The sequence below is a fragment of the Salvelinus sp. IW2-2015 genome, linkage group LG2, assembly GCF_002910315.2.
Source record: "Salvelinus sp. IW2-2015 linkage group LG2, ASM291031v2, whole genome shotgun sequence".
NCBI lineage: Eukaryota > Metazoa > Chordata > Actinopteri > Salmoniformes > Salmonidae > Salvelinus > Salvelinus sp. IW2-2015.
In genome coordinates, this window is record NC_036839.1 from 19,875,754 (window position 1) to 19,936,701 (window position 60,948).

The 60,948-nt window shown below is 42.1% G+C and overlaps 3 protein-coding genes, 1 long non-coding RNA gene and 1 pseudogene across 7 annotated transcripts; 2 read left to right on the forward strand and 3 right to left on the reverse strand.

The window, feature by feature from the left end:
- Positions 1 to 13,419: 13,419 nt before the first annotated feature.
- Positions 13,420 to 15,354, forward strand: LOC111976467 (B-cell receptor CD22-like). The gene is made up of 5 exons (XM_024005305.2): positions 13,420 to 13,823; positions 14,003 to 14,260; positions 14,359 to 14,785; positions 14,901 to 14,964; positions 15,079 to 15,354. The coding sequence occupies exons 1-5, from the start codon at positions 13,454 to 13,456 to the stop codon at positions 15,352 to 15,354; spliced, it is 1,395 nt and encodes a 464-aa protein (XP_023861073.1). The 5' UTR covers positions 13,420 to 13,453.
- Positions 15,023 to 16,014, reverse strand: LOC139029028 (uncharacterized). The gene is made up of 2 exons (XR_011481245.1): positions 15,963 to 16,014; positions 15,023 to 15,855 (listed from the first exon to the last, which is right to left on the reverse strand). It is a non-coding gene; the product is annotated as an uncharacterized lncRNA (long non-coding RNA).
- A 73-nt stretch (positions 16,015 to 16,087) lies between these two features.
- Positions 16,088 to 20,974, reverse strand: LOC139029026 (N-myc-interactor-like; annotated as a pseudogene).
- Positions 20,945 to 41,081, forward strand: LOC111976472 (protein mono-ADP-ribosyltransferase PARP14-like). 2 transcript variants are annotated; one of them, XM_024005317.3, is made up of 26 exons: positions 20,945 to 21,325; positions 21,632 to 21,822; positions 21,924 to 21,948; positions 22,158 to 22,337; positions 22,781 to 23,020; positions 23,148 to 23,390; positions 23,490 to 25,555; positions 25,756 to 25,888; positions 28,241 to 28,345; positions 28,453 to 28,527; positions 28,734 to 28,910; positions 29,040 to 29,224; positions 29,314 to 29,362; positions 29,510 to 29,614; positions 29,747 to 29,809; positions 29,924 to 30,100; positions 30,281 to 30,456; positions 31,450 to 31,561; positions 31,657 to 31,776; positions 31,886 to 31,948; positions 32,078 to 32,254; positions 32,386 to 32,568; positions 32,730 to 33,371; positions 33,583 to 33,746; positions 35,335 to 35,509; positions 35,730 to 41,081. In XM_024005317.3, the coding sequence occupies exons 1-26, from the start codon at positions 21,154 to 21,156 to the stop codon at positions 36,023 to 36,025; spliced, it is 6,294 nt and encodes a 2,097-aa protein (XP_023861085.1). In that variant the 5' UTR covers positions 20,945 to 21,153; the 3' UTR covers positions 36,026 to 41,081. The 2 variants fall into 2 exon arrangements, with proteins under 2 accessions (XP_023861085.1, XP_023861094.1); XM_024005326.3 differs by having other exon boundaries at positions 21,927 to 21,948.
- A 5,618-nt stretch (positions 41,082 to 46,699) lies between these two features.
- LOC111976491 (UBX domain-containing protein 4) lies at positions 46,700 to 59,446 on the reverse strand. 3 transcript variants are annotated; one of them, XM_024005353.2, is made up of 13 exons: positions 59,275 to 59,446; positions 58,644 to 58,746; positions 58,485 to 58,513; positions 55,962 to 56,080; positions 55,579 to 55,762; positions 55,236 to 55,374; positions 55,094 to 55,148; positions 50,814 to 50,966; positions 50,506 to 50,633; positions 50,229 to 50,331; positions 49,959 to 50,090; positions 47,966 to 48,186; positions 46,700 to 47,492 (listed from the first exon to the last, which is right to left on the reverse strand). In XM_024005353.2, exons 1-13 carry the CDS (start codon positions 59,354 to 59,356, stop codon positions 47,354 to 47,356), a joined length of 1,587 nt encoding a protein of 528 aa, XP_023861121.1. In that variant the 5' UTR covers positions 59,357 to 59,446; the 3' UTR covers positions 46,700 to 47,353. The 3 variants fall into 3 exon arrangements, with proteins under 3 accessions (XP_023861121.1, XP_023861114.1, XP_023861128.1); XM_024005346.2 differs by having other exon boundaries at positions 50,814 to 50,978; XM_024005360.2 differs by having other exon boundaries at positions 50,814 to 50,978; positions 55,579 to 55,747; positions 59,275 to 59,437.
- Positions 59,447 to 60,948: the final 1,502 nt, after the last annotated feature.

The following is a 60,948-nucleotide window of genomic DNA, read 5'->3' on the forward strand; positions in this document are numbered from 1 at the left end:
AAGAACAAATCTTTCGACTCATTTCGTGAATTTTTTATTAACTTATATTTATTCAGGAGAACCCAATTGAGACCAGTGTCTCATTTACAATGGTGTCCTGACGACAATGTGATTCAGTAATGCCCAGAGCATGCACGACCCCCTACCGGTGAACGATGAACTGAAAACTCAAAAGAGTCATGATTCTACAAGCCTCTCCTTCACCATGGAGGGCTTTATTGGTGCTATAATTTGTGACTGAGGCGTGTGCTTTAAACAATGTACATTTGTTGATTGCTTGGCATACAAATAAGATAATTTCTTGATACATTTGAAACGAGGTCAAGTTGTGCAGGTTGGAATTTATTGTCATGAATCTTGCGCTCGAGGCATCTCTGCAGTGGTCAATAGCTCGAACAGCCACAGTCATAAAAACTGATTTTAGAGCTAACCCTAACCTTAACCACACTGTTAACCCTAACCTTAAATTAAGGCCAAATAGCATTTTTAAATTAATTGTTACAATATAGACAATTTTGACTTTGCAGCTGGCTCATCTAGCAGAAATAACTCTGTTTTGCCTCCAGAGCAAGATTATTTTATATTTTGTTGTATTTTTATAATTTAACCTTCATTTAACTAGGCAAGTCAGTCAAGAACAAATTCTTATTTACAATGACGTCCTACCCCGGCCAAACCAGAACGACACTGGGCCAATTGTGCGCCGCCCTATGGGACTCCCAATCACGGCCGGCTGTGATGCAGCCTAGATCATGACAATAACTGTTAACCTGCTCTAGGCAGTTGTGGCCGCAACTGGACTAGATAGTCAACAATTCTTGGCGAAAGGCATTCTTTGGTGATATAAGCACCATATCGTTCGTGAACTGCAGCCCCCCAAACAATTCCTTCTCGAGTTTGAGTTTGTTGAGCAGAGGCTGTGTACGTTTTAGTTCTATAAAGCTCATCATAACATTCAATAATAATTTCATTGCATTCATTCCTGCACCATGCAATCAATTATTAGTTCTAAACATGTATTTTTCTTCTCTATGCTGCCTGGCAGTATGATCTATTTTACTGTGCACATATATAAGAGACAGTTGCTGGTCGGAGCACGTCTCTGGAGCCGCTGAGCCGGAGAAACATGTATCAATCCTGCTGTAGGACTCAATGCGGCCAGCAGGTCGAACCAATAAAAACAAATCACTAATGAACTCAGAAAAACCAATTATGACTCTGGAGTCGGTAAAAATAGTTGTTCAAAAAGAACGAATCTGCACTTCACTAGTTGATACGCTCACTCATTCTGACAACACCTTGACATTCCCGTTCCACCATCCACCTCCATCCACCTCCATCCACTCTATACCTCAAACCAGGGTGGGGGAGGAAGGAGAGGACATCCATCAAGTTCAGCACAGGCAATAGAGCCCCCAACTCCCCCCCCCCCAGGACCTTGGACCCCCAACCCTACTAACTCCTCTATCACAACCCCCCTATTCCTCCCTTTCCTCCGGGGCCTGTTTTAGGGCTGCCGTGGGGTCCTGTCTGGCTGGACCGGATATGCATTCCAGGACCCAGGGACGGCCTAGCACCATCTGTCATCCAGCTAACAGGGGGACTGGCTGGGCTGGGCCACCATTGTGTCTGAGGCCTGGAGCTTCCGCCCTCCACAGCTAGGCCCAGGTCTGGGCTGCGTCCCAAATCGCACCCTATTCCCAATTTAGTGCACTACTTTTGACCAGGACCCATCCATAGGGTTCTGGTCTAAAGGAGTAGAGAATAGGGTGCCATTTGGGACGTAGCACAGATTTGGCATGCCAAGGTCACAGAGCCCTGGCTGCTGGTGACATTGACTGCCATTTGGCGGGTTTTCCAACTGACCTGCAATTTCCTCATGACAAATTAAAGCCCCTGATCACAGGCTGCAAATGCTTTTAATTTCCTTTCAGCCAAAAACTATAATGCATGTGAAACAACACAGCATGTGAAAAAATGGTGTGTGTTTACAAAGGAAGTATGCAGAGGAAGTATGCAGAGGAAGTATGCAGAGGAAGTATGCCATGTCATTCTAATAATTTCATTGATTTTCTCTATTATGGGCTGGTTAGGCAAAGAATTCTGGTTAAGTGCAGAATCCATCCATGAGCTTACATTAGCTTACATTTCCAGACAAGGTGTGTTTATAGCGTCAATCTGATTCTAATGTATCAACACATAATATACTCTGCTCTGCACATTTATAAAATAGAGGCATGCAATTCACTTTCCTTGAGCTACGTCTGATTTCAGGAAACCAACATAAATGACTGACTTAGCTAGCCCTGAAGGTCAGAGCCAGCCAGACAGACATCTGCAACAGCACCAGAAAACCCATTGGCACATTTGCTCCTTTACTATTTAGTACGAGGGGGTGTCAGGGGTACCATTTGGTAGCCATTACTGTTGAAGAAGGAAATCAGGGGAGGCGCAGTGGTGCGGAGGGGGGAGCGAAACAGGAAGCAGTCCATATGCAAACCATTACCCTGGCTCTTATCAGACAGCCTCAATATCATAACCCTGGCATAAAATACAGGAGAGATTTAATACACACATCTGAAACGCAATGTGGATCTTTGATGCCTGTTGCTTTTTAATGAGCTAAACGCCATGCTCAAGAGAACGATGTATCCTTCTACTGCATGTGTCTGTTTTTTCTCTCTCTAGGCACCATTGCTTGAAATAGCGTCTTGTGTGAGTGTGATGTGTTGCGCTGTGTGTGTTGTGTGTGTGTGTGTGTGTGTGTGTGTGTGTGTGTTTACGCGGTCTAGGATTCAGTTAGATGGTCTGACAATGTTTAATGTAGTGTGGGCGCAATTACTGCAGCAGTTCTGTCTGTGCTAGTGTGCCCTGTTACACCCGTCACTGGCTCCAGGTGTTGCTGTAAACACTACACCCTCTCTAAGTGTTTGGAATACCACAGCCCTCACCGTCTCCTCCCACTCTCCAGATGTCCATAACTGTGTACATGTGGGTATGTATTAATTAATAGAACAGAAAATGTATGAAATATGAATGAGCTTGTATATGAGATGTAAGTGGTGAACAATATGCATGTTCATATCTTTATGTATTTAAGTGTGAGGTTTCAGGCATGGGTAAATAGTCATCCATGTTATAGAGGACGCACATATCAACCTGTTTGCCTTGTGCTTCAATAACTCATTGCCATTTGCCTAATTAACTTTCACAATAGTTTATCCCCAATTTCTAAGACAGGAGGAGACCTCTGCACTTTGTACAACAGATGAAGGGACGCTCAGGGCAGATATGCTGCCAAATACAGAGATGACACATGGATGACACAGCACTGACGCTCGGGGTCTCCACAGTGACCTGTCCCTTCCCGCTAGGGACATTTAAACAACGTACCATAGCAGATGAATCCTCTTTATCTCTGAGCAGTCAGCGGCTGAAACGCTTTATTAACATACCCTATGACACTGCCTGGGCAACCATAGAAAACGAGGCATAGAATGGAAACGAAGTGGACAGAAATGAAGATTTCAGATAAAAGAAACAGCAGCGAGAGTGTTTTCAGACACTTCATACATCTGTACCTCTGCCATTTGTCTCATGAATCAGCTAACCAAGCACCAAGCTTTAGGTTCTATCTGATTATCTGCATAATCATTATTATCGTTCTATGCAGCGCTCCAAAAGGGCAAAAGTTCCCCACCCTAAAACTTTTGGGTCCCTCATTTTTCAAACCTTGATTGCGTTTGAAAAGTTTCCTCTAACGAGGCTCTCTCCTGTCTCCTGGCTGGTCGGTGGCGGCCCATGCAGTGAAGTCACTGTTATTCCAAAATCAGCTCTGGAGCCCCCAGGCCTACCATTCAGACCTGAACTAATGAGATGGAGCAGTCACATACAATGAGTGTCTGATAAGCCAACACATTATTTCTAGGTCCCAAATGGCACACTTTCCCTATAAAGTGCACTACTTTTGACCAGAGCCCTGGATAGGGTGGCGGCTGGATGGAGCATCAGTGCTGGAAGTTGAAGAGGAGTCAGATTCCATATTTAACTTGAAGGAATGGAGTATATTTCTTTTGGAAGAGCCTTAGGAGGGCTGTGAAGCTGCAAATACTCATATAAAGCCAATGAGGCAATGCTTTTTAGGATTAGATTTGAGTATTAATCTCTTCATTAAAATATAATTTCACCATAGCTGATTTAACACAGGATCCAATTTTCTAAATGTCACAAAGCGCTAATCATTCTCCACCACATGTCAGCAGTTTGAAATCTTAAAATCTTAAACGTGCATTCAAAAGAATTATCCTATTCTTGGGGAAAACTATAGTATTCAACTGAAAAGTTGTCTAAAAATACATAGCTTAATCAGTGTGTGTGGCTCAGCGGTTTATCCAAAAGAGATGCTCATTACTTGACACTTTTGATGTTTCAAAGAAATGCTAAGTGTAACAATAATGAGTCCAATCTCATTCATTTCAGTGTCGCAGTGCTAGACTACCATCTTTCTACATCTCAACTCACATTGCAAAAAAATAGGGAAACATTTGAAGTGCAGAGTCTGTGTGAAACAAACAGAATGACAGTGTCTGGTCAATCAAGACAATTTTGTAATCCATTTTTATAATTTCTGTCTATCAATTTATAAATAATTCAAGCCTGTCCAACATAGCCAGTCTCTTCAGTACTAGGACTACATAATGAAGATCAAAAGGAATAAGGATATTACGTGTGACTCTAGATAGTCCCCCAGGGACTGGCATGATGGCATCCACCCTCTACAAAACATCACCTCAGAGCACAGCAACCATTACCCCTATCGGACAAATCCTGGCATATCGCCAAAGCATATTTAAACAGGATGGATTTCTAGAAGCCATGTATTACATTTTTACCATTATTTTGACAGGTAAGTTGACTGGGAACAAATGATCTTTTACAGCAACAAGCTGGGAAAGAGTTGCCGGGTGGAGGAGCAGGGATGAATGATTCAACTGGAAGCTGTGGATGATTAGGTGGTGGCCAGGATGGTATGAGGGCCAGATTGAACATGCTGCCATGACATGGAGATTAGTACACCTACTCTTACGATAAGTGCCATGGGACACCCATTTTACCATCCCACCCAAAAGACAACACACTACGCAGGCCAATGTCTCCTTAACTACCCTGGGATCTCCTGAGACCAGAGGGAAGAGTGCCCCCTACTGGACTTCCAACAGTTTTCCCAGCAGCATCTGGTCTCCCATCCAGTAGACCGACCCTGCATAGCTTCATACGGAAGCCAGCAGTGGGATGCAGGGTGGTATGCTGCTGGCTAAACATATCGACAGACTTGGCAATGTTCTTTCTCACTGCAATATGCTGTATGTCTACGCACCTAAGAAGACTTGAGGAGGGATCGATATCTAATACCTCTCCTCTCTCAAGAGCTCTTTAAAAATATAATTTCTGTTTGTTTTCTTAGATTACAGTCATTCCTAAGAGGATAAACTAGAACAGCAGTATGAGAGCCTCTCAGAGAGAGAGAGAAAAATACACCTGGGCTGGTTCTATCAGTCTGACTGTAGCCTTGGCCCTGGGATATGGACATAAAACAGAGGGACAGATGGGTGTTACAAGGCCTTATGAGTAATGAACAGAACTCAGAGAGCAATAAGAGAGAGGGAAAGGAAGGAGAGACCTGGTTAGAGCACTTGTCTATGCTCTCCTTAAAACGTATTGAAGTGTAAAGTATTTATGTCTTGCGCAATGCTCTCCCCCATAACATCTGTATGCTTTGTATAGCTTGTTTCAAATCAGAACGGTCAGAATGTGTTCGCATTCTAAAAGAGTCGGGGAGGAAAGCAAATGCAGACTCAACATGGAGAAGAAACACTAGTGGGTGTGGCTTTAGGCCGGAGCGATGTGGATGGGTATTCAGGTTACAGTAGGTATATCACTAATCAATACTCTGAGTAGTCTGTACACAATTTGACAGCGCCAGACAGAAACGAGACAGAAGATGGATATGGAAGGGATGAATGTGACTGTTCTGTCACAGAGGGATGGATGTCACCTAGATCTCTGAAGGTCGGAGTTGTTCATCCTCTGTCACTATCTGTCGTTAAGAGGACCCCTACACCTGTGTCCAGTGTGGTGACTGACTTGTGAGAATAAGTGGGCCGCAAAGGATTATAAATCCATCTGATGTTCAGCCGAATCACTATCTGTGACCTTAGAGGAAGTAGTAGCTGACCCCAGCACATTCTGGGTTCTCTAGTCATTCAATCACACCCCTCTGTCGTCCTAACAGACTGCACTGCTCAGACAGTGTCTCCCTTCTTGGGCCCTTCACTCTCCCTTCATTTCTGCATCCATCAGCTCATTTGGCGGGTAAAGAACAACACAGTCTGAGCCAAGGGAGCTAGATTAGATAGCTCCCTATTTTAGGGCGCCCAATATGTTGCCATGACACTGGTGGAGTAATGGATCTGGTTAAGTCCTGTTTTCCAATCCTCATCAGTCCCCGGACTCCAAAGATGTATGCATCAAATGGGCCAGTAAGTGGTTTTGTATCAGCCGGTCGGCCCAGCTAAATTGGCCCTGCAGACCACTTCAGTCATACATTATTCACTATGGGGAGACATTCATCTTATTTGAATGACTGAGTGAAGGCTAAATAATCCACGGCAGGAAATGTATTTGGCGTATTTTGGCTCCATTCAGGGTGCCAGCGGCTTGTCTTGGCAAAATGAGATAACAAACGTTTTAATGAGGAATATCCGTTACAACTCAAACACGGGGAATCAAATCAGGGTTGGTGATGTGCTGTTTGGAAGCACTTCAATTGTCACACTATCTTTCAATTTCTCTCCCTGTTTCACACTTTTCAGCCTCTTACCCTCACAGTGCAAATCTCTCTTAAATTCAACTAGAGGGCATCAATCACATCACCACCTAAAATGTTTGTTAAAGGGGTAAAAAAGGGTAATTTTTAAATTTTTATTAAACTAGGCAAATCAGCTAAAAACAAATTCTAATTTGCAATGAGGGCTTTCCCCGGCCAAACCCGGACGACGCTGGGCCAATTGTGTGCCGCCCTATGGGACTCCTAATCACGGCCGGATGTGATACAGCCTGTAGAACCAATGACTGTAGTGACGCCTCTTGCACTCTAGCACTGAGATGCAGTGTCTTAGACTGCTGCGCCACTCAGGAGCCCCCAAAGGGAAGAATAAAAATGTCACGCTCTGGGCTATGAAAGTCCGGCTTCATCCTTCCTATCCCCCAAGATATCCCCTGTAGAGATTTGGACAAATGCATCTATTCTGACATTCTTAACTCACACTGGCATGCGACATGGATCATACTGTATAGAACCCAGGGATGTAGGGACAAGCAGCCACCATTCAACCAATTAGGAGCTGTAGTAGAGGAGAGGCTGGGGGAGGCAGAAGGAGGCACTGTGGCAGGCAAGGGGGTTGGGGGGAGGCAGGAGAGGGGAGGCAGGCGGAGGTGAGCAAGAGGGAGGAGTCTCTCTCTCTCTCTCTCTGAGGCACCTGCCTGCCTGCAGTGACAGACGGGTTAAATCATTAAGGGATCTTTCCTCCCCATTTCACTTTCCAATTATGGTACAAGACAGTCTCCCTAGCATGACTTACTACCGTCTCACTGTACATACACAGCCTCAATGTCTTGTACTGTAGATTTTCATTACTGTACCTCACTCAGAGTCAGCAAGGGCTGGAAGATAGATATAAAGTGACAAAAGATCTTGCCAGGGTGTAAGGTTATACTGGGCATTGTTTTGGGTCCTCAATGGTGTTCAATTCAATGGAACACCACACACGAAAGCTTAGACTGCCATAGCAGTGTTTCCACTAGGATTTTTTTCAGCAGTAACAAAGTTAGGTGGGGGAGAGGTTTCAGAGGCCCTCTTGGCCACAGAGACAAAATGTTGCTGTTTTAAAGCTAATTTTCTCCAATTCTACACGTTGCCATGGGGTGGAGAAAACATTTACAGTTGTAAAGCAGATTTTCTGCAATTCTACACATTTGTTCATGGGTCTAAGAGAAAAATGTAAGTTTCAAAACTAAGTTCCTGCAATTCAACACAACTAGCCATGGCTTATGCTATCTGAGTGACTCAAACATAACAAAATGAATGTGGTCCCCATGTCATTTTTTAACATTTGGATTCTCCCTGACTGTCTAGTTTTTATATTTTGGTGATTTGTTTTTTTGTTTAGCAGCGGCGGTGCTTTAATGGCCCCTGTGAAAAACCTTTAATGGCCCCTGTGAGATGTATGAGTGTCCATAACAGAGAATGGGTAAGTCCCAAATAGCACCCTATTCACTTTAAATAGTGCTCTCCTTTAGACCAGAGCTGTCACGTTCTGACCTTAGTTCCTTTGTTATGTCTTTATTTTAGTTTGGTCAGGGCGTGAGTTGGGGTGGGCATTCTATGTTGTTTTTCTATGTTTTGTTCTGTTGGTAGATTTCTATGTGTTGGGCCTAGTATGGTTCTCAATCAGAGGCAGGTGTCAGTCGTTGTCTCTGACTGGGAGCCATATTTAGGTAGCCTGTTTTTCATTGTGTTTTGTGGGTGATTATTTTCTGTTCTGTGTTTTGTTTCACCGTACAGGAGTGTTCGTTTGTCGTTTTATTGTTTTTGATCAGTGTTCATTATTCGTATTAAAACAATATGGACACTTACCACGCTGCGCATTGGTCCTCCTCTTCTTCCAACCACGACAAGCGTTACAAGAGCACTGTAACAGGGGCACTATATATGGAATAGAGTGCCATTTGGGATGTGTTCAATGTATCCTACATGTTTCCTAGATGCCTGTGCTTTGCATTTCTGATGATGCCATTTCCGATCAAATTATCAGCATTATGGGATGTTTGTAGCCCTCCTATGCTGACGTAACAAATAGTTTATTACCTGAAATAGCCCATTCAAGGTCAGTTTATGATGCATGGCTAAATTGGTAAAGATTTGTAATCTCGTGTTTGATGAAGGTTGGAATAATGACAAGGCGCTGCTATCTAGTGGCCTTCAGCAGTCATTATGAGCTGAGCGGTACAGTACCTTAGACCAGGTATTCCCAAACTGGGGTACACGCAATGCCGTCGTGGGTACGCCAAATAAAAATGTGATTCACGTTTTTTTATTAAATATATAAATAATATTCACATTTTCAAACAGCCCATTTACATTTTCCAACGGGGCTATACATTTGGGTGAGTTTTTTTCTCTCTCCTGAGTAGCCTGGTTTCACTGTCAAAAATAAAATTAAACCATCTAGTGTTCAGCGAAATAACAACACAATGTCAAATACAGGTAGCCTTGTCAAATAATTAACATCCAATCACATTAACCGTTACTCTCTCACGGGAATTCCACTTAAGGTCCGTATGTAGCCAAACGTAGCTGCTGCTCATGTTGGTATCTGTACTGATGGCGCAAAAGCCATGACAGGGAGACATAGTGGAGTGGTAACGTGCGTGCAAGCAGTTGCTCCGACGCCACTTGGGTACAGTGCAGCATCCACGAGAGGCTCTTGCTGCCAAGGGAATGCCTGACAGCTTGAAAGACGTTTTGGACACTACAGTGAAAATGGTTAACTTTGTTAAAGCAAGGCCCCTGAACTCTCGTGTATTTTCTGCACTATGTGTCACGCCCTGGCCTTAGTTATCTTTGTTTTCTTTATTATTTTAGTTAGGTCAGGGTGTGACATGGGGGATGTTTGTGTGTTTTTGTCTTGTCTAGGGTGTTTGTATTGTCTAGGTTTTTTTTTGTAGAGTTCATGMGGTTGTGTTCAGTGTAGGTGTTTATGTAAGTCTATGGTTGCCTAGATTGGTTCTCAATTAGAGACAGCTGTCTATCGTTGTCTCTGATTGGGAGCCATATTTAGGCAGCAATAGTCATTAGGTAGGTTGTGGGTGATTGTCTATGTGTAAGTTGCCAGTGTCTGCACTTATTTGTTTTGTATAGCTTCACGTTTGTAGTTTTGTTAAAGTGTTCTTCAGTACGTCGCTTAAATAAATAGATTATGTATTCACTTCACGCTGCGCCTTGGTCCTCTTCTCTTTCACCATACGACGATCGTGACACTATGCAATGATATGGGCAGCGACCATGTACCGCTTTTACAACATACAGAAGTGTGCTGGTTATCAAGGGGCAAAGTATTGACATGTTTTTTTTTATTGAGAGATGAGCTTAAAGTTTTTTTTACTGACTATAATTTTCACTTGTCTGTCCGCTTGCATGATGACGAATTTCTCACACGACTGGCCTATCTGGGTGATGTTTTTTCTTGCCTGAATGATCTGAATCTAGGATTAGAGGGACTTTCCACAACTATATTCAATGTGCGGGACAAAATTGAGGCTATGATTAAGAAGTTGGAGCTCTTCTCTGTCTGCATTAACAAGGACAACACACAGGTCTTTCCAGCATTGTATGATTTTTTGGTGTGTAAATGAACTCAAGCTTACGGACTATGTCAAACGTGATATAGTGAAGCACCTGAGTGAGTTGGGTGCGCAATTACGCAGGTACTTTCCCGAAACGGATGACACAAACAACTGGATTCGTTATCCCTTTCATGCCCTGCCTCCAGTCCACTTACCAATATCTGAACAAGAGAGCCTCATCGAAAGCCACTGCCAGATTTCTGGATAGGGCTGCGCTCAGTGTATCCTGCCTTGGCAAATCAAGCTGTTAAGACACCGATTCCTTTGCAACCACGTACCTATGTGAGAGTGGATTCTCAGCCCTCACTAGCATGAAAACAGTGTGTAAGAGACAGAGACAGTGTGTAAAATGACTTAATACTGAGACTCTCTCCAATACAACCCAACATTGCAGAGTTATGTGCATCCTTTCACGCACACCCTTCTCATTAACCTGTGGTGAGTTATTCACAATTTTCGATGAACAAATAAAGTTTTATATGTAAGATGGCTAAATAAAGAGCAAAACTATTGATTATTATTATTTTATTATTTGTGCCCTGGTCCTAATAAGAGCTCTTTGTCACTTCCCACAAACCGGGTTGTGACAAACTCACACTCATTCTTATGTTTAATAAATGTATTGTATATTGTGTGTGTGGCAGGCTTACAATGATGGCAAAAAACAACATTTGAGAACTGACCCTGGTGCTAGAGGGGGTACGCAGCTGGAGGTTGAATGTTTGAAGGGGTACGGGACTATAAAAAGTTTGGGAACCACTGCCTTAGACAATACAATTCTCAAATGTATCACGGTTTTAATACTGATCATTAAGGTTACCCATCAAATATATTGATGACTAATTTCATGATGACAGATTAAAATCCTTGGTTTGAAGTTGAGCATAAAAAATGTGTTCTTGATTCATACCAAAGATGCTTGGCACAGAAAAAGAGGCATAGCGTCCTTAGATGTAAACAAGAGTATTGTGCATTTTTATTTGCATCAGGTGTGTGTTTAAGTTGTGTGTTTAAGTTGTCTACCTTTCTGATTCTAAGACTGCAGGGAGGGAGATGCAACAAAGGACAGCAGACAATGGACGGGTGAGTTCAGATCAAATAGTATTTGTTTTCTATCAGATTATCTACATTATATTGCTTCTATTATTTTACTTTAATCGTCTTATCAAGGTAAAATAGCTTTAGCTTGTTAAGAGAAAAACAAGAAAAAAAGTAATTATCAGTCAATAAAGGATATTTAGGCTTGCTTACTTTTTGCAGCTTGATAGTAGCTTGTTCCATGTGATTGTACTGCATTTGAGGATTTGTTCTGCATATGAATCTCATTGTAAAACATTTTGTTTTGCATTACTGTTTCCATATGTGTTATGTACTAGCATGTAATACAACATTAGTCTCATTGCTTGATACCTCCCAATTGCAGTATCAGGTGTAATCTATTCTTCATCATAGTAACCACATTTTTTCTATCATGTTCTATTCAATCTGCTCTGTTAACAGATCTGTAGGCATAGGTGACATCATCAGTTGTTCTGCTTCTAGCGTCTCTGGGTCTTTGAAAAGTGCCATATAAGTCTGTTGTGGTGTTCTGATTATTATAATGATCCTAATGATGATGATTGTAATTATTATTATTAGGTAGAATGCATCTGTCACATCTGCTCCTGCTACGCCCTCTGGTGGTTGTCCGTTGTCTCCTTGACCTACAGTTCTTTCCCTGTACTCTCTCTCTCTCTCTCTCTCTCTCTGTTTAATTGTGTGGTTGGAGACAGGTGTGCTGGAGTCAGAGCAGATCCCTACCAGCTGCAACTCATCCATAAATCAAGACCTCTACATATACCCATTCCTGCCACTTCTACTCTGCCAGGTCGTAATCTCTGCTCAGTCAGTTATTCTTCTAGCCTTTTGTCTTTTCTCAAGATCCTGTTGCTCTGCTGTGCTTGTTTCCCTGCCTAACACCATTTTTTGTCCTCTCCTTGCAGTGCCGCTCTGTCTCTGGCTCCTGTCTCCTGTTCCACATCTCATCCCCAACTACCTTGCTCTGGATTTCACTCCCCACCATTACCTTGGATTCCCCTCAGGACCTGTTCCCCTGTTCTACTCAGGCAACTCCAACCTCATTCTACACTCCTGTTTTTCTGCAACTCATCTGAGCTACCCCGGTTCTGCACTTCATATTTCTCTGTGTTCAATAAACATTTCGGTGTATTCATCCCGGCTTCCTCTTCTGAGTCCGCTCTTGGGTTCCCTCCCTTCGCTCCTCGTAACAGCATCATGCATGTTAATGTCTAAAGTGGAAGGACAGTTCTGTATCAGCTACTTTCAATATGTGCCAACCACACTTAGTTCTTGTTTCCACTCACTACTAGTCAGTTGATTTACTGTACAAGTCCTTTCCACTTCACTCTGTAAGTATGTGTGACAATATCTTTTAACATTGTGTTTAATTTGATGTTTTTAGTAATAAACCATATATTGTGATAATGATAGGGTCGTTGGCCTTAACGCTATGGTCAGAATTAGGGGGGAAAATGTATTTAGAGCAATACATATATAATACTGTTGTGTGCTAAGTATCAAGTGTAGTTATTCACCAGTTATAAAGTGTGTTTTAGTTGTCTACCTTTCTGTTTGTAAGACTGCATGGAGATGCAACAATGGCATTGAGAACAGCAGGAAGTGTGTTGATGGTCTTTATCTGGTCTGAGACAGGTATGGTCTCATTCCTAACCTTTCAGTAATCATCCTTTTCCTATCCTTTGCTATTCAATCTATAGACATTTCTAAACAATTCTAACAATTCACAATACGTTGCTTCTCAATGTTAATTTGGTGTAAATTATTAATTTCCTTGTTAATATTTAGATTTGCTCTTCACACCTCACATACAGTATATGCTTGTGGTTTCCATTCGCTCATCTCTCCGCAACTGTGGAAGAAATTGGGTGTGGGCCATGGGTTTCTTTAATGGTTCTTTAGTTGCCCTGTGATGTGTGACTGTGTTGCAGTGGTACTGGGTCAGAATGGCTGGAGGGTGACTTACAACCCTCAGAATATCTGTACCTTGAAGAGGTCAACAGTGAATCTGACCTGCTCTTACACATATCCCAGAGGTCATACAGTCACAGAGACATCATGGTTCTATAGATGGTCTGTTGTGAAACCTCAGAATGATGATCGTGTGGAATACTATGGGGACAGAGTGAACGACTGCACCCTGAGAATCACAGACCTGAGAGAGAGCGACTCAGCTGAGTACTGGTTCACATTCGAGACTCAGATCATACAAGGTCATGTTTTTCAAAGTGTGAGAAGTGAGAGCTATTCTGGCAGTCCTGGAGTCAGGCTGTCCGTCACAGGTACACTATTTTGTAACGCTTTATCAATTACATTCAAGTCTTTGGAAATCTGTTTTAATTTGATATTATACAGTACATTAGGAATGACAGTCTGTATATAATATGGACGTCTCGTGTCATTTGATTACAATGGTTGTTGGGTAAGTTGATAAGGTTATAATGTTTGTTTTTAATCACAGGCCTGAAGCCAACATTTCAAACTATAGTGACAGAGGGACAGCCTGTGACACTGACCTGTAGCACCACCTGTACTCTGACTGACAACCCCAACCCCACCTACATCTGGAACAAGAACAGACAACGTCTCACAAACCCAAAGACCAAAAATAACTACTTGTACCTAGACCCAGTCAGCAGTGAGGATACAGGCAGATACTCCTGTGCTGTAAACGGCCATGAGAATCTCCCCTCTGCTGAAGAGACTCTCACTGTCAGATGTGAGTACAATAAATATATATAATCTAACTGTAATTTAATTCTAGTATTATATTTTGGGTACACTGTGTGTTCATTTGTATGTCATTCCCAACACTAGATGGCCCAAAGAGAGTGTCAGTATCAGTCAGTCCTTCTGGTGAACTAGTGGAGGGCAGTTCAGTGACTCTGACCTGCAGCAGTGATGCCAACCCACCTGTGGACAAATACACCTGGTACAAGAAGAATGTTACCCAACCAAAAGCGTCAGGGCAGAGTTATAGCATCACTAACATCAGCTCTGAGGACAGTGGAGAATACTACTGTGAGGCTGAGAATACAATTGGAGCCCAGATATCTACACCTCAATTGATCATGGTAGCCGGTAAGATGTGTTTTTATTTTAAATTTCAAGTTACACTATCAGATAACATTCATATCATTCTTTATGCTTTAGGGAAACAAGCTTCTGTGAAGAATGCATCTATAGGAATCATAGTGGTGGTTCTGGTTCTCATCCTCTGTCTCTCTGTCCTTATGTGGTTCAGGTGAGTGTGAATAATTTACCTATTTTTTTACATTATGTTTTTTATAATTGATCTTGATTGATTTGAATTGATTCATTCATTCATATGTTCATTCATTCTTTAATTTACAAAACAGGAAGAAGGCCTCCAAATCCACCTCCGACACAAGAGACAGAAGAGACACAGTAGAGAATGGACAGGTGAGTTTTGGAATCAGTTGACTGAGAACTAAAGTGGTCTTTGAAGAGATGGACTCAATGACTGTGGTATTACTTTATTTTTCAACCCTCATGTTGTCTGTCCTCTCTCATCAGGGAGACTCTAGTCCCGTGTATGACAACATCTCAGGCATGGCCATGACCCATACTGCAGCACCGACAGTGGACACAGACAACCAGGATAACGTTCACTGCGCCAGCACCCAACACAGAAACCAGGAAGTGCCTGAATACTCCACTGCCCAACCGTCTCAACCCCAGAAACAGGAGGAGGATGTCCAGTACGCTGCTGTGAAAGTTAACCACACCAGTACTGTTGACATGCCAGTAGAGACCACTGTGGTACAGAACACTGGAAACACCAGGTTTTAGTGTAGCTGGTGAAAAAGTAAAGAGAAAGTAAAGAGAAATAAGCCAATTGTTATGGACGAATTGTAGGGATATTTTCCAACTATTCTTCTTGTATAATATGTTTGCTCCAAAAATGCATTTATTGTAAAGACCTTCACTGACGTTTTGGTTGTCAGGAAGAGGCCTCATGAAGACAGGACGTCAGCTCTGCATCCCAATTTAAGTCCCTCAGTACTTCTAGTTGGTGTCAACCACAGACATCACATTATTCTGTTTCACACTGTCAGTAGGTCCCCTTCCACACCTGGTAACATTCATTTACTACATCACTACACCCTGGTTACAACTCCACCTCCATACCTGGTGACATTAATTTACTACATCACTATACCCTGGTTACACCTCCACCTCCACACATGGTGACATTAATTTACTACATGCACTATACCCTGGTTACACCCTCACCTCCACACACGGTGACATTAATTTACTACATCACTACACCCTGGTTACACCTCCACCCTCCACATGGTGACATTAATTTACTACATCACTACACCCTGGTCACACTCCACACCTGGTGACATTATTTACTACATCACTAACCCTGGTTACACCTCCACCTCCACACCTGTGACATTAATTTACTACATCACTACACCCTGGTTACACCTCCACTCCACACATGGTGACATTAATTTTACTATACACTACCCTGGTTACACTCCACCTCCAACCTGGTGACATTATTTACTACATCACTACACCCTAGTTACACTCCACCTCCACACATGGTGACATTATTTACTACATCACTACACCCTGGTTACACCTCCACACATGGTACATTCATTTTACTACATCACTACACCCTGGTTACACCTCCACACCTGGTGACATTCATTTTACTACATCACTACACCCTAGTTACACCTCCACCTTCACACCTGGTGACATTAATTTACTACATCACTACACCCTGGTTACACCTACACACCTGGTAACATTAATTTACTACATCACTAAACCCTAGTTACACCTCCACACCCGGTGACATTAATTTACTACATCACTATACCCTAGTTACACCTCCACACCTGGTGACATTAATTTACTACATCACTATACCCTGGTATTTTATTTATGTTTTATGGTCCGACAGGAAGACGAAGTGATAGGATAATAAACCATTGTTTCTCGCCTAAGGGAAACTGACCTGAACTCAACCCCCTTGAGGCCTAATTCAAAGATCTCCACCTGTCTCCCCCAACACATTCCACAGCCATCTGTCTCCTACAGAAAACCATTAAACTTTGTATAAGACTTACATATCCGTTTTGGCATCATATAGTGCTAAATGTCAGTGGGGTGTAGAGTTCATGGTGAATGCTGATTAATGCATAATTTCTAAGGCATATTCCTGTGGTACCAAGTACTAAGGAACATGAGTATAGATGTACTGTAAGAGGATGGCAGTTAGTGTTAATGTTAGGCCTCCACCTCAGCGGCATCCTCAGTGAAGAAGGCTTTCACCTGCTTGCCCCTGGAGACGAGCTTGATGCACTCCAGCTCCCCACCGTAGTTACTGGGATTCTGGAAGTAAATCTCCAGGTAGTCCCGCAGGTCCTCCTCATCCAGGGTGTCTTCTATATGGTTCAGGAGGATGGTGCGCTTCGGAGTGCCGCAGAACGTCTGGAATAACAGAGTGGAGAAAAGTTCCAGTGTTAATTTCGAAACACAACCAGAACCAAGTCTGGATTTCTGTTAGCATTCTGTCACAGGAGACTACCACACAGTAGATAGGCATGTGTTAATGTCCTGCTCCAACAGAGAATATATAACCCAATAAAGTAGCATGTGGTGCCTGATTGGGCAATGCTTATGACATACAGTACATAAATAAATGACAGGGGAAAGATTAGTGAATATCATTTATCTTACCAAAAACTTCTTCAGCTGGTAACTGTAAACGAGGCCAACGTTCACTTCACGGTCGACATCCACACTGTACTTCCTTTTCAGGGCCAGACTCTCTGCCACATAGTAGACAAAAATTATATTTTCTTCTCTGCTTAACCATGTTGAATACTGCACTCACAAATCAAATCAAATGTTATTTGTCACATACACATGGTTAACAAATGTTAATGCGAGTGTAGCGAAATGCTTGTGCTTCTAGTTCCGACCATGCAGTAATATCTAACAAGTAATCTAACAATTTCACAATGAGTGATGGCCGAACGGCATAGGCAAGATGCAGTAGATGGTATAGAGTACAGTATATACATATGAGATGAGTAATGTAGGGTATGTAAACATTATATAAAGTGGCATTGTTTAAAGTGGCTAGTGAAAAATTTATTACATAAATGTTCCATTATTAAAGTGGCTAGAGTTGAGTCAGTATGTTGGCAGCAGCCACTCAATGTTAGTGATGGCTGTTTAACAGTCTGATGGCCTTGAGATAGAAGCTGTTTTTCAGTCTCTCGGTCCCCGCTTTGATGTACCTGTACTGACCTCGCCTTCTGGATGATAGCGGGGTGAGCAGGCAGTGGCTCGGGTGGTTGTTGTCCTTGATGATCTTTTTGGCCTTTCTGTGACATCGGGTGGTGTAGGTGTCCTGGAGGGCAGGTAGTTTGCCCCCGGTGATGCGTTGTTCAGACCTCAGGTGCAGACCTTCTTCACCACGCTGTCTGTGTCGGTGGACCATTTCAGTTTGTCCGTGATGTGTACGCCGAGGAACTTAAAACTTTACACCTTCTCCACTACTGTCCCGTCAATGTGGATAGGGGGGTGCTCCCTCTGCTGTTTCCTGAAGTCCACGATCATCTCCTTTGTTTTGTTGACATTGAGTGTGAGGTTATTTTCCTGACACCACACTCCGGGGGCCCTCACCTCCTCCCTGTAGGCCATCTCGTCGTTGTTGGTAATCAAACCTACCACTGTAGTGTCGTCTGCAAACTTGATGATTGAGTTGGAGGTGTGCATGGTCACGCAGTCATGTGTGAACAGGGAGAACAGGAGAGGGCTCAGAACGCACTCTTGTGCGGACCCCAGTGTTGAGGATCAGCGGGGTGGAGATGTTGTTTCCTACCCTCACCACCTGGGGGCGGCCCGTCAGGAAGTCCAGGACCCAGTTGCACAGGGCGGGGTCGAGACCCAGGGTCTCGAGCTTAATGACGAGTTTGGAGGGTACTATGGTGTTATATGCTGAGCTGTAGTCGATGAACAGCATTCTTACGTAGGTATTCCTCTTGTCCAGATGGGTTAAGGCAGTGTGCAGTGTGAGTGAACATGCACACACACACACACTAATGATTAATAGAATAGATCTACTGTACCTCCAGTGTTGAGGAAGGTGATTTTTCCTTTCCCAGAGTACATGTCATAGTCCAACCTCTCCACCTCTCCTCCCCCTCAACTGGGCTTGGAGAAGCTAATCTCCAAACAATCTCTCATTTGCTCCTCAGGCATTGGGAAGGGGGGGGGGGGGACATTGGAGAAGTTGACTGTCTTTGTGGAGACATCAAGGTGCACCTGCACAGTGACAGCCACAAACCTTGTTCACAGTGTGCCACCTTGTCAACAGTACAGCACTAAATCAGCCATAATATAAGTAATGGTGGACAAATTTTCTTGAACGTACCCCTAACTCCTAACTCAAAGTAGATTGGAACATGCCGTTACACTTTGCAGTAAAGACGGTTATTCCCTAGCCTAGCACACACACAGACTCCTTGGTAAATGAAATCATTATCAAGTAGAGGAGATTGTCTTTTAAGGGCCACTAAACACACCGATTGGCACGTGTGTTTGTCTGTTGCTCATTAGAAAAACGAGATTTCAGTTTTGGAGGTGTGTTTCATCCCCATTTGGTTATTGACGTTTGTCCCCCATGAGACACTGTAGGCACGGAAGCCTATTTCACTTCCTCAAAATAACCATAATGATGTTTTTGCCAAGGATGTTTTAATTTTACATCTAACTAAGGTGTTTGGTGCATTATTTCTCAAGTCAGAAAATGTGCAACGTTTTGTCTTATGAAAACAAAGTTGGAGGTGCTGGTCAGGTGTGTCTCACTGTCTATGCTATTGGATAGAGCAACCACCGCAGCTGTTCACCCCATGTTAGTGGGCAAATGGACATCATCAAATCAAAACCCAAGCTTAATTTACCCGTTGTGACGCACAGATGTTCCAAACTCAGTTTTAGAAGAGACTGACTTTATGACCAAAAGTTAACCTATTTACACTTTGTAGTCAATTTTGACAGTAGAATAACTGTTTCTGACTCAAATCGATGCCACATAGTCCATTTTCACAGGGATTTGTTGCTTTTTAAAGGCAGTCACTCTTTAATGTCTTCAAGGTACTTAATTATAACATTAATTGTGTGAACTACTGTACCTCAAACTTGACAGAGGGGTCCAGTGTAAGGCTTTTAGGCTTCATATACACCTTGTCTTTGTCACAGGACACAGTGCACTTGGCCATCTTCAGGATCTGGGCTGCCACTAGGGAAAAAAGGGGAATCCCAGTATTACACATACAATGAACATAGATAACTCTGGAATAGGATCAAATCTGATTTGTACAGTACATTACTATACATTACTTTGTCCTTTATCAAGCCACAAAAGTAAGTGATCTAGCCTATTATATATCAAAGGCTAATCCAAAATGAGAAGACATGGTCCCTTTGTCTGTTCATATCTGTACCTTTTTCCTTGATGCACTGACCGCTGTCATCGCTGCCCTCGTTCTCCTTACTGGTAAACTTCACTTTCTTCTCAGGGATCTGGGCATAGATCTGAAGCCAGCAGAGTCAATACTGTGAGTGTTTGTTTCTTTTTAGTCCCCTCATATTAAGTTCATATCAAAGCAATCTGTTGTTACAGCCTGCCGGTCAAATTGACAGAGGGGTGGACATTCTGAACCTTGTTTGAAGTCAGTTATTTTTGTAGGAGCTATTGAAATTAGAAACATTGAAAAACACAGAAAAATTGCGTGAGATGAAAATAGACAAACTAAAAGGTCTGCAATGTGTAGGCCCGCTGAGTGTACATTCTGAACCTTGTTTGAAGTCATTAGGTCACATGACCAAGGAGCTATTGAAATTTTGAATTTTAAAACATTTATGTAAAAACGTGTGAGATGAAAATGGACAAACTAAGGGGTGTGCAATGTGTAGGCCCACTGAGTGGACATTCTGAACCTTGTTTGAGTCAAATAGGTCACATGACCAAGGAGCTATTGAAATTCGAATGTAAAAAAGTTTAAACATTGTTTAGGCTCCCTAACTAATTCATCTAGGAATACAAAATGCTGCTCACATTTCCACATGTTTATTAGCTTTGGAAAGCGAATGAATGTCCAAATCGTGAAAATAAGACCTGTTCAATGTTGTGCGCAATTTTTCCAATATCATGACACTTATTTGGAGTCTGTGACTCGAGTGGTTTGAAAGCGCGAATATCCGTCGAATATCCCATTTGAAACTGGCTTTACCTCAGTGGAGAACCGATTCTCTTTCTTGTTCAGTAATACTTCCAAGTTCCTCGAAGTCACGAGGTTAAAATCAAAAGTGAAAGTTATTTTATGCACTATACAGGGCGCAACCATCAGGGCACAACACAACATATTAGCACGGGTTTTCCATAATAACCGAAGTGTTATTAGTGTCGAATTTCAGAATCGTCTTTCCCCTGAGACACGAACTGTCACTTCAACAGGACAGGTGAGCAATCAAAGTTTCTGAAATAAGAGTCATACAAATATTATCATGTTTCAATCAATATAGGTCGACCTAATTGTCTGAATAATGACGGAAAAAACAGTGATTTTGGAGGGTCTGCCAGACGACCTAGACAAAATTAGATCCAAGTTGGATTTGTACTTCAAAAACAAAAGAAGGTCTGGAGGAGAGGTATTACAAATTCAAGACTATCCTGGGGACAAGAAGAAGGCTCTGCTCGTTTACCTCGAAGATGCATGTAATTATAAAAATATTTTGAAATCAAGATATTTACATGCTGTCAATTTAGACACAATCTGATTGTGAATAAATTAGCCTAATTATACAGTGTATCTATTGTGCCCAGGCCTATATCTGAAGTATTGTGATAAACAGTTAATGTAAACAATCTAAGTATTTTGACAAAGTTCTGAAGCACCAAGATTGTGTTCAGTAATGTAATGTCTTAGGAGCCAAAACAGCAGAATCTGGTTTTGTACAATGGATTAATTAGGCCAAGACTACATATACTGTACCTAATGATGGTATTTGATCATTTCCCCAGCTCTGCAGAAAGTGTTGGCTAAAAGAGATCATAAGATAGATTTTAAAAAACCCATTGGGGTGGTTGAGCTTCAAGTGAAACTGAAAGAGAATGGCGGTGAAACAAAAGTGAAGAATATTAAACCACCTCTCTTACCAAAAAGAGACAATCTGACTCTTGTGGGGAAATCTGCACTCAACACCAAAGAGAAGGTGAGCATTTGTTTATTTGTTATATTGCATATATTGCAAGTTTGCCATATTACAATATTTTGACATGTGTTTTTCTGTGCCTGTCTTTATCTGTGATGTAGCAGCCAGTGTCAGATAGTCAAGCAGGTAAGATTGATATTCATAAAGACACTTATTCATCAATATATAACATCAATATGGGAATCACATTCATGTCAATTCTCTCTTTCTCTCGCTCTGTGTGTGTGTGTGTGTGTGTGTGTGTGTATGTGTGTGTGTGTGTGTGTGTGTGTGTGTGTGTGTGTGTGTGTGTGTGTGTGTGTGTGTGTGTGTGTGTCTTTCTGTTTATTTTTCAGATTCAGTGGAGGATAAGGATATTAAAGCAGACACATATACACTGCTTGTTAGAACCACCAAGGAACTCGAAAAGGAGCTCCTTAAATTGTATTTTGACCAGTTTGCATCGGAAGAAGAAGGGGTCAGCATTACAAGACATGGCAAGAATAGCTGGATCCTCAAACTGTCCTTTCAGTCAGGTAAGGAGTTATTTTACATAGACTTATATAATAAAAAATGTCTTTCCTCAAATTAATATTATATTGTGGATTTACTGTATGTGGGAGTTATTAACCACGCACTTGGATTTATTTTACTGTAATCAGTGTACATTTCCACTTTGTGCCTGTTGGAATAAACACTGTAATTAGATCTGCCATACTTGTTTATCATTCAGAGGTTACTTTGCTATGACTGTAAAATGGAATGTCTCATCTCAGCTGGGAATAGGGGTCATGAGGAAATGCTTCCTTCCCAGTCACAAGAACACAATGGCTGCTATTTGAGTCTTTGCATTTTAGAGAATTTACATTGTTACATTACATGTCATCTACTTATATCAACAGGTGAACATCATATGAGTTTATTTCTTGAGTCTGTTTGGACAATCATGCCCACCAATAAATTCTTTACCTCCTGTCAGATGCAGAGAAAGTCCTTGCCAAGAAGGAGCATCAGTATGGCATTTCTGTGGAGGTGTACAATGAGACTGCTGTGGAAGGGAAACTGGACAACAGGCGCTTCGTCCTGACTGGGTTTAATGAGAGCTGCAAGTGCGACATCATCTCTCTGTTCATCGGCAGCTGCAGCCAAGGGGCTGAGCATGCCTGGGAGATCATGGACGATGGAGACAGAGTAGTGGTCAGCTTCAAACAGAACATTGGTGGGTCCACAGATACATCAAAAAGATGTATACACATTATCTCTAATATTACGCCATTAAATTAAGTTCAATGACCAAAAAACGGCATACAATACTAATCTAACTATTAACATTTTATGTTATGCAGACATAAAGTCCTTCCTTAGGAAATGTTCATCAAAGAAGTTCCAGGGCATGGAGATCGGGGCGTGTCGTTTAGAGCTGACAGACTCTGTGCTTGTCCAGGGAGACATGAGCCAAATCAAAGGAGGAGTGGAGGAGGCCCTCAATCTCTACTTCTCCAGCAAAAGGAGCAAAGGAGGAGATATCAAGTCCCAGATCTGGGTTACCAAGGGCAAGAGCATGGTCATCACCTTTGAAGACTGTCATGGTAGGCCCCTTTTCAATTACATTATCCTCTAGAAATAGGATGACGTTTTAAGCTAACGTGTTCAGTAAATAATTCTGCCCTCTGTTCACCTTATTTCAGTTGCCTATCAGGTGGCGGAACACAAGCATCATTTCGGTGGGGTGGACCTCATAGCTCAGCTATTCTACTCCAGTCTGCAGAAGGCGTTAACAGGGCAAACAGCTCCCCAATCAGACATCCCTTCTAACATAGCCCTTTGTCTCAGTTCAGCACTTTTTGACTTCATTAAATGTGATGAAGCCCGCAAGCAGGATTTAACAACTGGACTACGTAAGGTCAATGCTAGCATCTCCTTCAATATGATCACAGAACCCCCACAGATGGAGCTGGACATGACCATGGAGAAGGAGTCCTTGGGCATGCTCAGACTGGGCCCTAAATGGGGAAGAATTGCCCGGAGAGAGGCTCTGGCCTTGCTAGAGAAATACAAAGAGGTTCAGCTGCCCACAGCGGTGGAGGTCTGGGAAAGGGTTGAGAATAGTTGTCTTGGTCTCAAATCCTCTGATGCCAGCATCTCTTACAAGAAGAGCAATGGTGAGATTGTGGTGGTAGGAGTGCAGAATGAGGTGAAGACCCTTGTGGAGAAGATTGAGCACATGGTGAAGAAGGTCAGTGATGAGCTTCAGATGGAGAGGAACACAATAGTAAGAAAAATCTCACTGGACTCCAAAGAGAAGTTTGAGATCATCTGGGATCTTGTCTCTGGCAAACTAGTGGACGTGGAGTTTTCCAAAGATGAAGAAAGTTTCATCATATGTCTAAAGGGTTTGGAGAACAAGGTGAGTACCGCAGAAGGTGTTGTCCATGAGGCAATGGGGAATGTTGAAACCAGACTGCTTAATGTATCAGTGCCTATGATGGAGTTTTTGAAATCTCTGGACCTGAAGAAGTTTGAGAGGAAGCATTTTGCCCAGAACCACATATCGTCTGTATTCCTCCTTGGTGATGGTTCCATCCAGATCCTTGCAGAAAGAGCTGACATCCAGAGAGCTGAAGACACATTACATGAGGTCATCAAAGAGGAAGTCATCAAACTCACACCAGACCAAGCCCATGTGACCAATGGCGAACAATGGACACAGTTCTTTGCCATACTTAATGGCGACCTCAAATTCACCAAGAACAACCACAATGTCAGCATCTCAGTAACACAGGAGAAGATTGGAGTCTGTGGATTCTCCAGTGTGGTGGCAAATGTGGCAGGGAAGTTGAGGGGATACCTGGACAACAAGAAGCCGGAAACAGTGGATGTCTCTCTCAAATCAGTCCAGGAAGTAGAGTTTGTGGCCTCTTGCATGAACCTCTCAGAGGTCCCTGAAATCAAGGTTCTGGGCGTGACTATACTGCCATGCAAAACACTAGGATCTCCTTGTCTGAAGATCACGGCAGCGAGTGATAAAATCAAAGAGGCCGTAGATGCAGTGAAACAGCAGGTCAGTACAATTACAACGGAGAGGTACACATACTCCAAAGCCGGAGAGTCCAAAGTCCTAGAGAAAAACCAAGTGGATCTGCAGTCTAAGTTCAAGGATTTAGGGTGCAAACTCTACCTATCACCAGTGATTACCCACTGTCAGAAATACAGATACAACATTGAACGTTGCTTCACTTTAACTGTTGGTCAGGGTAACATCTCCAAACATGCTGCAGATGCTTTGATCTGCCCTCTGAGCAGCAGTCTGTCCTTTGATACTCCGATCGCCAAGCAGTTCCTTCGGATTGGTGGGCCTGATATCAGGAAGGTGTTTGACAAGTTCCTGAAGGAGAGGCAGACTCTACAGCCAGGAGATGTGGTCTTGTCCAACCCAGGCACCCTTGGAGCTCAGCACCTCATCTATGCAGTGATTCCAGTATGGGGGAAGAACACCTCAACTCTTAAAAATATCAATCTACAGTTGACGGTCCAGAACAGTTTACTGAAAGCAGACATCAAGAAGTGTGTCTCCATATGTATGCCAGCGATGGGGTGCGGTACCTTTGGTTTTCCCGTCACAGAGAGCTGTGCAGCAGTTATCAAGGGAGTCCTTGGTTTCATTAAACAGAAACCCCAACACCTGAGGAACATATTTGTGATAGACTCCGATGCCAAGATAGTGGGGGAGTTCCAGTCAGCCATTGAAGGAGAGGTAAGTCCACTTCTCAACATTCCATTCGATGTTTAGTGTTTGTTTATAATGCCACCTGGCTATACCTGTGATTAACATACCATGTCAAACCTTGGTACATGGTTGGGTTTGATTAAGGAGGAAATGTGCAGTGTTATTGTAAATGGGGTCAAGTATTCCTGTTGAAAGTCAAACCTCTTCTTGTCCACTTCATTGAACAGGGTTATCGTCGACAACAAATAACCAACAAAACAGCAACAGGCACAACTCCAACTGCTCCCTCTGCAGCCACTGCCCCACATAACACACATCCACCACCAGCCCTAGTGGCTAAGCCAGGCTCAGACATCAAAGGTTAGTTCCTTCAACCATACTTTTTGTATAATCATACCATACGGTTGAATACTGCAGGAAACCTATAGCATGCCCTGTCCTCACAAAATGATTTCCAAGTTTTTAGTATAAGGTTTTTCAAGATGCGTGATGAGAAGTATGTTTTCATTGTAATATTTCTGACAGGCAACTTTCTAGTTCCGCCCATAACCTTTGGACTTCATAGCATTCCCAGAAAGCATGGAATATTGAGTAATTGTTAGTTTAACACTTAAGACATGACCGTTATGCTGTAGAATTTGTGAATTTTGTCTTTTGTATAATACATTCTATACATTCGTTTATACTGAATTAAGCAGACATTTTAGTTAACTTTAATTTCATTAGTTATGCTCCAACATTCCCTCCATCTTGTGCCAACATCAATTATTTTTAAGTCTTGGTTCCAATAGTTTATTTATTTTTTCTGAGATTGTCAGTTGGATATGTTCTCTACCAGGTTTTGTATATCTAACCTATCATATGAGCATCCTTTTCTGACTCAATGTCCAAAAGATTTCAAATAAAAAATGTTGTGATATGTAACTTTTATTTTGCATGTATTTGAAAATATCTACATTGGTCAGTCCATAACTAAATGTATTTCCTGTTACCAAATAATTTACAGTTTCTGTGCCTTTAGTTTTCCATTTGGACCAATTTATCGGGGAATTCTTAAAAGCCATCCAAGGATTGTTCCTAATGTTCCTAATGTTTGGTATACTCAGTGTATATGTCACAAGTAAAAACATTGGGTAGCGAGTTGATACAATTCATAGTCTAGAAGGTTAAAACCACCCTCAGACTTGAGCAGGCTTGAGCCTGTTTCTTATGCTGAGGTCTATAAAGCACTGAAGGCAATAGACACTAAAATGTCTGCAGGTCCAGACAACCTGGATCCCTACCTCTTAATAATAGCAGCTGGTATTATTACTGAAGTCTGAATCCCTAGTGAACTCAGTTAAAAAAACATCTTCATTGAAAATAACATACTGAGCAGAGTTCAGTTTGGCTTTAGATTGGGGCACAGCACCACAACTGCAGCTATGGCAGTGGCAAATTACATCATTAATGCACTTGATAAAAAGCAACATTGTGCTGCTCTGTTTGTGGATTTATCAAAGGCATTTGATTCATTTGACCATGAATTGTTGCTAGGAAGACTCAGTAACATTGGTCTCAGTGAAGGGGCAGTAAATTGGTTTAGGAACAATTTTTCTGACAGATCACAATGTGTACATACTGACAATCACAAGTCTAGCTTTCTTGAGATGAATAGAGGTGTGCCCCAGGGTTCCATTTTAGCTCCTGTGTTGTTCTCAATTTCTATTAATGATTTGGGAAATGGGATGCAACCAGAAAAGTTACATCTAAATGTAGATGATACAGTCATATATTCATCTTCTCCTTCTCTGGTTCAGGCTGTTCAAGAGCTCCAGACTGCCTTTCAGTCACTGCAGGCCTACCTTTATGGTCTTATATGTCTTGTATGTACAAGAAACAAAATTCATGACCTTTACCAGAGCTCGAACTCTGCCAGAGAAGGTTAGCATTGTCACATCTGGTGGCTTATCTATTGAAAGTGTCATCCTACAAATACCTAGGTATATGGTTGGATGACAAGTTGTCCTTCAAAGTTAATTTAGCTAATCTTGTGAGGAAGCTTCAATTGAAATTGGGTTTTTATTTTCGTAATAAGGCTTGCTTCCCGCTTATGGCTAGAAAGAAGCTTGTTCAGGACATTTTTCTCTCTGTAATTGATTATGGTGACTTGTTGTATATGCATGCAACCTCCTCCGTCTTACAGAGACTGGACTCTGTTTATCATGCATCCTTGCGCTTTATTACAGATGCCAATCACTCACCCACCATTGCACCTTGTACCGAATGGTAGGTTGGACCTCACTTTATATGCGCAGGAAGCTACATTTGTATGTGTTCATCTACAAAGCCCTTTTGGGTAAACTCCCTCTTTACCTCTGCAGTCTGGTCTCCTTCACCACCAGCAGTTACCATACCCGGTCTGTTAGGTGGTTGTCCCCAGGACATTCACAGTATTAGGCAAGACTGTATTCTCTTCTTGTGCACCAGAGGCATGGAATAGTCTACAATCCATGCTTCATCTAGATATGTTAGTGCCACTGAATTAATTAAAAATATTTTTGGGAGACTCTTACGGAGGAGTGTAAATGCTTTTTTTAGGCTGGATCATGTTGTGTGTTTTAATTCTGTAATGTATTGATTGTTGCTGCCTACTTTTTTAAAGAATGTCTTCGGTGGGGTAATTGTTTCATTTAATTAGATCTGCTTTCTTCATTTTTATTCTATTAACAGTGATTATTAGTGGAGTGTCAGTGATCCTGAAGAAGGGAGACATCACCAAAGAGACAGTGGATGTCATAGTGAATTCCAACAACCATCATCTGAATCTTAATTCTGGCAAGTGTGTTTTAATGTTTTTAATGACATGTTCACGCGTTTTGTTTTCAGTTTGTTTTCATTTGACGGTGTACGGTAAGTCTCTAACTTATGTCTTATCTCAACAGGTGTGTCTGGAGCCATCCTAAAGGAAGCTGGGAAATCAGTAGTGGATGAATGCAGAACAAGGGTACAATCACTTGGTAAGGTATACTTTTTAATTCAACCTTAATTTATCCAGGAAGTCCCATTTACAAGAGGACTTAGTGAAGCGATAATACTTGATATGATAAGATTAGGTTATAAAATCAATATTTCCAGAAATAATATAGTATTCAGCTTGCTACCAGACCATTAGTGTTGAACCTTAATCACAGAATACAGATTTTTTTTGTCCCAATTTCCCCAGGTGTCCTGAAGGACGATGATGTTGTGCTCTCATGTGGTGGGAAACTGAACTGTAAGAACATAGCTCAGATAGTTGGGCCCAAGAATGCTGCAGATATCACTACCTCCATAGAGAAGGTCCTTAATCTGTGTGAGCACAGGAAGGCAGTCACAGTGTCCATTCCTACTATTGGCACAGGTGATTCAACTGAAATATATTGTAAAACTAAATGTTCCATTCCAGTGTAACTTGTAATGATTAATCAATCAATTTATTTGTTTCAATTGATCTATTTCTCACTTTGGATGCTGATGTCTTGTGCTTCAGGGAAAGGTGGGATTGAGCCCAAAGATTCCATCAAGGCCATACTAAAAGGACTGGAGAGCCACATATCACAGATGTCTTCATCCAGCATCAAAATCATCTTCATAGTGGCCTTTGAGCAAAAGATCTTTGACCTCTTGAGAGATTACTTTAACGAAAGGAACCTGGGCCCACACAAAATCGAGCAGGTAGATTTAATTCACCTAAGGCTCATTTGAAAATGTTTTGTTGTTTTGTTGATGAGTGTGATAACTAGAGGTGATGGGTTTTTATCTAGGCTCCATCAACATCTACACCTTCTCAGTGCAGTCTTCCCCCAAATCAAGGTCTGACTTTGATACTTTGTTTGAATTTGAAATTAATTCATATTTGTTTACGTTTGAAATTAATTCATGGTGTCCTATTTTAAAATGTGCATTGGTATCATTATTACAATGTGTGTGGGTGAAATGTTGACCTTTTCCCTCCCCTAGTTAAAATCCATGGTGTCAGAATTGAAGTGAGGAGAGGCGACATCACTCAAGAAACTGTCAGAGGTATCGTGAATACCACCAACTCAAGTATCAGCTTAACAAGAGGTCTGTATACTGAAAAAAAACGACATAAAATGTTACATTGCTAGCGCACTCCGGAAAATATGATTTATTCTGTTGATATAACTTTCTTCCTACCTACTGGATACAACCTCATTTTAAACATGTTCTCTTCAGGAGTTAGTGCTGCGATTCTCAAAGCAGCTGGGAGCGCAGTTGAACAGGAGTGCAAAACCATTTGTGAGTGTCTCCCATCTCAGGAAAAATGTACCCTGTGGTGTATCACAGCCATTCTGTCTGACTCTTTTCTCTCTCTCTGTCTCTCTGCGTGTGTCATCTGCTTTATTTCTACAGGCCCTCTGAGGGCTGATGCAGCAGGGGTGACCAGTGGAGGGGCCCTGCAGTGTGACTTCATCCTCCACATGCTGGTGCCCCACTCTGTGGCTGACACTACACTACGAGTCACCAAGGTGCTGAAGTGCTGTGAGGACAAACAGATCACAACTGTGTCCTTCCCTGCTGTGGGCACTGGTAGGCAATGGTTTATTAGTGGTTCAGTGTTATTACAGGTTATTATAAACAGTTGTTATTGTAGGCTCCCAACATGCAGGCATTTTACTTTGTTGAGTTATCCACAGCTATTGTCCTATTTTTCAGCTACAGCTAATGCAGTGATTCAAAAACATTTAATAAAAAACGTTCTCATTGTAGGAGGTGGCGGCCTTAATGGTGCAGACTCCATTGGTGCCATCCTCCAGGGCATCCAGGATCATCTATCACAGTGCCTCGTTCCTACCATCATCAAACTGATCTACATTGTCATCTATGAGGACAAGGTCCTGCAGGAGTGTCAGCTGGGGCTCAACCAGTGGAAGACTAGACAGATGGTATGTTAAAGCTAGAATCCGTAATTGAAACAATAACAAAGAATTTTGGAGAACCACTCTCAGATCTATAGACAGAGCTATGGATGCAAGGACTGGCCATCCATGATTCAAATTATAGTTTTAAACATGTTTTGAGGATAAACAGTGTTTGTTTATGTTTATGTTGTTTCTAAACATTGGAGTAAAACAAGCTTATATTTTGGGTTCTGGTGGGGTACAACATTTCAACTAAGCTCATGAGGCATTTATAAGTTATATTCTTCAAGAATCAATGGGTACATATCATTCATTTTATAAGTCCAAAAATGTATGTAGCTAAGGATTCTAGCTTTAAAGAAATATAAAAAATGTACTAACTTTGTAATAATAATGTCATAATATTGCCATTGTTAATAGAACTTAACTTCAGACCTACTGTGGATGTATAGTATACTTACACTTAGTGTACAAAACATTAGGAACACCTGCTCTTTCCATGACTGACTGACCAGGTGAATCCAGGTGAAAGCAATGATCCCTTATTGATGTCACATGTTAAATCCAATTCAATCAGTGTAGATGAAGGGGGGAGACAGGTTAAATAAGGATTTTTAAGCCTTGAGACAATTGTGACATGGATTGTATATGTGTGCCATTCAGAGGGTGAATGGGCAAGACAAAATATTTGAAGTGTCTTTTAATGGGGTATGGTAGTAGGTGCCAGGCGCACTGGTTTGAGTGTGTCAAGAACTGCAACACTGCTGAGTTTTTCATGCTCAACAGTTTCCTGTATGTGTATCAAGAATGGTCCACCACCCAAAGAACATCCAACCAATTTGACACAACTGTGGGAAGCATTGCAGTCAACATGGGCCAGCATCCCTGTGGAACGCTTTCCACAGGGATGGGGGTGCAACTAAATATTAGGAATGTGTTCCTAATGTTTTGTACACTCAGTCTACATTACTGTGTATAGTTATTGTTTTTAAACCCATTCTTTGGATTCTCAACCAGGATAAAGATGATCTTTGTAGTGATGATGATGATGATGATGATGACAGTGACTCTGAGGATGATGATGATGACACCAGCTCTGGGGAAGGAGACGGCAGCAGTGGCCAGACAGGTTTGTACAGTTCCAATGTATTACAGCATGTGATATTCTGCGACAGTTGATGTCTGCTACTTATTCTTCCTCTGTAACCTTTACCCTTTATCCAGGAAAGACCATTGAAGCAATAATTGGGCCAGTGAAGGTCAAGGTGGTATGTGGGGACATCACTAAGGAGAAAACAGACGCCATCGTCAGCAGTACAAACTCAAGCCTCGATCTGAACTCAGGCAAGATCCCTATTCCAACTTTCAAATCAGCTGAACATATCTGATATTCTTTCATCATAAAGGTCTTCAGGTGAAGATAATTACACTCATGTTGTTCCTCACTGTGTAGGTGTTTCAGGAGCCATTCTAAAAGCAGCTGGACAGTCGGTTGTGGACGAGTGCAAAGCTTTAGGCATGAGTCTTCCATTTCTTCCATAAATACAAACAAAGTAAACAAGAATTAAAATATGGGTAGCTGGGAAAAAAAGTGGTGTTTGTGTAAGAAGTTAGACATGCTAATGCATTTATTTTCTGACCCCAGGGACCCAACCCAATGATGGTGTTGTCATAACCAAACCTGGAAACATCCAGGCCAAGCACATCATTCACATGGTGGGGCAGACCAAGGAGAAGGAGATCACCAGCTCCATGCTCAAGGTGTTGAAGATGTGTGAAGACAAGAAAATCCAGTCGGTCTCTATTCCAGCACTTGGAACAGGTAGGCATAATACCATTGTAGTATCGTTGTTAAAAACCTAAAAGTGCCATTTATTATTTGCTTTGCATGTACTGTAATGATAAAGAAATACACTAGGCACCAAAAACACAAATGTTTATGCTCCTGTACAGGTGCTGGTAACTTGGGAGCAGTGGAGGTTGGGAATGCAATGTTGCACGCAATAACTGAGCTACAGAAAACCATCGGAACCCCATCAGTTAAAACGATTCACATTGTTATATTCCAAACCAAGATGATGAAGGACTTTGATGAGGTTATGAAAAAGTTCAAAAAGGTGACACCCAAGACTGCTGGTTAGTAGTAACCTAATCGTCTTCAGAAATATGACTATATAAGCCTTTAAAATAGTTTCTTTACAAGTGTTTAAGCCTTTCCAGGTGTTTAATCTTTTCCACAAGTATTACTATGCATGTTTCTCATATATTATTTATGTATATATTTACTTCTACAACAGCCAAAAAGTTATCAAAAACGTTAAAAGAAAACACACCAGCCCAGCCTGCTCCTACCAAACCAGCCCTGTGTTTGGCCAGCGCCACAGCAGCGGTGGTCTTCCCCAGTATGGAGGCTGAGGTGTACGGGCCTTCCCCTGCCAGCCTGGCTCAGGTGAAGAAACTTCTGGACGAGCTGGTCTCTGAGGAGTGCGTTAGCCAGGACCTGCCCTCCAGCCACCTGCCCCTGCTGCTGGAGCCGCAGAAACAGGCCATCGTGGCCCTGAGCCAGAATAACCAGGTCTGTGTCCTGGTAGCATCCCCAAACAAAGTCACTGTCTCTGGGAAGAAAGACGACGTTTTTTCCGCTGTCCTCCAGATTAGGGACTATCTGCTGGGGGCGAGGGACAGGGATAACCGGGAGGGAGAGGAGAAGAGGATGAGGGAGACGGTGCGCTGGGAGGCCGGAGAGGGAGAGGCCTGGGGAGAGCTGGATCAGAGTCTCAGCTATGACCTGGAGCTGGCCTGCCACAGGAAAGACAAGAGTTTTAAATATAACCACCAGGGGGAGACATTCACTGTTGATCTGAGCGGAATGCAGCAGACTGACAGCAAAGGGACCATCACCAGGGTCAAAAGGAGTCTTGTGGCAGATTCTGACACAGGTAATACCTTGGTTATATGTTTAGGAAAAGCTTTATAGTCAAGCATCATTTATAGTTCATACAAATGTATAGTTTATCAAAAGTGTATAATACAGAGCATCAAGAGAATAGGAATTGAAATAATAAAAATGTATTTGATAATAACTAATTGATCCTGAGTTTTTACATTGATGATCTGTTCAATGGTTTCCTCTATGCTTCTGTTTTTCAGCTGTCATTCAGTTCCCACGTAGCTGGACCAGAATGGACGGCAAGGATCTGGAGATAGTCACACTGGCTTCTAACTCAGGGGAGTACCAGAGCATAGAGAAGGAATTTGTTGCAACCTCCAAGAAACCAAATACTAAAACACAATCAACCGTTCAGATTGTCCAGGTAAATTAACTATTACTGATATGATATACACTGAACAAAAGTATAAACGCAACATGCAACAATTTCAAAGATTTTGCTGAGTTACAGTTCATATAAGGTAATCAGTCAATTGAAATAAATAAATTAGGCCTTAATCTATGGATTAGGGAATACAGATACCTTGTTGGTCACAGGTACCTTTTTAAAAAAGGTAGGGGGGTGGATCGAACAAAGCAGTCAGTATCTGGTGTGACCACCATTTGCCTAAAGCAGTGCTACACATCTCCTTAACATACAGTTGATCAGGCTGTTGATTGTGGCCTGTGGAATGTTGTCCCTCTCCTCTTCAATGGCTGTGCGAAGAAGCTGGATATTGGCAGGAACTGGAACATGCTGTCGTACACGTCAATCCGGAGCATCCAAAACATGCTCAATGGATGACATGTCTGGGGGGTATGCAGGCCATGGAAAAACTGGTACATTTTCAGCTTCCTGGAACTATGTACAGATCCTTGCGACATGGGACCGTGCATTATCATGCTGAAACATGAGGTGATGGCGGCGGATGAATGGCGCGGCGGATGAATGGCACGACAACGGGGCCTCAGGATCTCGTCACGGTATCTGCATTCAAATTGCCATGGATAAAATGCAACAGTGTTCGTTTTCCATAGCTTATGCCTCCCCATACCATAACCCCACCATGGGGCACTCTGTTCACAACGTTGACATCAGCAAACCGCTCACCCACACCACGCCATACACGCTATCTGCCCAGTATATTTGAAACCTGGATTAATCCGTGAAGAGCACACTTCTCCAGCGTGCCAGTGGCCATCGAAGCTGCCTTCAGTGGGCATTTGCCCACTGAAGTCGGTTACAACGCCGAACTGCGGTCCGGTCAAGACCCTGTTGAGGACGACAAGCACGCAGATGAGCTTCCCTGAGATGGTTTCTGACAGTTTGCAAAACCCACAGTTTCATCAGCTGTCCGGGTGGCTGTTCTCAGACGATCCCACAGGTGAAGAAGCCAGATGTGGAGGTCCTGGCTGGGCTGGCGTGGTTACACATGGTCTGCGGTTGTGAGGCCGGTTGGACTTACTGCCAAATTTTCTAAAATGGTGTTGGAGGCAGCTTATGATAGAGAAATGAACATTAAATTATTAGGCAACGGCTCTGGTGGACGTTCCTGCAGTCAGCATGCCAATTGTACGCTCCCTCAAAACTTGAGACATCTGTGACATTGTGTTGTGTGACAAAACTGCACATTTTAGAGTGGCCTTTTATTGTTCCCAGCACAAGGTGCACCTTTGTAATGACCATGTTGTTTAATCAGCTTCTTGATATGCCACACATGTCAGGTTCATGGATAAGCTTGTCAAAGGAGAAATGCTCACTAACAGGTGTAATCAAATTTGTGCACAACATTTTAGAGAAATAAGCTTTTTGTGTATATGGAACATTTCTGGGATCTTTTATTTCACCTCATGAAACGTGACCAACACTTTACATATTGCTTTTATATTTTTGTTCAGTGTAGATTATATACAACCAGGAGATGAATGTAGTGCTTGTATTACTGACAATATCTATAATGCTTTATCAACAGATCCAGAGGATTCAGAGCAAGGACCAGTGGCAGAGGTACGCAGTGAAGAAACAGGCGTTGGATAAGAAGTATCCTAAAAACAAGAATGAGCTGAACCTTTACCATGGTACCACCAAAGACATCTGTCAGAAAATCAATGCCTGTGGTTTCAATAGGAGCTTCTGTGGGAGAAACGGTAAAGAACATTCTTTATCAACTCTTACACTGTCCTCTCCATTCACATAACAGTAATGCACTGTAGAGCTTAATCAAACAAAGATTCAAACAAATTATCACTTAAAAAACGGTCTCGTCATTATAGATTCCTGTCGTGAAACCCTCCATTTCATTCCATATTTAACTTCTTGAAACTTTCTTGAATCATTCGGTTTCTTTTGGATTTTCTTTGGTTTCAGCTACTGTTTACGGGGATGGGACCTACTTTGCCAAAGAGACGTGGTACTCGTGCCAGGATGCCTACTCCAACCCAGACGCCAGTGGGCTTAAGTACATGTACCGTGCCAGGGTGCTAGTGGGTAACCCCTGCCTAGGGGTGCGGGGCATGAAGGAGCCGAACCCTCTGAACCCTACTGATCTCCATCAGGGCCTGCATGACTGTGCTGTCAATGACCTGCAGAATCCCTTTATTTATGTGGTGTTCTGGGATGCAGGGGCCTACCCTGACTACCTCATCAGCTTCAAGACTGTCTGAGAGAGAGAGAGGCGCCTGTTGAACTTTTTTTTAAAGAATACAGCACTGAAACGCCAATACTGCAAAATGTAACATTTGCACTCTATAAACTGTAGAAACTGCACTATATATACAAAAGTATGTGGACACCCCTTCAAATTAGTAGATTTGCGCTTTCAGCCACACCCATTGCTAACAGGTGTATAAAATCGAGCACACAGCCATGCAATCTCCATAGACAAACATTGGCAGTAGAATGGCTTTACTCAAGAGCTTAGTGACTTTCAATGTGGCACCATCATAGGATGCCACCTTTCCAACAAGTCAGTTAGTAACATTTCTGCCCTGCTAGAGCTGTTCCGGTCAACTGTTAGTGCTGCTTATTGTGAAGTGAAAATACCTAGGAGCAACAACGGCTCAGCCGCCAAACAAACAAGGCCAAACAAATTCACAGAACGGGACCGCTGAGCGCTGAAGCGCGTAGCACGCAAAAATTGTCTGTTCTTGGTAGCAACACTCACTACCGAGTTCCAATCTGCCTTTGGAAGCAATGTCAGCACAATAACTGTTTGTCGGGAGCTTCATGAAATGGGTTTCCATGGCCGAGCAGCCGCACACAAGCCTAAGATCACCATGCTCAATACCGAGCATCAGCTAGAGTGGTGTTAAGCTCGCCGCCATTGGACTCTGGATCAGTGGAAACGCATTCTCTGGAGTGATGAATCACGCTTCACCAACTGGCATTCTGACGGACGAATCTGGGTTTGGCGGATGCCAGGAGAACGCTACCTGCCCCAATGCATAGTGACAACTGTAAAGTTTGGTGGAGGAGAAATAATGGTCTGGGGCTGTTTTTCATGCTAGGCTAGGCCCCTTTGTTACAGTGAAGGGAAATATTAACACTACAGCATACAATGACATTTTAGACGATTCTATACTTCCAACTTTGTGGAAACAGTTTGGGAAAGGCCATTAACTTTTTCTGCATGACAATGCCCCTGTGCACAAAGCGAGGTCCATACAGAAATGGTTTGTTGAGATCGGTGTGGAAGAACTTGACTGGCCTGAACAGAGCCCTGACCTCAACTCCATCGAACACGTTTGGGATGAATTGGAACGTGACTGCGAGCCAGGCCTAATTGCCCAACATCAGTGCCTGACCACACTAATGCTCCTTTGGCTGAATGGAAGCAAGTCCCTGCAGCAATATTCCAACATCTAGTGGAAAGCCTTCCCAGAAGAGTGGATGCTGTTATAGCAGCAAGGGGGGACCAACTCCATATTAATGCCCAGTGTTGTCGTACTCAAGACCTGTCTCAGTCTTGAGTCCGGTCTGGAGATCACATATTGAGTGTCTTGGTCTTGTCTCAGACAGTGAGGACTAGTAATGTCTTCTCAAGACCAGAAAAATGTTTGCAGTCAGAGTGCAGTATAACTGTAGTTAGAGCCAGTATAACTCCAGTATACTGCAAATACTGCGTCCAAAATACGTTTTTTTTTACTGCAGTAATTTTGCAGTGTGACTGCAGTTACAGTGCAGTATAACTGCAGTAATTCTGCAATTACTGCGTCCGAAATACCAGTCGACTGCAGTTTCAAAACTGCTATATTTTAAAACTGCTAAAAAACTCATTATCAGCTTCCATTCAGTCAGCACATAAAACCGCATAGCCAGGCCAAATATATACACACCTTTCTTGAAACTTTAATATCTTTACATGATCTATTAGAGACATGTTTGTGCAGCTGTGAACCTATAGGCAGGCCTTCAGTGTGTGACTGGTTTGTGATTCTGAAAGGCCAGCAACCGTAATAACAGCACATTCATGTAGGAGAGTGCACTTTTTGTAAAACACAAAGAACCAGTGGTGTAGTGGAGGGTATACGCAGGTATAAACCATATAACCACTTTTTTATACTCACTTCTTATTCCCTAATGATGTGTAGAGGAGGTACGATTTATCAATTATGTAGTACAATAGAGAAATCATGCACAAAGTAGCCTACACAATCGCAAAGCACGTGAAATAAATGCACATGCGTGCTGCTCATATAGCCTAGTTTCAGCGGAATATCATCTGCAGGCAGCAGAAGTGTGCAGCACTCAATTGGATTTGAAATGGAGCAGCTCACAGAAGAATGACATCGGTAGCCGGTAAAGTAAGAAAGACGGTTCAATTTATGATATCTACCAGTAAATTACTCGTTGGTTATTACTGCATTGTCGGAACTAGAAGCACAAGCATTTCGCTACACTCGCATTAACATCTGCTAACCATGTGTATGTGACAAATAAAATTTGATTTGATAGTAAATGCTAACTAAGGCAACAACGGGTACACAAACCATGTGTTCAAAAATTTTACCCCGATGTGTTTACTTAGGAGGCTATTTGTGATGCTCAATTGTCATCATGCGCTGTTTGCATCAGGGGCGTAGACACCCACTGTAGAGCTAGTACCTGGCAGGGCCGTCCAATCAGATTGATGTTGTTTAAGCATTGTTGTTGACTTAGACCTTTTTTTATTTTTTCAATTAAAATAGTGTGATTTTGAGAGTGAATATCTGATAAATCTATAGGAAAACATAGGATTTTTCATACAGTGTTCCTTTCCTTCGCTGGGCAGGTCGTTTGGGAACTTGGCAAAATTAGAGTATACCCACTTCTCCAGGCACCACTGCATAGGGCCGATGGAAAGAGAGCAGTCACACACAGTATGATGTTAAAGGATAAGCAGTCCATGAACTCAGATATAATAAGCCTGTAGGTCTTAATCATAAGAATACAAAAACACAACCATTCATCAATCACATTTATTTATCAAGCCCTTTTTACATCAGCAGATGTCACAAAGTGCTATACAGAAACCCAGCCTAAAACTCCAAACAGCAAACAATGCATATGTAGAAGCACGGTGGCTTGGAAAAACTCCCTAGAAAGACAGGAACCTAGGAAAAAACCTGGAGAGGAACCAGGCTCTGAGGGGTGGCCAGTCCTCTTCTGGCTGTGCCGGGTGGATATTATAAGTGTACATGGTCATTAAAAAGGCCAGATTGTTCTTCAAGATGTTCAAATGTTCATAGATGACCAGCAGGGTCAAATAATAATCACAGCATTTCCCAATCGAAATGTACTATTCCTTCCCATTGCAAAAAACATTTCACGTTTAGCACACAAAGTAACCAGTGACCTAAAGTTTAAAGTGAAGCTGACAGTGTTTTATTAACTACTTTGCAGATATGAACAAACAGACCATCATAATATAATACCTGTCAAAAATATCAAGTTCTGCTACAAATATCAAGTTATGCTACAAAACCAACTTCATAAGAGGTTTTCAAAATAGGTTATATTTGACTCAATGTTCCATGATGTACACTAAGGCATTGTTGGCAGAATAGATGGAGGCAGTTCAATCCATAATTAATATAATCCACCAATACATTTCTTGGTAGTCCAAAAAATATTGCTATCAGGTTGTAAATCACAGCTGACCTGGTACATTGTTTCAATTTCAATGACTCAATATTCTAGAAGGCCCATTGTTCCCCACTGCGTTTGGGTTGGTAATAATTTGTAGTGGCTTTATTTTACTTCAGCATGCATTCTTTTCACTATTCTGAACATCTAAAGAATCCATATGTTCTGAAATATGAACACTGAAATACTGGACATTTTGAACTCTTGTTATGGTAATGATTTGTCAAAATTACAATCATGGCCTCGGTCTTGACTCGGTCTCGAACCCCTTGTCCCGATCTCGGTCTTGACTCGGTCTCGCCCCTTGTCCCCCTCCCAATCTCGGTCTTGACTCGGTCCCGAACCCCTTGTCCCCCTCCCGATCTCGGTCTTGACTCGGTCCCGAACCACTTGTCCCCCTCCCGATCTCGGTCTTGACTCGGTCTCGGACCCCTTGTCCCCCTCCCAATCTCGGTCTTGACTCGGACTCGATTTGCCCGGTCTTGAATCGGTCTTGCTTTAGGTGGTCTTGAACACAACACTGTTAATGCCCATGATATTGGAATGAGATGTTCGACAAGCAGGTGTCCCACATACATTTGGTCATGTATTGTAGTTTAGTGGTAGGCCTAATGCCTTAACATTATATTGTATTGATTTTCCTGTGAGGGTTCACTAAAAGCTGCCTTTGTTTGGCACAGAAAAGCTGTGAACTGTACACTATTACGTTTAGTTTGTTTTTGAAATTCTGACAACACCCATGTCAAAATAAGTATTCTGGCTTTTATGTCTCAATATATATAATCTCTGCAAATCACGAAGTGCCTCTTCTAACCTGTCCAAGTGCAGCCAAATAGTGTGGCTCAGTTGGTAGGGCATGGCACTTTGTGGGTTTGATGCCCACGGGTAACCAGTATGAAAAAGTATGAAGTATGCACTCACTATAAGATGCTCTGGATAAGAGTGTCTGCTAAATGACTAAAATGGAAATGCATAACTTAATGTCCTGTCTTTACCCAAATAATGTTCTCAGGGTGTTCGTATATACTGTGTTTTCACAAAGTCTTCACACTCCTAGACTTTTTCCACATTTTGTTGTTACAGCCTGAATTTAAAATGGTTTAAATTGAGATTGTGTCACTGGCCTACACACAGTACCCCATAATGTCAAAGTGGAATTATGTTTTGACAAATTTTAACAAATGTATTAAAAATGAAAAGCTGAAATGTCTTGAGTCAATAAGTATTCAAACCCTTTGTTATGGCAAGCCTAAATATGTTCAGGAGTAACAAGGTGCTTAGCAAGTCACATAAGTTGCATGGGCTCACTCTGTGTGCAATAATAGTGTTTAACATGATTTTTGAATGACTAACTAATCACTGTACCCCACACATACAATTATCTGTAAGGTCTCTCAGTCGAGCATTCCTAACTTAGTTGCCGGAGAGGAAGGAAACCGCTCAGGGATTTCACCGCGAGGCCAATGGTGACTTTAAAACAGTTAGAGTTTAATGGCTGTGATAGGAGAAGCTGAGGATGGTAGTTACACAATACTAACATAAATGACAGAGTGAAAAGAATGAAGCCTGTACAGAATAAAAATATTCCAAAACATGCATTCTGTTTGCAATAAGGCACTGAAGTAAAACTGAAAAAAAATTGGCAAAGAAATTAACTTTACTCAATACAAAGTGTTGTGTTTGGAGAAAGTACAACACGTCATTGAGTACAGGGCTTAAAGCAAAAGAAAATCCCATGACTGAAACGTATGTCAGGGGGCCAAGTTAATATCCAATTTCATGTAAGAAAGCCATGACCATCATGCTTTTAGGGAAAGAGGATACTTTTGTACATGCAAGTTTGGCCAATTCCATTCCCCTTGCTTAGGAATCCACGGTCCTCCCCAGAATAATTTTTATGTAGAATGACTGAGAAGCTCAGTTCTGGTGACTTTTAAAAAGGACATTCTACTCTGAAATTAATGAAAATAAAATTATGCTGACACTATCTAAAATATAATTTCCACCTCCAAAAATGGGCCCAATAATATATTGGTAAAATTACTTTTAAATTATTTCAAAATATTAGACCATGCATATACAGTTGAAGTCAGAAGTTTACAAACATCTTAGCCAAAGACATTTAAACTCATTTTTTCACAATTCCTGACATTTAATCCAAGTAAAAATTCCATGTTTTAGGTCAGTTAGGATCACCACTTTATTTTGAGAATGTGAAATGTCAGAATAATAGTAGAGAGAATGATTTATTTCAGCTTTTATTTCTTTCACCACATTCCCAGTGGGTCAGAAGTTTACATTGTGGCGGATGAATCAGAATTAGTTGGGTAACATAGATAATTAAGATGTCTTATCTGCATAATATGCTTATGTGATATACTTGTTATTAGAATGTATCTCTTTGGACTCTAGTGTTGGCAGTTGCACTTCTTCCCTCAGCTGGGGCTCAGTCACCTGGGGCCCAGAGAGGGGAGAGGTCAGGCTTGTCTTTCACATGTCCCTGGTGCTATGCAGAATTTTAGAAAGGGAAGAGGACAGGAGGGAACATTGTCTTCATATGTGAATGTATCTGTTAAACCATGTGAAGGGATGGTGTGATTAATGGGGAACCAATTACTGGTTTCCACAATGTCTGTGCGCCAGTCACTCCCTCCTTTGGCCTTGGGGGATGTGTGTGGTAGTGTCTGGAGTCGACAATTGATTTATGCCATTGGTCGAGTTGGTGTTTTTGTGCTAGGAGTAACAGGAACGAGATAGGAACCTCGTCTTAGGGACCAAGCTGAACGATAATTTATAGTGAATGCTATCTGGCTACGGGATACTCCTTTCTCATTTAAAAAGTCTCACCTTGTGACCCATTCTATGTATCTGTTGTTCGTCATGTAGGTTGAAAGGGGTGTATCTTGGATATGAAAGACCTTTGTACTTTTGTGTGATAAGTTTCTCTCTCCTCATTTGATAGTAAAAAAATGAACCACAACATACACTCATTAGTATTTGGTAGCATTGCCTATAGAATGTTTAACTTGGGTCAAACGTTTCGGGTAGCCTTCCACAAGCTTCCCACAATAAGTTGAGTGAATTTTGGCCCATTCCTCCTGACAGAGCTGGTGTAACTGAGTCAGATTTGTAGGCCTCCTTGCTCGCACACGCTTTTTCAGTTCTGCCCACACATTTTCTATAGGATTGAGGTCAGGGCTTTGTGATGCCACTCCAATACCTTGACTTTGTTGTACTTAAGCCATTTCGCCACAACTTTGGAAGTATGCTTGGGGTCATTGTCCATTTGGAAGACACATTTGCGACCAAGCTTTAACTTCCTGACTGATGTCTTGAGATGTTGCTTCAATATATCCACATCATTTTTCTTTCTCATGATGCCATCTATTTTGTGAAGTGCACCGTCCCTTTTGAAGCAAAGCACCCCCACAACAGATGCTGCCACCCCCGTGCTTCACGGTTGGGTGGTGTTCTTCGGCTTGCAGGCCTTACCCCTTTTTCATCCAAACATAACGATGGTCATTATGGCCAAACAGTTATTATTTTGTAAGTACGTCTTTGTCCCCATGTGCAGTTGCAAACCGTAGTCTGGCTTTTTTATGGTGGTTTTGGAGCAGTGGCTTTTCCTTGCTGAGCGGCCTTTCAGGTTATGTCGATATTGGACCAGTTTTACTGTGGATATAGATACTTTTGTACCGGTTTCCTCCAGCATCTTAACAAGGTCCTTTGCTGTTGTTCTGGATTGATTTGCACTTTTCGCACCAAAGTACGTTCATCTCTAGGAGACAGAACGCGTCTCCTTCCTGAGCGGTATGACAGCTGCGTGGTCCCATGGTGTATACCTGCGTACTATTGTTTGTACAGATGAACGTGGTACCTTCAGGCGTTTTGGAAATTGCTCCCAAGGATGAACCAGACTTGTGGAGGTCTACAATTCTTTTTCTGAGGTCTTGGCTGATTTCTTTTGATTTTCCCATGATGTCAAGCAAAAAGGCAGTGAATTTGAAGGTATGCCTTGAAATACATCCACAGGTACACCTCCAATTGACTCAAATGATGTCAATTAGCCTATCAGAAGCTTCTAAAGCCATGACATCATTTTCTGGAATGTTCCAAGCTGTTTAAAGGCACAGTCAADTTAGTGTATGTAAACTTCTGACCCACTGGAATTGTGATACAGTGAATTATAAGTGAAATAATCTGTGTAAACAATTGTTGGAAAAAGTACTTGTGTCAAGCACAAAGTAGATGTCTTAACCGACTTGCCAAAATATAGTTTGTTAACAAGAAATTTGTGGAGTGGTTGAAAAACGAGTTTTAATGACTCCAACATAAGTGAATGTAAACTTCCGACTTCAACTGTAGCCCAGGGGTGTCAAACTTATTCCATGGAGGACCTTTCCTTTCAGTTAAGACAGACAACCAGGTGAGGGGAGTTCTTTACTAATTAGTGACCTTAATTCATCAATCAAGTATAAGAGAGGAGCGAAAACCTCCAGCCACACTCTTCCCTCCGTGGAATGAGTTTGACATGTGATATAGCCTACGCATGGACTATATTATCAGATGGGCTATTAGCAATAAGCATTATCATCCCTATTGATGAAGCATAGTGGCTATAAAATGTGCATAGGCTGAAGCATGAGGTTTGTCCATCTACATTTACCCCATTGGACACAACATCCTGATTGTTGTTATTATTAATTATTATTATTAATTATATTTTATTATAAATTATTATTTGCTCTAAAATGTGATTTATATTACAAAGTATGTCATTGCTCTTTAAGACATTGTTACGTATTGTTACTATGTTACGCAGCTGCATCTAAGACAACTTATGCTTGATCTGAAAATGTAGTCGCAATTGTGGGGCCTCCAGAGTTATGCCGAGGCCAAATTGAACTTCGTACCTCATCGCCGTGCTCCTCCCAAATGTATCAATGCGGAAAGCTCCTTATAGCTCCACATTGATATGATTGGTTGACGGTAGGTGGGGCGGGAGGTCCTGTATAAACACAAACTCACTTCCTTGACAACAGCTCTGCTACGTGAAGCAGAACACGTAGGAATGCCCCATAAGTGCTAGAAACTCTGGTAGTAAAATATGTGTATTCTGACCTTATATTTAAGCATGAGAATAGCATGCTGTTCACCCCGCCATTCATTCGAAGTGGCGATCTAAGAAATGAAGGTGTGGCAGAGGTGTGTCTACAGATACAGTATTCTGACCTTGACTTAATTCCCTAATAATTCCACCACCTTTACAAGGAAACCATGAATAAATGCTATCCAACCTACCAGTTCCAAGTGGGAAAAGCATCTACTTTATTTTTTATAGAAATAACAGCATTCTCCATGCACTGTAATTTCTGAATGTATAAGAGCTAGGTAAATGAGTAATCCGTTTGGAGAAGGGGATTGTAAATACACATAGCAATTGTTTTAGGTGATTTTTCCTTATGATCCCTGGAGAGTGGAGACGATTGTGAAACCAGCCATATGAAGGCAAACTGAAAATCATATCAACATGACATGTATTGTGGACCCTTTTCCACTGTGAAATAGGCTATATATTGCTGTACCATTACGCAGATTGTTTTTGTGTGCACTCATAATTTAACCCTAACCCCTAGCCTAGCTAACATCAATATATTTAGTGCGTAAAGGCTCTCCAGGCTGTTTTTTTATGATTCATACTTTCCTAACTCTAAAATGTGCCTAGATAATCTACAAAATTGGAGTGTTGTAATCTACTAGTTGGCGCTGAAATGGAGACGAAGGTGCGTAGATGGCATTCTTTCATTGGTCCCTATTTTCTGAACCCCTTCTCTCAATGTATTCTAGTCTGTCGACAAACATCTAATTTAAGGTACACCGTATTTAAAGGAATGATAAGATAAATGTAATGAAAACTCCATGAGCAAATCTGTTGGCCAGCAAGTAGGAGGGTTCAACAGTTGAATTCCATGTATGCGTGCACAAGGGACTCACACCTGCAAAGCCCATTATGCACCTTCAAAGGTGATTCTAACATGTATTGACTCAGGGGTGTGAATACTTATGTAAATTAGATATTTCTGTATTTAATTTCCAATACATTTTCAAAAATCACTAAAAACATGTTTTCACTGTCATTATGGGGTATTGTGTATCGATGAGTGAGAAAAATAAATGTAAGAAATTTTGAATTCAGGCTATAACAAAACGTGGAATAAGTCAAGGGGTATGGGCATTTGGGAAGTATTCAGACCCCCTTGACCTTTTCAACATTTTGTACGTTAGCCTTATTCTAAAATTGATTAAATTGTTTTTCTTTCATCAATCTACACACAACCCATAATGACAAAGCAAAAAACTTTTTATTGTAGCAAATGTATTATAAACTCACAAGTATTCAGACTGTTTACTCAGTACTTTGTTGAAGAACATTTGGTATGACGCTGCAAGCTTGGCACACTTGTATTTGGGGAGTTTCTCGCAGATCCTCTCAAGCTCTGTCAAGTTGGATGGGGAGCGGCGCTGCACAGCTATTTTCAGGTCTCTCCAGAGATGTTAGATCGGTTTCAAGTCCGGGCTCTGGCAGGGCCACTCAAGGACAATCAGAGACTTGACCCCAAGCCACTCCTGTGTTGTGTGCTTGGGGTTTTAGTCCTGTTGGAAGGTGAACCTTCTCCCCAGTCTGAGGTCCTGAGCAGGATTTCATCAAGGATCTCTCTGTACTTTGCTCTGATCACCTTTCCCTCGATCCTGACTAATCTCCCACTCCCTGCCGCTGAATAATATTTCCACCACCATGCTTCACCGTAGGGATGGTGCCAGGTTTCCTCCAGACATGACGCTTGGCATTCAGGCCAGAGTTCAATCTTAATTTCATCAGAGCAGAGAATGTTGTTTCTGAGAGTCTTTAGGTGCCTTTTACTGAGGAGTAGCTTCCGTCTGGCCACTAACAGGATGCACCTGAGTTCAAGTTCAAGTCTCAGAGCAAAGGGTCTGAATATTTATACAAAAATGAAATATCTTATTTACATATTTGCAAACATTTCTAAAACCTGTTTTTGCTTTGTCATTATGGGGTGTTGTGTGTAAATTGTTTATTCCATTTTTTCTTAATGCACTGCAGGAGTACTTACTAATGTTCAAGCAACAAAGATCTTTGGTTCACTGTGATATCACATAAAAGACCTGGCTTCCACTTAAGGCACAAAATGGTATAGAGCCAGCCAAAAGCTTGTTTATTGAAAAACATGTATTTTTATTCCCATAGTTAAATGAGAGCGGTACAGTGGTTTCCCATGTTCAACTAGTAGTAGAAACAACCCATTCTACTGCCGAAGGAGGCAGTTTATGCCAAGGGGGCCACAGCCTTGGTATAAAAACACACAGCTACACACATAGCCCCTTCCACCAGACCAGAGAGAGCCCTCATACATTTTCATTAAGTAGAGTTCTGTCATCTGGGTTACTGACTGTTAAATAAAACACAAAAAGGTTGTTAATAATGCAGCTGACAACATATCCTTTAGACAAGGACTTCAATCAACACCTCCGTCTCAACCCTTCAACACAGTACAGTAGACATGTTAGAATACTGAAGGAACCCCTGGCTGGTCGTATTCTAAGAGGCTGAATTAATCAAATAACAGTTTCAACACAAATCACCTCTGTTCCAAGCCCAACGGTCAGGAGGTTAACTTGATTACATCTACCCATGCAAGGGAGGAGCAGAGTACAGGCTTGGACAAGAGAAACATAACAGAAACATCATAGCCCTAATATCAGCATTATCCTCCGTTAGACCGACCGACACTCACTCAGGAAACTCACCAGGTCAGATAGGCAGGACAGAGTGAGACAGTGTTATTGCACTACATCTGCTGGGTAGAGTTGCCGTTCCAAGTGTTATTCTCATCCTCACTGTCCTCGTGATTCCGTAGCCTGTGGATGTTTCCGTCTTGTTTGAAGTCTGCTGGTTGCTTCTCCAGTGTGCGTTTGCGAAGGGTTTCTCTGATAAAGTGGAAATGGATGTGAAATAACCCAACTAGGCCTTAAAAATGTTTTACTGGTATGTAACTGTTATGAAAGTTGTATTGTCAATTTTGTTTTGTATTTAAACGCCACTTTAAACGTGTACATGACACTGCAACAAAATTTCCCCATGGGGACAATAAAGTCAGTAAGTAAGTAGGCTTTAGAGCACCCAGCACACAACCACACTGCTCAATCAAACCCCTAGATTCATTCTCCAAATTCTTTGCACTCTGGTTACAACAAATCATGTTAAAGGTGGCTGTTATGACCCCTGACAACAATTAACCTGGACCAGTATACCAGCTTAACCATTCAATTATATTGTAACAATCTGGCAACATTTTGTCACTAACTCCTAACCATAATGTACCACCACAACAATCTCAGCTACTCTTAAAAATATGCCTGTACACCATGAGTACATAGAAGACTGCTGGATGGGGCCTCACCTCTTTGGTTCCCCAGATGAGGATGAGGAGCCAGAGGCAGTGTTGGGCCGCTGGGCTGGGCCTCTGGGGCCTGCTGCTCCAGGAATAGGGGGGCTGGTGAAGAGGAAGCCACTCAGGAACCTCCACACAGCCAGCAGAGGGTAGAGGATGGTACCCAGCACAGCCCAGATACCCCCTCCAGAGGTCGACTGGACTACCATGTTGCTAGGCCGTCCCGTTTGCTGGAAGGATTTAGAAGGATATGAAACACTTTATTCTCAATGATATCATTCTACTGGGGAAACCAGAGAAAAAGATGGGAAAACAAGCAAAAAGTCCCCAAAACAAACATTGGGAGCTAGATAACATTTGGAAAGTATTCAGACCCCTTCCCTTTTTCCACATTTTGTTATGTTAGAGGCTTATTCTGAAATAGATTAAATTATTTTCTTCCCCTCAATCTACACACAATACCCCATAATGACAAAGCGAAAACAGGTTTAGAAAAAAAAAGATTAAAAAAAGATTTACTTATTTACATAAGTATCGAGACCCTTTGCTATGAGACTTGAAAGTGAGCTCAGGTGCATCCTGTTTCCATTGATCATCCTTGACATGTTTCTGCAACTTGACTGGAGTCCACCTGTAGTAAATTCAATTGATTGGACATGATTTGGAAAGGCACACACCTGTCTATATAAAGTCCCACAGTTGACAATGCATGTCAGAGCAAAAAGAGCTAGAGCTCAGAGACAGGATTGTGTCAAGGCACAGATCTGGGGAAGGGTACCAAACAATGTCTGCAGCATTGAAGGTCCCCAAGAACACAGTGGCCTCCATCATTCTTAAATGGAAGAAGTTGGGAACATCAAAGACTCTTCCTAGAGCTGACCGCTCGGCCAAAACTGAGCAATAGGGGAAGAATGGAATTGGTCAGGGAGGTGACCAAGAACACAATAGTCACTCCGACAAGGCTCCAGAGTTCCTCTGTGGAGATGGTTGTCCTTCAGGAAGTTTCTCCCATCTCTGCAGCACTCCACCAATCAGGCTTTTATGGTAGTGGCCAGGCGGAAGCCACACCTCGGTAAAAGGCACGACAGCCCACTTGGAGTTTGCCAAAGGCACGCGTCAATGCCAAGCGTCACGTCTGGAGGAAACCTGGCACCATCCCTACAGTGAAGCATGCTGGTGGCAGCATCATGCTGTGGGGATGTTTTTCAGCGGCAGGGACTGTGAGACTAATCGGGATCAAGGGAAAGATGAACGGAGCAAAGTACAGAGAGATCCTTGATGAAAACCTGCTCCAGAGCACTAAGGACCTTGGAAGGTGAAGCTTCGCCCCCAGTCTAACAGGACAACGACCCTAAGCACACAGCCAAGACAACACAGGAGTGGTTTTGGGGCAAGTCTCTGAATGTCCTTGAGAGGCCCAGCCACAACCCGGACTTGAACCCGATCGAACATCTCTGGAGAGACCTGAAAATAGCTGTGCACCGACACTCCCCATCCAACATGACAGAGTTGAGAGGATCTGCAGAGAAGAATGGGAGAAACTCCCCAAATACAGGTGTGCCAAGCTTGCAGCGTCATACCGGAGAAGACTCAATGCTGAAATCGCTGCCAAAGATGCTTCAACAAAGTACTGAGTAAAGGGTCTGAATACCTATGTGGATGTGATCGTTTTTATTTTTTTATTAATTTGCTAAAATTTCAACACAACTGTTTTTGCTTTGTCATTATGGGATATTGTTTGTAGGTTGATGAGGGGGAAAAAAACTATGCATTTTAGAATAAGGCCGTAACGTAACAAAATGTGGGAAAAGTCAAGGGCTCTGAATACTTTCCGAATGCACTGTACACAAAGAAACCTAAGAGGCGTAAATATAACTGTGCAGCGATTCTATGACACTGTCTTGTTGTGAATTCTCAAAATGGGAGATGTAGCTATGGACGCTAGATACCAGTAGTCATCAATATTAGCAGAAGTTTAGAGAGAAATAGGGAGCTCACTCACAGGCAGCAGCACTATTGAGGCACTGGGGGCCAGCTCAAGCGCCAGAAGAGTCTTGTCCAGGTCGTCAGCGGTAAACTCTCTGCGAGGGAACACGGTTGCCAGGGAGAAGTTGCCATACCTATTTCCCACTTCCTGAGAGGAGAAATAAACTCTTAAGTGACAGCCAGCGTTATGATATTTAATATCATATTCCACCAAAGAGGATAAACATGTTCTTAATAGTCACTTGTCCAACTCATGAATTATATTGAGTTAGAAAAAGTATCTTACATTGACAGCAAACTGCCGAGCTTCCTGCAGTCTGGCCTCTGAGGGGAACTGGTTGGTGAAGAATGAACCATCTGGTAGACGGAACTGTATTCTGGCTATGGCGCTGGAGGACAGTAACACACAGTTTGATGACAATCTAGAATTACATTAGTAGTGACATACAATATAAAACTTATTGAATAGTTTAAACTTTTTTTATTGAAAGTGACTACTTTAAAACTTCCTCATGGATATATAACTTCCCCCCCAGCCCTGTGACTGTAGAATAGCTCCATACCTCCTCTCCCTTTGTGCATTCTCCTTCTTGGCCTCTGTCTCTGCCTGTCTGGCCTGCAGTGCTGCCAGCCGGGCTGCCTCCACCTCATCCTTGTTGTTGGCATAGCGGGCAGCTCTGTCAGCGCGGTCCTGTGGGGATAAAGGTGCATCAGCCAGCCACTACCCTCCTCCCACAACAAGCAATGGCTATTTCATCAAACCCTGCAGCGCTCATTTAGGCCACTAGAGGGAGTTATGAGGGAAAGTTAAATTAGAGAGGCCCAACCAGGGATTAGTTATGAGGAGTGAAAGTGTGATGTGTTTGTTTACCAGGGCGATCTGTGCTTTGACACGCTCCCTGGCAGCCTTCTCCTCTGCCTTCTCTCTGCTCCTCTCATCCATAATGCGCTTGGTCTTCTCATCCTCGTTCTTCCTCTTGAAGTCCAGCATCTCCTTCCCCATCTTCCTTCTCTCCATCTCCTTCTTTATTTCGCCCTGACCATCATCACACAGAAATAGATACAGGTGCACACAAGCATTAACACCAGAATCGCCATAGGCCGATGGCCACTGACGTTTGATTTCGTAAGTAAAAGGAATCGGCCCAAAAAAGAAGCAACGTCCTGCTCCTTGACTTTTCTTAAAATGTTTGTCTTTTACATTGCTCAGTTGTCAGAATTTTCTAATCACAAACAGTAAAGTGTTACGGGCTTCTTTTTTTTTTTACCTGTTCCCCCCACACCTATTCCCACCTTAACGGCCAGGGCAAATGTGCTGTAGGACGTTGGTACCCAGCCATGTGCGTCTCTCTCCTCACTGAATTAATTACGTAGGCTAAATGGATGAATGGTTGATAGAAACTGATAATTGTGCACATTACAAATTAATTTAAATTAGGCCTAACTGAATGATGAGGGTGATTTAATTGTGTGTAATGATGAAGAATTGTGGCCATTGTGACTGAAATCGAGAGCATAGAGAAGAGAAGACGAGACTGATTCATGCGTAAAGGCACGGTTGGGGAACAATACAGAGTCCGATACAATCAGAAACTAATTTCACACATAAGAGTTAGCCTAAAGACAAGATTAAATTGACAATAGTATGAGTTGTCAAATTGTACATGAAGATGGGCACATCTTGGAATTGACAGAGAAAGGAGCACCATTTTATAAAATTCTCCTTCAGAGTCACATTCAGGTAAAACTCTGATTGTATCAGCAATAGCATATTCTGCAGTTTCTAAGACACTTTTGTCAAATAACTCAATTCAAGAGCTGCAGCTCTATTTCCAAATATTACTTTTTCAAAGCATAACCGTGCTGTCCATGGGGCAGCATTGCTCAGGTTGCTAAGCAAAGACTAGTAACATAATAAACGTAAAATATGCTATTCTGTCTATTTTTATATAAATGTTATTATTTCCACAATGTTTTTTTTAGGCCTGCCCCCCCCCAAAAAAAGGTTTTCTTTGTGATGGATTTAACTCTTGAACTTGTGGTTTTTCATTTTTACTTATAGCCTAGAGTAACAAACTAATGAAAATTGTATTATGTTCTTTGAAATAGGTAACATTAGAATATGTAAAAAACTAAGACCTTCATAAACACAACCAAATGATTATTCTTCCCATAGCATATATGAAAATTATTTATTAGACTGTTAGAATGTTGACCCATCATTGGTTGGGAGGGGGTTCCAACAAGGCCGGGTGTATGGTTATGGAGCCGCCCGACAACGTTCTCTAGTGAATACTTATAGGCTGAAAGGCCCGGCGATTCTATTATTAATAAAGCCTCTCTTGAAAAAGCCAAACCTTGACCCGGAAAATATAAAAAACTATCGGCCTATATCGAATCTTCCATTCCTCTCAAAAACTTTTGAAAAAGCTGTTGCGCAGCAACTCACTGCCTTCCTGAAGACAAACAATGTATACGAAATGCTTCAGTCTGGTTTTAGACCCCATCATAGCACTGAGACTGCACTTGTGAAGGTGGTAAATGACCTTTTAATGGCGTCAGACCGAGGCTCTGCATCTGTCCTCGTGCTACTAGACCTTAGTGCTGCCTTTGACACCATCGATCACCACATTCTTTTGGAGAGACTGGAAACCCAAATTGGTCTACACGGACAAGTTCTGGCCTGGTTTAGATCTTACCTGTCGGAAAGATATCAGTTATGTCTCTTCGATGACAGGTAGGTTTGTTCTCTGATTGTTTTGGTCCTGACAAATCAACTGTACATTTCGGTGTTCCACAAGGTTCCGTTTTAGGACCACTATTGTTTTCACTTATAATTTACCTCTTGGGGATGTTATTCGAAAACATAATGTTAACTTTCACTGCGTATGCGGATGACACAACTCGTACATTTCAATGAAACATGTGAAGCCCCAAAATTGCCCTCGCTAGAAGCCTGTGTTTCAGAATAAGGAAGTGGATGGCTGCAAACGTTCTACTTTTAACTCGGACAAAACAGAGATGCTTGTTCTTAGGTCCAAGAAACAAAGAGTCTTCTGTTAAATCTGACAATTAATCTTGATGGTTGTAAAGTCGTCTCAAATAAAACTGTGAAGGACCTCGGCTTACTCTTGACCCTGATCTCTCTTTTTGACGAACATATCAAGACTGTTTCAAGGACAGCTCTTTTTCATCATCACTAACATTGCAAAAATCAGAAATTTTCTGTCCAAAAATGATGCAGAAGAATTAATCCATGCATTTGTTCTTCTAGGTTGACTACTGCAATGCTCTACTTTCCGGCTACCCGGATAAAGCACTAATAAAACTTCAGTTAGGCTAAATACGGCTGCTAGAATCCTGACTAGAACCAAGAAATTTGATCATATTACTCCAGTGCTAGCTTCCCTACACTGGCTTCCTGTTTAAGGCAAGGGCTGATTTCAAGGTTTACTGTTAACCTATAAAGCGTTACATGGGCTTGCTCCTACCTATCTTTCCGAGTTGGTCCTGCCGTACATACCTATACGTACGCTACCGTCACAAGACGCAGGCCTCCTAATTGTCCCTAGAATTTCTAAGCAAACAGCGGGAGGCAGGGCTTTCTCCTATAGATCTCCATTTTTATGGAACGGTCTCCTACCCATGTGAGAGACGCAGACTCGGTCTCAACCTTTAAGTCTTTACTGAAGACTTATCTCTTCAGTAGGTCATATGATTGAGTGTAGTCTGGCCCATGAGTGTGAAGGTGAACGGAAAGGCTCTGGAGCAACGAACCGCCCTTGCTGTCTCTGCCTGGCCGGTTCCCCTCTCTCCACTGGGATTCTCTGCCTCTAACCCTATTACAGGGGCTGAGTCACTGGCTTACTGGTGCTCTTTCATGCCGTCCCTGGAGGGGTGCGTCACTTGAGTGGGTTGAGTTACTGACGTGATCTTCCTGTCTGGGTTGGCGCCCCCCTGGTTTGTGCTGTGGTGGAGATCTTGTTGGCTATACTCGGCCTGTCTCAGGATTGTAAGTTGGTGGTTGAAGATACCCTCTAGTGTGTGGGGGCTGTGCTTTGGCAAAGTGGGTGGGGTTATATCCTTCCTGTTTGGCCCTGTCTGGGGTTTCTTCTGATGGGGCCACAGTGTCTCCTGACCCCTCCGTCTCAGCCTCCAGTATTTATGCTGCAGTAGTTTATGTGTCGGGGGGCTAGGGTCAGTTGTTATACCTGGAGTACTTCTCCTATCTTATCCAGTGTCCTGTGTGAATTTAAGTATGCTCTCTAATTCTCTCGTTCTCTCTTTCTTTCTCTCTCTCGGAAACCTGAGCCCTAGGACCATACGTCACGGCAAACCGGGCATGATGACTCTGCTGTCCCCAGTCCGCCTCGGCCTTGCTGCTATTCCAGTTTCAGCTGTTCTGCCTGCGGTTATGGAACCCCTACCTGTCCCAGACCTGCTGTTTTCAACTCAATGATCGGCTATGAAAAGCCAACTGATATATTTTCCTGATTATTATTTGACCATGCTTGTCATTTATGAACATTTTGAAAATCTTGGCTCTCTCTAATTCTCTCTTTCTTTCTCTCTCTCGGAGGACCTGAGCCTAGGACCATACGTCAGGACTACCAGGCATGATGAATCCTGCTGTCCCCAGTCCACCTGGCCTTGCTTGCTATTCCAGTTTCAACTGTTCTGCCTGCGGTTATGGAACCGCCACCTGTCCCAGACCTGCTATTTTCAACTCTTAATGATCGGCTATGAAAAGCCAACTGAAAATTATTCATGATTATTATTTGTGACAATGCTTGTCACTTATGAATATTTTGAACATCTTGGCATAGTTCTGTTATAATCTCCACCCGGCACAGCCAGAAGAGGACTGGCCACCCCTCATAGCCCTGTTCCTCTCTAGGTTTCTTCCTAGGTTTTGGCCTTTCTAGGGAGTTTTCCTAAGCCACCGTGCCTTCGTACACCTGCATTGCTTGCTGTTTGGGGTTTTAGGCTGGGTTTCTGTACAGCACTTTGAGATATCAGCTGATGTACGAAGGGCTATATAAAATAAACTTGATTAATAGGCAGTTCTTACTATGTATACAAATTGAGATTAGGCTAAATTTGCATTACTGCGGTGTCAATATTGGACACCAATGTCTAGTTATTCTTTACCTCCTCCTCTCCTTTCTTTTTCTGCTCCCGTCTTTCCTCCAGTTTCTTTGTTAACCTACAGAAGGAAAGGTTTCAGTTTGAAAAGATAAAGCAAGTTTCAACCTTTTATCCCACCTCCGTTGTGTGTGTATATAGGTCCTACCTCTCCACCTTGGCATCGAGACCTTCGTCAGGCTGAGAGCTGGTTGACACGTCCTCTGATGATGCGCTCCTGTCATCCCCAAGGGTCACAACCTCTGAGGCCAAGGGTCCACCTTCTTCTGCTGGCCTGGACAGGGATTCTGGGTTGGACCACATCAAAGCAATCATTATCAGCAATCATGACAGTGTCTCAACTTCAATCTCTCAATCAACAGGACACATATCAAATAACACGCACAGAGATGCATTTAAATATAGCGCAAGTACTTGTAATTTTGTTACATTGCTTTTCAGGAAAATTACTTTTCATCAACATTCCAAAGTGACCCCTCACACAAACACACCTTTAGACATTGCTGGTGCTGCTGCACTGTCTGTGTCTGCTGGTGGTGTGTGGCTGGGCTGGAGCTCCTGTGAGGTTGAGGGGGGCTGTGCTGGGGCTGGCTCTGAGGCTACCGTGGCTCGTGGGAGACCCTCCATGGGAGCCCCTGCATCCGCTCCCTCACCTGCCATCTGCTGAGCGTGCATCTGTTAGGCACAAGAAATGCGTGTGACACGCTCTAGGCTGGCTGATGCGCAACGCACATGACTACACAGCGAGCTGGAGACTTCGAGAGCAGTTGTCAGCCAAACTAGATACCCTCTACCTTACATCTATCTCAGTGATCTTGGAGACCATTTACTGATGTTGTTTAAGTGTTTTCTGTGTTATAATTGGCTACCATACCTGTTTGACTTTGTTGATTCTTTTCATGAGTTCCTCTGCAGAGACACTCCCGGCAACAACTTCCAGGGGGATTCCATTTTCTCCGATAAAGAAACTGGACGGGATGCACACCACTGGGTCTTTTTCAGAAAGTTAAAGGCAAACCAACCATGCTCATAAAAATAATTTTAAAAATGGGATTGGACTTAATTGCATGATGTAGAACAGGTATTCCCAAACTGGGGTACGCCAAATAAAAATGTGATTCACGTTTTTTAAAAATTCAATACAAATTTTTCTTCACATTTCCAACAGTACATTTATATTTTCCAATGGGGCTATACATTTGAGTGGGTTTTTTCCCCCTCGCCTGATAAGCCTCATTTCACTGACAAAAATGTAACTAAACCATCTAATGTTCATCGAAATAACAACACAATGTCAAATACAGGTAGCCTAGTCAAATAATTAACATCCAATCACATTAAACGTTACTCTCTCGCGGGACACCACTCTTGCACAGACATTTAGAAACATAACAATTTGAAAAATAAGCCACAGGAGTTTTTTGAGCAAGAATAAAGATGACTTTGGAGAAGTAATATGTATAAAAGCAACAGATACCATTAATAAGGGGCTAGAAGCATCTTATATGGTGAGCTACCAAGTGGGTAGGACAGGCAAGCCTCATACTATTGTGGAGAACTTAACTCTTCCTGCTGCCAGATATGTGTGGGACAATGCTGGGGGAAAAAGGCAAAAAAAAACTACACAGACAACGCCTTCATCAAACAACACTGTTTCATGACGCATCAGTGACACGGCAGGAGATGTTTTGAAACAATTACTGCTTCGCATACAAGACAGTGAATTACATGCGTTACAGCTGGATGAGTCAACAGACGTGGCGGGCTTGGCACAGCTCCTGGTATATGTCTGTTACGTTTATGTGGGGTCAATTAAGGAAGACATCCTCTTTTGCAAACCAATGGAAACCAGGACAACATGAGAGGATATTTTTAAAGAACTGAACAGCTTTGTGACATCAAATGGACTTTGGTGGTGAAGATGTATTGGTATCTGTGCTGAAGCCGCAAAAGCCATGACAGGGAGACATAGTGGAGTGGTAACGCGCTTGCAAGCAGTTGCTTGCTCTGAGGCCACTTGGGTACACTGCAGCATCTACCGAGAGGCTCTTGCTGCCAAGGGAATGTCTGACATCTTGAAAGACGTTTTGGACACTACAGTGAAAATTGTTAACATTGTTAAAGCAAGGCCCCTGAACTCTCGTGTATTTTCTGCATTATGAAATGGGCAGTGACCATGTAACACTTTTACAACATACAGAAGTGCGCTGGTAATCAAGAGGCAAAGTATTGACATGTTTTTTTATTTTTATTGAGAGACGAGCTTAAAGTTTTCTTGACTGACCATAATTTTCACTTGTCTGACCGCTTGCATGATGACGAGTTTCTCATACAACTGGCATATCTGGGTGATGTTTTTTCTCGCCTGAATGATCTGAATCTAGGGTTACAGGGACTCTTCGCAACTATATTCAATGTGCGGGACAAAATTGAGGCTATGATTAAGAAGTTGGAGATCTTTTGTGTCTGCATTAACAAGGACAACACAGGTTTTTCCATCATTGTATGATTTTTTGTGTACAAATTAACTCAAGCTTACGAACAATGTCAAATGTGATATAGCGAAGTATCTGAGTGAGCTGGGTTCGCAATTACGCAGGTACTTTCCCGAAACGGATGACAACTGGATTCGTTATCCCTTTCATGCCCTGCCTCCAGTCCACTTAGCGATATTGCGGTTCTGTGAAAATTGAATTTAAATCAGAAGCCACTGACAGATTTCTGGATAGGGCTGCGCTCAGTTTCTTGCCTTGGCAAATTGCGCTGTTAAGACACTGATGCCCTCTGCAACCACGTACCTATGTGAGAGTGGATTCTCGGCCCTCACTAGCATGAAAACTAAATACAGGCACAGACCATGTGGGAAAATTATTTAAGACTGAGAATCTCTCCAATACAACCCAACATTGCAGAGTTATGTGCATCCTTTCAAGCACACCCTTCTCATTAACCTGTGGTGAGTTATTTGTTCATAAGAAATTGTGAATAAGGTTTTATATGTAAGATGGCTAAATAAAAGAGCAAAATGATTGATTATTATTTGGGCCCTGGTTCTATAAGGGCTTTGTCGTCACTTCCCACGAGCCAGGTTGTGACAAAAACGTACACTCATTCTTATGTTTAATTAATGTATTGTATAGTGTGTGTGTGTGTGTGTATGTGTAGAAGGCTTACAATGATGGCAAAAAACAACATTCGAGATTGCGCTAAGGGGTAAGCAGCTGGAGGTTGAATGTTTGAAGGAGTACGGACTATAAAAAGTTTGGGAACCACTGATCTAGAATATGTCTGAAAGAGAAAGCTTGGTGAATAATCTAAAGGAAATCAAGCCTTAGGGACCACAAACACAACAGTCTAACTCTAGGGGTGATAAGAACCCTTTGGAAAAGAAGGATACAGATTTGGGAGAACTGTGTGCATGTCTCACTGCAAGAAAAGAAAAACATTAAACATAAAATGCATCACATTTGTTAGTATTTCCATTTTGATAGTGCTGTACAGAAATAGTGTACATCATATCCACACAAGTGTAGGAGGATTCCATTATAAAGGCTACCTCTTGGAATCAACCTTGATTGCAACACAGCAGTTGTAGGAGGCCTCGGCCACTCTGTCGTCCTCCCAACTGGACATCATTTGTCCTGACACCTCATCGTCGCCTAGTAGAGAACAAGAATGTCAGATTCAGAAGTGGTGAATCACTCGTCCTACGACACTCAATGCCCAGTTCCTACAATACAAGTCTGTGGTGTTGGTGTAGCGGACTAAACTCCACTACGTGGTGAAGGAAGGAGTTTAGTCCGCTAGTATTGGTGGTGACAGTCGCCATCCAGAATAATTGCGACTCGTTAGCTTGCCAGTCAGCCAGTTAAATTGTCAGCTAGCGATTACCACACTAACGTTAGTAGGAAGCTAGCCAGAGCTAACTATCTAAATCGCATTAACTAACGTTAGTTAGCTGCGATTTGACAGCTGTCATTCTTTTTCGTTTTGACAAGTTAGCATTGGCTACATCGACACTTCGAGTTTCATGTTGACATGCATACCTAGCTAAATAGCTGACTGACAATGACAGGGCTCGTTTGCTCTCCCGAGCTTGACACAGTTTTATTCGCTACTATGGCGAATCTTTCGACTGGTTAACGTTAGCTTTTCTAGCATACAAATCTGCGCTAGCAAAACAATACCTGTTATTACGACGACGAAAATGGAGCTCTGTTGTTTTGCGGAGATGATGGCTGCTGGAATAGAGCCTTCAAACCAAATCATTTTTATAAAATGTGTTGGCTTTCCTGTTTAATCGTTTCAATCCTGTAAATGCCTAGAACGTTCAATCTCGTCACAGGAACTAACGGAGAATGATGGAAGTTGTAGTCCATAGATACGTATCATGCTTATGGGACTTGAAGTCCGTTCATTATGTCACCAAATTAACAGTAGATGGCGCTGTGGTACTGATGAAGTAATTGGTGCAGATAACTCCCTCACGATGAACTCTGAGGGGGGACTGGATCTCGCTCAGTCCATTTGTACATAGTTAGTGACACGAGATCTCAGTCACCACAGGTACGATTTTGACGAAATTTTGGTGAATTATGCGTCTTGCCATAGAGATCCGGCATTTACAAAATTAAAGACTATATATTATAGTGACAAGATAGTCACATGACCACTATAACAATGGAAATAAAGTACTACAGTATGAGTCATAATACCCTTAAAACCTAGAGGTCAAACAGGGAAATGGTTCCAATCGTATTCCACCATTCATTCTTCCCATAGGATCTCTTAAATACACTTAAAATAAGGGCTGTGTTTCGTGTAGGCTTACCCTGGCGTGACGTTTTGATAACTGTGTACATCTCTCTAGGACTTTTATCAATATATTCGCCTTTATTTATGCCACAAAAATTAAACGCTAATTAGCTGATAATGTGGCTATGCTAAAGAACTAGAAATTACATGATAATCTGGACAAGACTGCCGAATCGAGGCAAAGGTAAGAATCTCTGAAATTAACTAATGTTAGATAAATGTAGTAATGAATAAATTGGCTACATCTCTTTAAATTGGCAATTATGTGAACTGTCTTGTGTAAGTTAAAAATGGACAAAATACCTGTTAGCAAAGGTGTCAATTAGAGATGATGCGCAGGAGCCTGCAGGGATTTGCATGATGTTTGTTTTGATGCTAATTAATATTTTCGAATCTGAGAGTAAATATAGCTGAATATATTGATGTCACCTTGTCCGACATTAATGTACATGGTTATCAAAACGTCACACCAGGGTAAGCCTACACGAAGCACAGCCCTTATTTTAAGTGTTTCTAAAAAAAAAACTAATGAATGGTGGAAAAATTATTGGAACCATTTCCCTGTTTGACCGCTAGGTTTTATGGGTATTATGACACCTCCACTGAGGGGGTCTATACATGTCCTCAAAGATGGAAGGGAAGCGAGATCAGGTGGGACCATTCTAGCCCATGAGAGGGCAGATACTTGTGTGAACATGCAATAGAGATAGAGGACTCATTTTTGTATCTGTGCCATTATAGCGTCTGTAACACATGGGCAGTGCCATTAAGGCTATCTCCATTTTAAAGTAGTACATTTTTTTCTTCATTGGCTGATTGCTCCCAACTTGTAGAAATCCCCATCCAGTGGACTACTTTAAAATGGTGGAAGCCCTCAATGGCATTGTCCATTTGGATTTGAATCAAATGGACAATCAAATATGAGGTTAAAGTGCAGACTGTCAGCTATAATTTGAGGGTATTTCCATCCATATCGGGCGAACTGTTTAGAAATTACAGCACTTTTTGTACATAGTCCCCCACGTTTTAGGGGAGCAAAAGTATTG

Coding starts and splice junctions, on each gene's coding strand:
- LOC111976491 (XM_024005346.2), bottom strand. CDS start 59,356: ATGATTTGGTTTGAAGGCTCTATTCCAGCAGCCATCATCTCCGCAAAA. Junction 56,081..58,484: donor CACACAGTTCTCCCAAATCT/GTATCCTTCTTT, acceptor TTTCTGAAAAAG/ACCCAGTGGTGTGCATCCCG. Junction 50,979..55,093: donor AAAAGAAAGGAGAGGAGGAG/GTAAAGAATAAC, acceptor GATGATGGTCAG/GGCGAAATAAAGAAGGAGAT.
- LOC111976472 (XM_024005317.3), top strand. CDS start 21,154: ATGACGGAAAAAACAGTGATTTTGGAGGGTCTGCCAGACGACCTAGAC. Junction 21,326..21,631: donor CGTTTACCTCGAAGATGCAT/GTAATTATAAAA, acceptor TCATTTCCCCAG/CTCTGCAGAAAGTGTTGGCT. Junction 21,949..22,157: donor AGTGTCAGATAGTCAAGCAG/GTAAGATTGATA, acceptor TTTATTTTTCAG/ATTCAGTGGAGGATAAGGAT.
- LOC111976467 (XM_024005305.2), top strand. CDS start 13,454: ATGTGTGACTGTGTTGCAGTGGTACTGGGTCAGAATGGCTGGAGGGTG. Junction 13,824..14,002: donor AGTCAGGCTGTCCGTCACAG/GTACACTATTTT, acceptor TTTTAATCACAG/GCCTGAAGCCAACATTTCAA. Junction 14,786..14,900: donor TCTGTCCTTATGTGGTTCAG/GTGAGTGTGAAT, acceptor TTTACAAAACAG/GAAGAAGGCCTCCAAATCCA.